This window comes from Taudactylus pleione, unplaced genomic scaffold (genome assembly GCF_031769625.1).
Source record: "Taudactylus pleione unplaced genomic scaffold, aTauple2 ptg000061l, whole genome shotgun sequence".
Classification (NCBI taxonomy): Eukaryota; Metazoa; Chordata; class Amphibia; order Anura; family Myobatrachidae; genus Taudactylus; species Taudactylus pleione.
In genome coordinates this window covers 19,017,972-19,090,060 of record NW_028284463.1, presented here as the reverse complement: position 1 = coordinate 19,090,060, position 72,089 = coordinate 19,017,972, and the positions used below count along the sequence as shown (strand labels likewise).

General features: G+C 46.9%; 1 protein-coding gene across 1 annotated transcript; it reads left to right on the top strand.

Moving 5' to 3' along the window:
* The first annotated feature begins 35,579 nt into the window (after positions 1 to 35,579).
* LOC148535129 (somatostatin receptor type 5-like) lies at positions 35,580 to 51,333 on the top strand. Its single transcript, XM_088464950.1, has 2 exons — positions 35,580 to 35,707; positions 49,840 to 51,333. The coding sequence occupies exon 2, from the start codon at positions 49,843 to 49,845 to the stop codon at positions 50,863 to 50,865; it is 1,023 nt and encodes a 340-aa protein (XP_088321076.1). The 5' UTR covers positions 35,580 to 35,707; positions 49,840 to 49,842; the 3' UTR covers positions 50,866 to 51,333.
* Positions 51,334 to 72,089: the final 20,756 nt, after the last annotated feature.

Genomic DNA, 72,089 nt, shown 5'->3' with positions numbered 1-72,089 from the left:
AGCATAAGAGGAACTTTGCTGCATTTTGTTCATTTCAAGTCATTGTGCATTAAAATTACATTTTTAACCGAGATACTTTGCAGTGAGTTGAGCACTTTTGTGCAGCTTTACGCTTCATTATGTATAAAAAAGCAAACTGGAAATCACATGACACAGCAACCTTAGCACGTAGTAGGCAGGGGTGTATCAATACCCGGGGGGCCCATGTGCAGCGGGCCCCCTCCTCTGAGCAGCGCCCAACACTCCCCCAAACATTGCAACTTACCTGTTGTGCTCACAAGCAAGTCTCTCCTGCATGCACACAAGTGAGCAAAGGCTCTTGCACAGTGCTAGAGTCTACATTCACTGCACAGCACCATCTTCCCGTAGATGTCACTGGGAAGATGGCTGCGCGGAGGAGGAGGGATCCACTTGCTGGCATAAGATAAGTATATTATAGGTGCAGGATGTGCAGTGCGGGAGTTCCCTGGACTCAGGGGCCCATGTACACCGCCGCACACCCTGCACCCAATATATATATACACCTATGGTAGTACATTATGTGTTTACGTTAACAAATATTCCAAGCTGTCCCATGTCCCCACATGACAATTGGAGCAGGAGAGAATGAAGTGTTTGCAGTGTTGGTTGTGCCCCAATGCCCCTTGTGCTCCAGCCAGCTACCTCTTTCACCAACACATCCTTTGTCAAGTCAGCGGGCGATATACAGATGGACTGCAATAGTGTCGAAGCTGGATTATTGGCTGAGACAAGATCAGTTTAAAATTGAATCGCAGCGACGCCATGTTGCGACTGGCCGCAAGACGCCATCTTGGAAATGAGATCGCAAGATGCCATTTTGCGAATTTAAGTACATATGGCGATATTACTATTAGCATCATGTGATTGCATCTTTCACCATTCCTCATATATATACACATTAATATGCACAATTGCTAATTAGTCGCATATTAGCGAATGCATATGATCCTATATGAAAACGCTGTTTATTAGCTTTATGCGCACACATCTGCTCCAAGTTAACTAGCGTTGTTATATCAAACCCTGCATACTCACACATTACATATCCACATATCCATAAGCTTTAAGGTATAAGATTTAAGTTTGTTCATTTAGTATGAATGCTGTGAAATAAAGATTATTTGGTAACTAAGGTTTTATACATGATAAGTAAGCCGTGTTTGGTTTTGTACTGATGCGTACTCTTTCCACAGTATTCCGATATCATTGGTGTGGAGATCGCATCATGCATTCTCAACTTATGGACCGCAGAGACTTCAAGCAACAAAATGTATATGATATGAATAACTGTTAGGATGTTGCATGAGGCGGGAAACCAGAGACCCCCAGTTGTTAGAGGCTGGGTTGGGTCTATTTGAATCAGCCTGTTAAATGCTCTGTAACAGATGCATCCCCCTTGGGAACCAATGGCATCAGCAACAAACTTCTCTATTGTGTTGTCTATTCTTGGGGGTATAAATATGTGTGCTCCAACACTGGGTCTTAGTCTTCGTGCTGAATGCTGATAGACGAGGGGTTTCTTGCTGATGCCTAACATCTGGTCCGGAAGCGCTGCGTATGTATACTGTACTTGGGTCTGTGTAATTCCATTGCGCCAAATTGTGTTTGGATCAATAGCATGTAACTGACTGTACTTTTTCTTGAATAATACTTTGTGCTTTGGAACCACAGATTCCAGGTCTCAAGTCTTTATTTACTGTATGACTGCGTACGCAAATTAGCGTCATCATTAGAAGGTATAGGCAGGATATTAGAAGGTATAGGAAGGAGTGTATAGAGGTTCTACTTCAGTATCATTAATAGTAAGCAGCAAAGGAGGAGCTGCAGATGATTTATTCATGATTCTTTCCCACATACTAGAGATGTTTTGCTGTTCCCAGGATTTCTCACTCCCCTCTCTGTCTCCTGAGTTCCATCATCTCACCCACATTCCTCCTCTGCCAGGAACAGCCTCTCATAGTGCAAAGGGCAGGACTTACATCTGTGATTCCCAGTGTGTGCGCTTACCCGGGGCTTGTGCAGTCACCTCACTGGAGATGTGGGAATGTGGAAGGATGCTGAGCCCAAGGGAAGGGATTGTTGTGCTAAAGTTCTAGTTCATTTCCCAGGCCTTGTGCGGAGGCTTTAGGTCATCTGTGATCATATGCAGACAAATCTCTTATATTCACTCTTCCCATTTATGCAAACTGACAAACACAAAGGGCCCAATCCAATTAGGTCAGAAGTAGAGATGAATGAGTCCGGTTCTCTGAGAACCGGACCCACCCAAACATAGCTGATCCAAGGGGGATCCGAGTCCGCCAGACTCGGTTCCCAAAATGAGGCAAAACATCATCAATCCCGGCATTAGATTCTCGCAGGTTTTGGATTGCATAAATGTCCCTTCACGCGGTGAACGGCGCCATTTGCTTCACTATGGCTGTGCTGTACTCTGCTGTGCGGCTGAGCCATGGGTTGTGCGGAGTCCGTCCAGGGGGTGTGCTGTTTGTCCAGGTGTTGTTCGTCCAGGGGCTGTGCTGAGTCCATCCAGGGGCTAAAAAAAATAAAAATGTTAAAAACAGTTTTAAAAAAAAATTAAAAAGTCAAGAATGTTATTTTTTTTTTTAAATAAGTTAAAAACAAGTAAAACAACTATTGTTTTTGTGCTGTACCCCAGTGTATCCCTAACACAAGTACTGTGATGCTGCAGGCCGTAACCCCGGTGTATCCACACAAGTACTGTGACGCTGCAGGCCGTAACCCCAGTGTATCCATACAAGTACTGTGACGCTGCAGACCGTTCCCCAGTGTGTATCCCTAGCACACAAGTACTGTGACACTGCAGCCCGTTCCTCAGTGTGTATCCCTAGCACACAAGTACTGTGACTCTGCAGCCCGTTCCTCAGTGTGTATCCCTATCACACAAGTACTGTGACACTGCAGCCCGTTCCTCAGTGTGTATCCCTAGCACACAAGTACTGTGACACTGCAGCCCGTTCCTCAGTGTGTATCCCTAGCACACAAGTACTGTGACACTGCAGCCCGTTCCTCAGTGTGTATCCCTAGCACACAAGTACTGTGATGCTGCAGACCGTTCCCCAGTGTGTATCCCTAGCACACAAGTACTGTGACACTGCAGCCCGTTCCTCAGTGTGTATCCCTAGCACACAAGTACTGTGATGCTGCAGACCGTTCCCCAGTGTGTATCCCTAGCACACAAGTACTGTGACACTGCAGCCCGTTCCTCAGTGTGTATCCCTAGCACACAAGTACTGTGATGCTGCAGGCCATACCACAGTGTATCCATACAAGTTCTGTGACGCTGCAGACCATACCCCAATGTATCCATATAAGTACTGTGACACTGCAGGCCGTACCCCAGTGTGTATACCTAATATACAAGTACTGTGATGCTGCAGGCCATACCCCAATGTATCCATATAAGTACTGTGACACTGCAGGCCGTACCCCAGTGTGTATACCTAATATACAAGTACTGTGATGCTGCATGCCATACCCCGATGTATCCATACAAGCATACTTGCCAACTCTCCCTGATTGTCAGGGAGACTTCCTGAAATAGTAGCAATCTCCCTGTCTCCTTGAAGAGTCTAGTAATCTCCCTGATTGCACCTTACCCTCCATTATGTAGTTGCTATATACTACTTGAAAATATAGAGATATACACATTCAAATGGTATGATTAGTGCTGCATCCTGCATATACTGTACTCACTGGCTGGTGAGCTGTATGACACCGTGCTCCGTTCACGCTCTGCTCCATCCTACCAGTGTGTATCTGAGTGAGTATGGCTGTACCTATCACTTCTTCAATAAACCACTCCACTGGTTAAGCAACTGGGCTGTTTGTAGTTTTTAGGCATCTGCTGCTGTGTACAGTTACTATGCATACACACACAACGATTTTGTTACCAACGATTTTATGAACGATTTTCTGTCAGATTATCTGTCAGATTTTTTAAAGTGTAACGAACGATTTTTATGAACTACAAACGATTTTTGCATATTCCCTTAATGAAAATCGTTCAGTTGACAAGTCTGACTGAACTACAAACTACAAACGTGAACGAGCATGAATGATAATCGTTCATCATTTGACTCAGAAAGTGAACGATTTTTTCAAACTATTATCGTTAAACGATATTGTTTAACGATAATTGTTAAAAAAATCGTTGTGTGTATGCAGCTTAAGACTTACCATTTTCCCACTACAACACAAAGCCCAAAGCTGCTAGTACGCTCAGAGCAGCACACACATTGCCATCTTAAACACATGTCCAGTTCACACTGCCATAGAACACAGAATGAAGACAGTACAGAGTGTTTCCAGTGCAGAGTAGCAGCATTAAAGCATATTAGAGCACACAAGCTGCTCTGTCAGAAGCATGCTTACATAAACTACACCCAAAATGTGGTTCATCACGTTAAAAGATGCAGAAAATTATATTAATTGGAAGTTTGCTGTGGAAATGCAATTAAAGCGTGAAAGATTGTGGAAGGTTACTATGGACCCAGGTAAAGGTCCAAACTCAGACGATGTAGAGAGAGCCATGGGTTCCATAGGTTTAAGTGTAGAGCAATATATGTACTCTAATATACATAGGAAGATATCAGCAAATTAAATTTGGACAGCACTGCAGGCAGCATACCTGTCACAATCCAGTGCAAGAATTCCTCTGTGGAGGACGGTGAGCCGAGGGGTTCGGGTGACTAGGGGAGTGACTAGACTAGGTCTCCTAGTTGCGGTCAAACCCAGGTTTGGCTAGACCTGCCCAGAGGCACGGAGTCTAACTCACTTGGTGGTTTTCTCCAGTGAATATTTAAGGCTCCCTCCTGGGGCGTAACACTAGGAACCCCCTCTTGGAGTATAGCATTAGAGGCCCCTCCTTGGGGTATGACACTTGAAACCCTCTCCTGGGGTATAGAGTCAGGAAACCCCTGTTGAGGTACTTGACTTGAGGCCCCTTCCTGGGAAACAAGATTTGAAACCTTCTTTTGGGGTGAGAGACTCAAGGCCCCCTCCGGGAGTACAGAACTTGACACTCCCTGTTGGAGTATGGGACCTAAAACCCCCTTCTGGGGAAGCTGACTTGGCTTTTCCTTTCGGGGTACGCAATATGAAACCCCCTTTTGGCATGCAAGAACACAGACTTCCTCCTGGGGTGAGTGGCTCAGAACCCCCTTTTGAGGTATGGAACTTGAGACCCTTTCTTGGGGAGTAACACTTGAAATTACGGGCCGCTCCTGGGGAATAACACTCGAAACGAAGGCCTCCCCTTGAGGCATGAAACTCAAAATGAAGGCCTCTCCTGGGGTGTGAAACTCGAAACGATGGTCTCCTCTTGAGGCGTGTAACTCGAAACGAAGGCCCCCTCCTGGGGCATGAAACTCAAAACGAAGACCCCTCCCTGGGGCGTGAAACTTGAAATGAAAGCCCCCTCCTGGGGTACAACACTTGTAACCCCCTTCTAGGGTGAGAGATTTGAAACCCCCTCCTGGGGCATGAAACTTGAAACGAAAGCCCCCTTCTGGGGCGTGGAACTTGAGACCCCCTCTCGGGGTGCGAGACTTGAGACCCCCTCCTGGGGTGCGAGACTTGGGGCCCCCTCCTGGGGTGCGAGACTTGGGACCCCCTCCTGGGGTGCGAGACTTGGGACCCCCTCCTGGGGTGCGAGACTTGGGACCCCCTGCTGGGGTGCGAGACTTGCGACCCCCTGCTGGGGTGCGAGACTTGGGACCTCCACTCGGGGTAAGGAAGTTGAGACCCCTCCTGGGGCTACTGACTGGAGTCCCATATTGGGAAAAACAGAATCCGGACTGGGACCGATGGAAATGGAATCCGGGCCGTGACCAGTAGAAATGGAATGAGTAGTGTCCCTGACTTTAGAAGGTTGAAATATTCTCCCAATATTTCTTAGACGAGGGTTGAAGCATCTTGTAGCAGGGCCCCAATCAAAAACTTGAACTTTCTTTTCCTCAGTGGACATCACCTCCTTATCTGTAACTGAAGAAACGGGAACCACTGATGGATGATGGGGAGCACTGAAAGAGCAGACATTGGGAGTCACACACTTGTCACCACTTCTCAGTGGGCGCAGAGTACAGTCCTTAAGAAAGTGATTGTCATAACCGCAATATAAACAGAGATGCAGTTCCCGGCGTCGCTGACGTTCAACCTCAGTAAGTTTAGGGCGCAGGAAACTTTGATGCTTTACTTTAGTTTGTTTGGAAAAGTTGTTAGTCAAGTCAGGAATAGCACTAGAAAGCTTGGGAATAACTTGAAAAATTTTGGGACGGAGATTTTGTAGTTGTTCTAGAAGCCAGTAGAAACTCTTGAAAGGTTCAGGGTCACGCATATCAGAAAATTGGGGAACCAGAGGACACTTGAAAGGTTCACTAGCTTGCACAGAAAATTTTTCATCTGTAGGTGTAATTGAAACTTCAGAACAAAACTGTGGATAATTCACTGGTGGAACTTGTGGTGTGTCTGGGGACAAAGCAGCTAGAACTGAATGAATAACCATCATTTGACTAGAGAGTTCATGCAGCTGCTGTCTGATGGATTGCAAAGCTGTCTCCTGTGCAGTCACACGAAAGAGTAAATCCTGAAACCCTGCATCACCCTGGAACCCGGCGGCTTGCATATTGGGCTGTTCAAACTGCCACGATCCAGTGCAAGAATTCCTCTGTGGAGGACAGTGAGCCGAGTGGTTTGGGTGACTAGGGGAGTGACTAGACTAGGCCTCCTAGTTGCGGCCTAACCCAGGTTTGGCTAGACCTGCCCAGAGGCGCGGAGTCTAACTCACTTGGTGGTTTTCTCCAGTGACCCCTCCAATTGGGATTTGGTTTTCAGCTGCACCAAGTGAGCAGGTCGCGGCCCTCTGGACAGGTACCTGGGAATGGCAGAAGACCGGAAACTATAATGAATGCAATATGACTGGAGGTGAATGGAATGAATGAACTCTGGAAATGGAACTGAATGCTATAACACAGGCAATGACTGGAAACAGTTAAGTATGCAGAAAAACACAGACATATACTGGGGATTGCAAAGGCAAGAGCAGAGAGGACTCAGGGAATATATGGGAATGCTAGAAATGATTGGAGCTGATTACCAGAGACAAGACGCTGAGCAAAGAACACAGACATATACTGGAGATTGCACAGACAAGAGCAGAGTGGACTCAGGGAATATATGGGAATGCTGGAAATGATTGGCAGAGACAAGACACAAAGAGAAGTCTGGCATACACTAGGAGAGTGCTAAATGCAAGTGCAGATTTGCACTGACAAGACACAGGGCAGATTGACACAGATATGTGCTGGGAGGTCCAACTGTGGGCTAATTAATACCAGCAGGTAATTTGACACGTCAGTGACACAAGGAAGCTGCAATACTAGCAGCACATATACAAAGACACACAGACATAGAAAACAAAACAGTCTGGATACTGGGAGAGAACTACTCTCAGACTAAGAATAGCTTGGAAGCTAATACTGGAAACTGGAGAACTGTGAACAGGCTGAAGTAACTCTCTGAAAGATTAGCACAGAGCAACGCTGGTATCACTGGAACAGAGAAGAAGTTGAACAGCAACTTCCTGGAGTTCTGGAGGCGGATTTATACCCAGGGGTAGCAGATTACTGGAGCACAGCATCAGCTGAGTTAAATCATGCTACCATAGGTTAGGAGTACTGTCACATGAGAGGAACTGTCATGGCGGCGCTCATGATGGGAACTCCGATCCCCAGCACACACAGCCGACCATGGAAGCTCGCAAAAAGCACCTAAGGCAGAATACTCAGCCCCACATCCATCACTGCACCAGACGTCTGACCGCAAGGAAGTCAGGGGAAGCCAGCAAGGAGGTGAGAGGCCGATCCTAGGCTGAACCCTGACAATACCAAGATGGTGGTCACGTGAGAATAATTAATTTAAGATGTGAATTATGCAATACCAAGTTATGTGAATGCAGCAGTATAATTAATTGCATTGACAAAATGATGTCTGTTTTTCAACAACTATTGTCTGTTGGAGTGAAAGTATGTAGATGATGAAGAAATTGCTGTGGCTATTGAAATTGCTACAGATCTGAACTCCTGAGTTTGACTTCATAAGTTTGGTGTTGGAGGCAAACACAGTCAGAATGTATGTCATGTGAATCAAGCACTAGGAGCACTGCAGGACACCGGAAAACTGGGAACATTTTGAAAATTCAAGTTCAAGTGCTACAATTGTCACAGGATTGGTCACAAAGCATTTGAGTGCAAGCAAAAGAGTGTGAATCCTATGCAAAGCAAGAAAAGCAATGGCAAAGATGAGCCAGTCCTGTATCACAGATAACCACAGAAGGGATTGCTGGTATATAGTTTTGGGTGCAACAAGGCATTTCAGCTGCAATGAGGATTGGTTCACTACATTAACTAAATGTTATCCTATTGCAATCAAAGGGATTGGCAATTAAGTTCTTACAGTAATTATTTTTGGAACAATTAAAGCTCTTTTGAGAATTCCAAAATGTGCTTTCTATACCAGAAATTAGGTCAAATCTTATAGCCATCTGTGTCCTGGAACAGAGAGGCCACAGATTTCACTTTGCTAAAGGAAAGTGTATTGTGTGGAACAGAAGTAGGACCATCACAGGTACAGACACAAGGGGGTAAATTTCTAAGATGGGAGTTCTGTTTAGAAGTTGTCATTATTGCATAACAGTGCTGTGTATCAAGGATGTACAATTGCCGACACCTTGGGGTAAATTTACTAAGATGGGAGTTCTATTAAGAAGTGATGTTGCCCATAGCAACCAATCAGATTCTATCTAATTTATCTAGCCCCTTCTAAAAGTTAATACCTGGAATCTGGTTGGTTGCTACTGGCATAGGGGATTTGGTCATCTTGGATGTGACAGTGTTCAGAAGCTACAGAACTGGATGGTCACACGAATGTCAGTGACTAGTGCAGAGAAACTCTTATGGGAGTACTGCATAGTAGGGAAACAAAGTCTTAAGTCATTTCCCAAGTCAGCAAGCAAAGCTACAAAACCACTTCAGATAGTACATTCAAATTTGTATAGTCCAATGGATGTAAAGGCTGAAAGTGGATACAGATGCTTTGTGAAGTTCTGTAAGTGGATACAGATACTTTGTGAGGTTCATAGGTGACTTCACAAGGATGAGACGTGTATTTCATCAATAAATCTGAAGTGGCAAAAAAGATTTCAGACTACAGGAGACTTGTAGAGATTCAGGACCCTGACATCTGATAACGATAGAAAATATCTCAACAGAGAGGTGAAGCAATTCTTAAGAAAATATGGAATAGAGCATCAATTAACCATTGCCTAGAGCAGGGATTCCCAACCATGGTCCTCAAGGCACACTAACAGTCCAGATTTTAAGTATAGCCATATTTAAGGTGACTTAATTAGTACCTCAGTTATTTTGATTTAACCATCTGTGCTTAAGCATGGATATCACTAAAACCAGGACTGTTAGTGTGCCTTGAGGACCGATGTTGGGAATCACTGGCCTAGAGCATCAATTGACCATTGCCTATACTCCTGAGCAAAATTGTCAGTGAATGAGCAAACCATACACTAGTAAAGAGAGCTAAAGGATGCAGGCCTAGACCAGCAATTTTGGGCAGAAGCCATATCCAGAGTAGTTTATCTTAAGAACCGTTGTCCTACGGTTGCCCTAAAGGACATAACACCTATTGAAACATGGTCAAAGAGAAAAACAAATCTCAGGACTTTTGGAAGTACGACCTACAGTATGTACATGTATCAAAAGAGAAAAGAGACAAGCTGGATTCAAAGTCAGTAAAGTGTATCTGCTTGACTATTGCCATGAGAGCAAAGGCTACAGATTGTGAAATCCAAATACCAGAAAACTTGTCTAGTCCAGAGATGTTATCTATAAAGAAACAATGCAAATTGTAGAAAAGCTGGAAGATGATATGCAGAACAAGTATGTGTCATTGGACATGCCAATAGTTCAACCACAGAAAGATCTTCTGCAAGGTCAACTATCGGCAAGCAACGTAAAAGATATAATGAAGAGTGAGTCTCAAGATATCCAGAAGCCAAAACCAAAGTCTGATTGGTGTGAATGGAAATCCAAAAAAGGCAAAAAGACTTTGCAGTATTTAAAAACTATAAGTGTAAAAAGCATCAAGAGTTGTGATAGTTGCAGCAGTCACAAGTTCCTGAGTTGAGAGACTGTAGTTAAAGCCCATGCTGTCACTAAAGGAACTTTTGCTGAAGTATCTTCCAAGGAAGCCAAGATAACGTCACTTGATATGTTGATGCCTGTTTATGTATTTAACCCAACAGGTTGCTATAGAAAATCAGAAATTAAATGTTTGTGTTTGCTTTTAGCAAGAGTCTTCCTGTTTGTCCATGGTGGCTTCATGCCTTGTTCCAAGATGGCCACTGAGTTCACTGCTGATCATGTGCAGGGGCCATCTTGTCTTTACTATTTACTCTGTAAGGGTACCATGGTGGGAGATAGTAGTCTCCTACTTAGCTCATATGAGAGACCTGGTTATGACCTGCATATAAAGCTGTTCCTGCATCTATATTGCTACCCACAAGCAGTATACACTTGCCAGCTGGTGAGCTGTATAGAACCCCACAGTTCTGCTCCATTACCAGTGTACATGTAACAGTGAGTACAGCTGTATCTACTATTCTTCATTACAGCGACACCAATGGCTAAGTAACTGGGCTGGTGTGTGCCTATATAACTCTGCTTTATCAACACCTGCCCACACATCATCTCCAACACAGGACACTGCAATACTACATTTATTTTTAAATAAACCACCTGTTGTTTTATGATATCCATATGGAATGGACATTCTCTTATTTATAAATAGCTCATCATTGAGTGTGGAGGATTGACCAACAAAAATACTATAAAACTACATTGTGGTTTCAAAATACCCTATTTAGCACTGGAGAAATAAACTATTACTACTTAAAGTGTTATGTGTCATGTGACATGTCTGATCACACCAGCAGCCTGTCTTTATACTTGCCAAATAGGGGCAAATGCTACAGTTTGTCTAGAGGAGCATTTAAAAAACATAACTGAATAGTGCACAAATGGTAAAGCTGTATTTACAGTAAGTGAGGGGCCCCAGCTAAGATATTGGGAAGTCTACTACAGCTAAATTCCAGGCTTTCCCGTTTTTTATTGGTTTTAGCATCAGTGTTTGGTGCCTGGGGGAGGCTGAACAGAAAGGGAAGGACCATAGTAGCTTAAGGCTCTTAGCCAAAGTCAGCTGCTTCATATGGAATCAGTTTCAGTTTGTAACATAACTTTGAGATTCATTAACTGTTATAAACAGCCCTTTAGCTGGTTTCAAATGTCATGGATTTCAGAGCTTTACGTCAGCTCCGGTGTTTACAACTAGATGCATTTATTACAGAAGGCTCCAGCATGTCCTGCTTTCCCCAGAACAGCCCCTTATTCCTCTACCAGAAATCTTTATCTCACAATACTTATTTTATCCAATGTACCTGTCTCACATCATTTACACCTCCACATACCTGTCCCACATCATTTACACCTCCACATACCTGTCCCACATCATTTACACCTCCACATACCTGTCCCACATCATTTACACCTCAAATATACCTGTCCCCATCATTTACACCTCTACATACCTGTCCCACATCATTTACACCTCCACATACCTGTCCCACATCATTTACACCTCCACATACCTGTCCCACATCATTTACACCTCAAACATACCTGTCCCCATCATTTACACCTCTACATACCTGTCCCCCATCATTTACACCTCCACATACCTGTCCACATCATTTACACCTCCACAAACCTGTCCCACATCATTTACACCTCCACATACCTGCCCCACATAATTTGCACCTCACACATACCTGCTCCACATCATTTATATCTCTACATACCTGTCCCACATCATTTACACCTCTACATACCTATCCCACATCATTTACACCTCTATATACCTGTCCCACATCATTTACACCTCCACATACCTGTCCCACATCATTTACACCTCACACATACCTGTCCCCCATCATTTACATCTCACATATACCTGTCCCACATTATTTACACCTCTACATACCTGTCCCACATTATTTACACCTCTACATACCTGTCCCACATCATTTACACTTCTACATACCTGTCCCACATCATTTACACCTCCACATACCTGTTCCACATCATTTACACCTCCACATACCTGTCCCCCATCATTTACACCTCCACATACCTGTCCCCCATCATTTACACCTCCACATACCTGTCCCACATCATTTACACTTCTACATACCTGTCCCACATCATTTACACTTCCACATACCTATTCCTCTTCATTTACACCTCTACATACCTGTCCCCATCATTTACACCTCCACATACCTGTCCAACATCATTTACACCTCCACATATCTGCCGCACATCATTTGCACCTCATCATGCCTGCCCCACATCATTTACACCTCACCATACTTGTCCCACATCATTTACACCTCACCATACTTGTCCCACATAATTTAAACCTCCACGTACCTGTCCCACATCGTTTACACCTCCACATACCTGTCCTACATCATTTACACTGCCACATACCTGTCCCACATCATTTACACCTCCACATACCTGTCCTACATCATTTACACCTCCACATACCTGTCCTCCATCATTTACACCTCCACATACCTGTCCCACATCATTTACACTTCTACATACCTGTCCCACATCATTTACACTTCCACATACCTGTTCCTCTTCATTTACATCTCTACATACCTGTCCCCATCATTTACACCTCCACATACCTGTCCAACAACATTTACACCGCCACATACCTGTCCCACATCATTTACACCTCCACATACCTGTCCCTCTTCATTTACAACTCTACATACCTGTCACACATCATTTACACCTCCACATACCTGTCCCACATAATTTACACCTCCACATACCTATCCCACATCATTTACACCTCCACATACCTGTCCCACATCGCTTACACCTCCATATACCTGTCCCACATCATTTACACCTCCACATACCTCTCCTACATCATTTACACTGCCACATACCTGTCCCACATCATTTACACCTCCACATACCTGTCCCACATCATTTACACCTCCGCATACCTGTCCCACAGCATTTACACCTCCACATACCTGTCCTACATCATTTACACCACCACATACCTGTCCCACATCATTTACACCTCCACATACCTGTCCCTCTTCATTTACAACTCTACATACCTGTCACACATCATTTACACCTCTACATACCTGTCCCCCATCATTTACACCTCCACATACCTGTCCCACTTCATTTACACCTCATCATGCCTGCCCCACATCATTTACACCTCACCATACCTGTCCCCCATCATTTACACCTCCACATACCTGTCCCACATCATTTACACCTCATCATGCCTGCCCCACATCATTTACACCTCCACATACCTGTCCCCCATCAATTACACCTCCACATACCTGTCGCACATCATTTACACCTCTACATACCTATCCCACATCATTTACACCTCACCATACCTGTCGCACATCATTTGCACTTTACCATACCTGTCCCACATCGTTTAACCTATCTTTGAGCTAAAAACTGACATGTCTTTATTGGCCACTTATATAGCGATTTCAGAAAGTCCCTCCGTAGTGACTGCGGGCCTGATCCAGCAAGGAACACAGTTGCTAATACGCACGCAATCGGTCAATTAATTTACACTGCGTATGCATCACAGTGTGCGTGCGCAAGCCATACGCTGCAGTCAGAACTGCATACGCAGAGGCTACGCAGACGAACAACAGAGTGATTGACAGGAAGTGCCGTTTATGGGTCTTGACGGGGGGTGGCCATGCGAAAGCAGGCATGCCAGTGCGTTTCAACGCCGTTGCCTAAATTATCCAATGTGATATCAGATGCCTCCTGCAGGGCTGCCAAGAGCCGCGCTGGGCCTTGGTAAAGGGGCGTGGCTTAATCGTGGGAGGCGTGGCCATGCCTCCTCTCGAAAAAAAAAATGAAAACCTTGTTGCAGCTACGCGAAGGGGGGCGCTGTGAGCCCATCAGCCATGGGCATATCCAAGTGTTGCTATGTTGGCCAAGTATACGGATGTGCAGGGCCGCCGTCAGGGGGGGACTGCCGGGACTGGAGTCCCGGGCCCCGACACTCGGGGGCCCGCCTGCTCCTACCCCAGTAGCGCTAAGACCCCCCGCATCCCCCGACGGATCATAAAGGCAGCAAGGGACAAACTGGGCTGGGGGCAAGCAGGCAGAGGATGCTCCCTGGCCGTTCCAATTGTGTTTGTAAATACAATTAGAGCGGTCGGGCAGCATAATTCTGCCTGACACTCACCAGTACACGCAGCACCCGGCAGCTCTGTTTGGCTGCAGTCAGTGACGTGCCGCTGAGCGATGATGCTGATTGGTTAATGGCTCCAGCCATCCACCAATCACAGTGATGGGATATATTCATGCACTGATTGGTGGATGGCTGAAACTATCCACCAATCACAGCGCAGGAGGCTGTGTGGTACTGTATTCAGGATCAGGAGGACTATCATGAGATGAGATGGCAGGGCTAACCAAAGGCAGCCAGGTGAGGATTAGAATAGATATTTTAATATTTAACAAGAGGTGGGGAGAAAAGTATGGGGATTTTAATCAGTGAGTGGGGGCATTGTAGATTTGTGTCATGTTTTTCAACGATGGATGACAAATTTATTATGGGTGTGGTGTTTAATAAAGGAGAGGGACTCTGATTTTGGGTGTGATTTCTCATGAGGTAGGATGGGTATGTATGTGTGTGTGTATATGTGTATATATATATATTTATATATATATATATACACACACACTCAACTTGTATGTATATATATTATATATATATATATATACATACATACACAGAATAGTTATACAGTGTATATAAATAAAAAACTATTCTGTGTATATATATATATATATACACACACACACACATACCCATACTCCCTCATGAGAAGGGCAAATATAGAAACCACTCCCGACAAAACTTGCACTTGCCCCTGTACTACCCCCCCACCACCTCACAATAGCAGTGAGTGACTGACAGGCCCAGGCCAGGGATGCCCTCCCACTCCACCTCCTACCAACGCTACGGTTTGCTCGCATCTTGTACTGCCTGCTACTACTATTCCCTTGAAAGTGAGGTGAGTGACAGGCCTAGCCGGGGGCCGGCTCCTACAAGTACGCCACCTACTACTACCCCCCCGCGTGAGTCACTTCTCACCCAGTTGCCCGGGGCCGCCATCTTGCTTCGCCTCCTACCTACATCGCGGCCGGCCCGTGCAAAAAACATTTTCTTGTTAGCGACATGCACACCGCTGAATGAGAGAGGAGTCGCTGCGTGTGAGGGGGGCCCTGCCTTTTTTGTCAGTCCGGGGCCCTATCATTTCTGATGGCAGCCCTGCGGATGTGTGTAAGGGGAAGTGGGCGTCCTTATGTCAGGCTGCATTCGCAATGCGAATGTAAACATTTAAATATCACAGCTGATATTAGCAACATAGTTGCGCGTGTATAAGCAGAATAGTGATCCGTGCTGAATCAGGCCCTGTGTGCTAAGTGTGGACCAGTTCTGCACTGTGTACCAACATTTTCACCCTACAATAAAGGTTGTCCCTACTTTATCTCAGGAGGGTGCACATTTTTCTAGCAATTTGCAGCATCCAACTCGCTCCTAATTGAGTTGACCCCCAACGTGACCGAAACACACAGTGATTTAAAAAAAACGCATGTTATCGCAATTAGCAGTACTCCTATCATGTACAATGCTCCAAACATGCACTTGTCTCCAGCAAGATCTGTGCTTGAAAATTCTGAATTGTTGCAATTTATGGCTCCAGTACTAATAGGAAATCTTAAACATGGACATTGACCTGTATTTTGGTTAATGAAATCTCATGATCCTATATAGAGCAGGATGCAAATTAAGTGCTCTATGCAGAATGGGATTGCTGGTGGCCTTGCAGTCAGCTCTGATGCCCCCTACTGTTGGCAAGTGAAAGGACGACTGCGCGTGACAAAGCTCCTAGCAGAAACATCAGCCATTGTCTAGCAAGGTTGGAAGGTCGCCTGTGGTTTATTATTCTTTCTTAGCAGTGGGTAAGAGAGAGAACCCAAGCAAATAAATACATCCCTGGAGAAGTGCCTAAAAGAAGCAAACAGTAGCAAACCTTCAAAGTTCTTTGATTCCACCTGACATAACTTAGAGGCTAATTGAATTAAGATACAGAACACCCACAGATATTTTATGGATGGCGTGAAGGCACCCGATCAGCTGCCCTTTGTTCTCGGGAACGTGCAGCCAGTGTAGGCAGAGTCTCCCTGGCTGTCATACTCCTGGGATTTGACATAAAAATGTTTCATAGAGGCATGCCTCTGAGTATGGGGGTGGGGGGGGCGTGCCTTGAGCACTGATGGATGCCTTGGAAGTATCATGTGACCAGGAAGTGCACTGCAGTGTTTAGAGATCGGCAGCTCGGGCACCATAGCAGCCGCACCCCTTGCACCCACGGGAGTTAGGCCACTGATTGCATGCATGTTAGCAAACAGTGGGGTCCTTTTCATGATCAATGGAATGGGGTTATAGGCGAGGACAATGTAAACAAATAAAGACTGCAGGTGTACTTCAGGGTCCAGTCTTCAACCCGGGCAACGCCGGGTATCTCAGCTAATAAATATATATATTATACTGTATATATCACCCATGCAGAGACGGGGAGCATATCCATACATTAAACCGATAGAGTCCCGGTCACAATGAAGCACATGACTTCAGCCACTCTGAGCAGGCACTGATAAACGGAGGATATAGCTTTCTCAGTGCAGCTAAATGTATATTCAGGTCAGTGAACATTTATATATATATCATGTCTGCAACATGAGTCTGTAAACAGGGGTAATCATGGCAACATATAACAATGTTGTCAAACAAGCTTGATACCTGTTGTTATGGTGATGGGCACAGCAGTGATTACAGCGACGCAGCTTCCAGACTCATCATTTCTGGGCACAGAGTTTTCAGAGTTGTTAATATAGTGATGGCGCTTTTTAATTTTTTGTGCAGCGATCCAAAATGGGCATTCACCACAAAAATCATATCAACTCCAGGTGCCTGAGTAGAACGGGTAGAATAATACAGGAGATAGACTGCACTCCAGGAGGTTGCAATAAAAACGTATTTGTGTATTTAGTTGCAGAAGTGACATTTCGGGTCTAGTGGGATCCCTGCGCTGTGCCGCCACTGCTGCATATATACTACTGGGAATAATTCAGAGATGTACGCAGACCTCGCACGCAGCGACCCCTGAGCATACCTGCCTACTTTCCCGCAATGGACGGGAGGCTCCCGAAAATCGAGTGGCTGTCCCGGTGACCGTAAGAGAGGGCAAGTCTCCCGGACTGGTCGCCACCCGTGGAAAATACCACCCTCTCCACCATGCAGCCGCCCACTCACTGAGTGGAAGTGGGCAGTCCGAGGGGGGGGTGATCAGGGGCGTATCTATAATGGGTGCACACGGGCCCCTGTGTCCAGGGGGGGCCCACATCACACACCCTGCACCCATATTCTCTTATACCTACCGCTCCGAAGTCCCACGTCGGGTGTTGCAGCTCTGCACAAATCGCCTGGAAATGGCCACGGCGGCTATTTTCACAGTGTTTCTGCGCTTGAGAAGTGGGGAAATCGGCAGGAAAATGGCATTCGCACCATTTTCCCGGTGACCTTGCGCATGCGCATTAGACTCTGGGCACAGAGTAGTACCCAAAGTTTACTGCAGCGGTCAGTCTGCCACTGGCCGTCAGGGAGAGAGGAGGGGGCCCCAGACGGGGAATCCACACACGCCCCCTCCTCTCTTAATATACTCCTGGGGCGTGATGATGCGATTTGTGTTGAAATGCGTCATTGTAGCCCTGCTCCCTGCTTTAAAATGCCTGCAATCTATGTATATATTAGGCATGAGCGGGTCCGGATTTAAGAAATCCGAACTCCCCGAGCCCCCCCGATCTGAGCCGGGAACCGAGTTCGGCTCGGGTTTTCCCGCCAGACTCGGTTCCCGAAACTAGGCAAAACGTCATCCTCGCGCTGTCGGATTCTCGTGTGTTTTGGTTTCTATAAAAGGTACCCGCGTCGGCGCCATTTTTCACTCCAGCTGTGGACAGTGAAGAGGGAGAGTGGGGGTTGCTGTGCTGGTGCTGCTGTTGTCCATAGGGGCTGTGTCCAAAGTCCATAGGGGCTGGCTGGGCTGTGTTGTGCAGTGCTGTTGTCCCATAAAGGCTGTGTTGTCCATAGGAGCTGTGTGCAGACAGAAGAGGGGGGGCTTCAGTGGCTCCTGTGTCATTGTAGTCCTAAAGGGGTGCTGCAGTGTTGTCCAGGGGGTGCTCTGTCCATCAGGGGTGCTCCCCCCAAGTGCAAAAAAAATATATTTTTTTCTGTGTTTGTGTGCGCCTTAGCCGCACGTGCATCAGCAAAGTAGCAGCACCTGTGTCATAAGTCAAGGGCCGGCTGGTCTGTTGAAGGGTGGTGTAACTCTAAAGTGCCCCAAAAAATTTAAACATTTTATTGTTTTTTTATTCTTCTGTGTTTGTGTGCACCTTAGCCACACGTGCATCAACAAAGTAGCAGTGCCAAGCGTGCGCCTGTGTCATAAGTCAAGGGCCGGCTGGTCTGTTGAAAGGTGGTGTAACCCCCAAAGTGCCCCAAAAAATGTAAATATTTTATTGTTTTTTATTGTTCTGTGTTTGTGTGCGCGTTAGCCGCACGTGCATCAACAAAGTAGCAACGCCAAGCGTGCACCTGTGTCATAAGTCAAGGGCCAGCTGGTCTGTTGAAGGGCGGTGTAACCCCGAGTGCCCAAAAAAATTAAAACTTTTTTTTTTCTGTGTGTGCGCATTAGCCGCACGTGCATCAACAAAGTAGCAGTGCCAAACGTACACCTGTGTCATAAGCCAACATAAGGGTGGGTCAGGCTTGCCTACCCTCCCGATTTGGCCGGGAGCCTCCCGATTTTCGGGTGCCGCTCCCGGCCCCCCGGAAAGGCAGGCAAGCCTCCCGGAAGTCTCACACCCTCCCCACCTCCCCCCTGAAAAAAACAGAAATCCACGCAGCGGGGGGCCCGGTGACACGATTCGCGCAGAATCGCGTCATCGTGGCCCCGCCCCCTGCTTCACAATGCCGAAAATCACGGCATTGTGAAGAGGGGGCGGAGTCACAATGACGCAATCGTGTGGCTCCGCCCCCGGTGTGACCCAAAATGGCCGTCCGCCCCGGCTCCGCCCCCAATGGCTGGCCCCGCCCCCCACTATTAGCCGACAATCAGCTCCCTCCCAGAAGGCTGGAGCTGATTGTCAGCAAGTATGGGGTGGGTGCATCTCTTTTTTTTTTTTTGCAGTATGTACTTTTTGGGGCCTAGTTTTTCAAACTGCCATCCTGTCTGCCACTGCAGTGTCACTCCTAGATGGGCCACGTGTTTGTACCGCCCACTCGTGTCGCTTAGCATAGTCATCCAGCTACCTCGGTGCAACCTTTTGGACTAAAAACAATATTGTGAGGTGTTCAGAATAGACTGGAAATGAGTGGAAATGAATGTTATTGAGGTTAATAATAGAGTAGGAACAAATAAACCCCCAAATTCTGTGATTTTAGCAGTTTTTATGCTTTTTTCCAAAAAAAAAAAACAGATCTCAAACACAAAAGCCAGAACCCAAAACTAGAGATGTGCGGGTTCGGTTTCCAGAGATCCGAACCCACCCGAATTTAGCAGAACCGAGTTGGATCCAAGCAGGCTTCGTATGTTCTCGCCTTACTTGGATCTCTCAAATCAAGGCAAAACCATAGAGACGAAATCTCGTGATCAATGTAGTATATAAGGGACACGTGACGGATGCCATTTCACTCCGGCTGTGGAGACTGAACAGGGAGGGTGGGTAGTGTAGGGCTGGGAGAGGTGCTGGTGCTGGTGCTGTCTGCTGTGTCCTGAGCTGGTGACTGCTGATCCATTCTGGGCTGGTGCCTGTGACAGCTGTCACTGTGCTGTCTGCTGTGTCCATCTGGGCGGTTGCTGATCCATCTGGGCTGTCTGTGCTGTCTGCTGTGTCCTGGGCTGGTGTTTTTCAAGTCAGCTGTGTCAATCTGGGCTGGTGCAGAACTGTAGATACATCTAGGCTGGTGCTGTGTCCATCTGGGCCCAAGTTCTGGACTCAAAAAAAAAAATATATATATATATAGTCAAAAAAAAAAATCAATCAAAGTGTCTTTTATATTTTTCTGTGTGTGTGTGTGTGTGCGTGAGTGTGTGTGTGTGCGTGAGTGTGTGTGTGTGTGTGTGTGTGCGTGAGTGTGTGTGAGTGTGTGCGTGAGTGTTAGGCTTAACCGCAGTACCGCACAAGATCAAGATCCAGCCAGCAACGCAAGTTGCAACCTAGTGCTGCCCGACTCCAGTCGTGATTAATCTGTGCTCTAGGCCCAAGTTCTGGAGCATAAAAAAATGTAAAATCAATTGTATTTTTTTCTAATAATTGTCTGTGTGTCTGTGCGTGTTAGGCTTAGCCGAACAAGATCTAGCAAGTCGGCAACGCAACCTAGTGCTGCCCGACTCCAGTCGTCATCAATCTGTGCTCTGGGCCCAAGTTCTGGACCCGAAACCCCCCCCCAAAAAAACTAGTGTCTTTTGTCTATTTATTTTCTGTGTGTGTGTGTGTGTTAGGCTTAGCCACACAAGATACAGCAACGCAACCTAGTGCTGCCCGACTGCAGTCGTCATCAATCTGTGCTCTGGGCCCAAGTTCTGGACCCGAAACCCCCCCCAAAAAACTAGTGACTTTTGTCTATTTATTTTCTGTGTGTGTGTGCGTGTTAGGCTTAGCCACACAAGATACAGCAACGCAACCTAGTGCTGCCCGACTGCAGTCGTCATCAATCTGTGCTCTGGGCCCAAGTTCTGGACCCGAAACCCCCCCCAAAAAACTAGTGACTTTTGTCTATTTATTTTCTGTGTGTGTGTGCGTGTTAGGCTTAGCCACACAAGATACAGCAACGCAACCTAGTGCTGCCCAACTCCAGTCATCACCAATCTGTGCTCTGGGCCCAAGTTCTGGACCCGAAAAAAAAACTAGTGACTTTTGTCTATTTATTTTCTGTGTGTGTGTGCGTGTTAGGCTTAGCCACACAAGATACAGCAACGCAACCTAGTGCTGCCCGACTGCAGTTGCCACCAATCTGTGCTCTGGGCCCAAGTTCTTGACCCGAAAAAAAAAAATAGTGTCTTTTGTATATTTTTTTCAGTGTGCGCACGACTGCACGTGTGTGAATTTTGTAACCTCACCTTGGCTACACTATTGGTGCTTGTGACACTGCTTCAAGACCGCAGAAAATATGGAGGGCTGTCACATGACAAAAGAGCAAGGCCAAGAACCACATGTTGTAGCTGCCGCCAGAAGTCATCATGATAATGCAAGGCCGTCAACTTCCTTGTACTCTATGAAGTCCCATGCCTTCAATCCTCAAGGGTATCCCAACCATCATCTTTGCACAGTCCTCAGCTCGATTAATAATTATATCAATCAGTTATGAGCCAGCAAGCTGGATGCAACCTTTTGGCCCTTTAACTAGATGAAAAAAATCAATATTGTGAGCTGTGAGGTAACCAAAATTGACTGGAAACGAGTGGAAATAAATGTTATTTAGGTTATTTATACTGTAGGAACAAAAAAAGGCCCATTTTATGTGATTTTAGCTGTTTTTTTATTTTTTAAGAAAAAAAATCCAGATCCAAAACCAAAACATGAAAACAAAACACCAAGGAAAAAAATCCAAAACCAGATTCAGATCCAAAAACGAGGGTCGGCGCACATCTCTACCCAAAACACGGAAGGGTGGTTTTGGCAAAACCAATCCAGATCTAAAACACGAAGAAAGAGCCAGATCCAAAACCAAAACACGAAAAGTGGCCGGTGCACACCCCTGCTATATATGCTATTTATCAATTCATTATTATGCCTCTGTGAGTAATTATTACTATGATTGTTAATTATAATTTGCATTAATTCATTATAATGCAGCCCTATTGTCTGTCTTTGTGATTACAGACACACAGGAGGACCTCTTACACCCAGATTACCTGTCATCTGTGCTCAGACCTGTCTGCATACACCTGTGGAGGCCAGGCTTTCACTCTGCACACAGTGTTTACCAGCCATCAGGAAGTCCTGACACATAACAGGAGATGGGCACTAGGCGCTCAGAGGATTTTTTCCCGTCTGTCAGTAATATTAATGAGCCGTGCAGGTTGCACATTGTGACATGCCTACTGTGGCTTTGTCACCTTTGAAGTTGAAAGACGTTTATTCTGTCTGCTGACATAACCAAGATTCCACAGATACGGCGAGTTCAGGCGCATTCCCTGAGCTGCGGGTTATTTTCCTTTACCTTTTTATTAAACAAAAAGCAACATGTGAAACGCTATGTAGAACATCATCCCACTAGCCTACCCTCCCGGAACTGCCGAGAGGTCCCTAAATCTCTGGTGCTGCCCCCCGCCGGGATATGATAGGGGAGGGAGTATAACAGGGGAGATTCTGCCTCTCCTTCCTAACCTGACTGCACTTCCCTGCTGGATCTTATTCCCTTGCTGAGGAGGTTAAATACAGTATACTTCCTTTTCTTTCAGTCACAAATAATACACTATGGGCCTGATTCAGAGCCGCTCGCTCTGAATCAGGCCCGGGCTTTTTTTTTTTGGATCGGCCTCTTGGCCACTCGCATGGCTGTGGGTGACCACCCACAGCTATTGCGAGCGGCCATGATGATGTTCACGATGGTCAAGACCATTGCGACCATCGGGCTTGCGACGAGACCCTTGTGGTAAGGTCTCGTGGCCGCAAGCCCCAGAGAGATTTTGGCTCTAACAGAGCCAGAATCTCTCCACTGACTTGTGATGTCAGTGGGGCAGCCCCCAAATGGCAGGCGTTCTCATGGGAACGCCTCCGTTTGGGCAGCCACCCCCTCAGCCCGCCCACCAAAGGGGGCGAGCTGTCACTCAACATCGGCAGCTCGCCCCATTTGGTGCGAGACCCGGAGCGACGGATTGCCCGTCGCTAGCCGGGTCTTGCGTATGCGCACGATGGAGCCGGCTCCGTCGTGCGCATGCGTTGTGGCCCACCATCGACCCGGTTGCGAGCACTCAGCGCTTGCGACCGGGTCTGAAATATACCCTATGCTCAAGGTAGGTGATCAAAGCTCTTGTCTATCAACTGGGCATTTGTGCTGATGACCATTTGGCTGTCAATTCTGAAAGTATATTATATATAATGATAGATTAGGTATTGTTACTGAATAAAACAAGGTTCTATGTCTGAGAAAAGCTATTGCTTGGAAAAGCAGTAAAATAATGACATTTTACAGGATTTGTTTGGTGGGGTGGAATCAGAACGACGACACCAGGATGTCAACATGTTCAGAATGTTGACATTAAAATGCTGATAGTCGACACGGCTATAGAGTCAATATTGACAAATTCTGAATGTCGACAGAATGGCAACACATGCAATTAGTGTTAGGCTGCAGTTCGGTTTAGGCTGCAATTGTGATTACGGTTAGGCAGGGCCGTAACAGAGCACAAAAGCACCCTGTACCGCCCCCGCCCCCTGAACGTGCAACATTATGACGTCACGCAAAAGGGGTGGGGCCGGCAGCACCGGTAATTGCAGTGCTGAGCGGGTGTCCTAAGGACGCCTGGTCGGCTGCACAGACCGCAGTGTGTCCGTTTTAAGCGTCCACAGGACGGTGCTGCCCACAGAGTGCCACCCACAAAGCCCTTGGCACAAGTCGCACGCCCATACTTACGGCCCTGTGGGTTGGCTAAAAAATAAATAAATAAATAAGCATCGACATTCAGAATCTCGATATTCATAATATTTACATTCTGAAATTTCGACATTATGTCAATGGCGACATTGTGAAAATCAACATGTTTAATATCCACCTGCTGAATCTTGGAGATGTAGCGGCACTGTGAATTAGTAAACCACAGGCCCTCTGTTCCACCGACAGCCAGTTAGTCGGAAACTCAAGTACAAAACCCACCGAGCGCACAAACAGCCTTTCAAGCTACATAAAAAGAAACCATTCCAACTAATTGGACATCAAACTCACAAATAGATTGCGATTCACTCAGCCAAGCAACAGAGCCTGCATTCACAGAAACACAGAGACATACTGGAACATGTTTGGTATAATTAGTAGCCATTATGTAAAGTACTAGAAAACACTCCAGATACATTTTCTGACTCTTTCTAACAGAGGATGAATACGTGAGATGAAAAGTTTAACCGTATGAAAGATTTGTTAAGAATTTTCAAAGAAACACAATGGGGAATAAGTTGTGTAATTTGTTGTCAACATCTTATATTATCTTTTATATTATCTATCTATTATCTATAGCTCATCTGCTATCTGATCTAGGGTGGGATGTACTAAAGGTGAAAATGCGTTAATGCCCCCCAAAAATGCTGCATTCCCCATATGTGCAAAGCACCGGAATGTGCTTCGGGTAACGCCATGTTCAGATGGTGTTACCCAGTAAAAGCCTATGGCTTCTTTTCGGGATGCCTCTCCTGAAAGGATCCCTTCAATCAACCCCTGCGGCTCGCACAGTGGGGAAATCTGTGGGAAAATGGCAGCCGCACCATTTTTTTCCCGTTGACCTTGCGCTGGTGGGCATCTGCATACACAAAGTAGTCGCACACCGAGACATAGTGGGCGTGCTTATGCCTTGCCGTGCGATCGCCTGCCTGCCGAAATTTGCATATGCTGGGGGCGAGTGTACACATCTAGCAAGCGGCTCTGAATCGAGACCACTATACTTTGTGTGTACCCAGCGATCGAACTATGTGATGTAACGATACATCTCACACGCTGTACACACTACATGATCCGGTGTACGATGGCACAATATACCGTTAATTGCTGAATGAATGTAACAGTACCAGGTTGTTCATCGCATCGTCCCATCTGGTGTGCAGAACAACAGGTAGGACGATGCGATAAACAACCATCGCGAATGGAGGATCAGCCATACACAATGCACAATCCGTATGATATATCATTACGATCTGCAACAGAACGATACATCAAACGACGGATCGTATAGTCTATACCCATCTTCAGATTGAAGCTGAGTGAGTACCGCCCCTGCTGAAATGGAATTGTGAGTATAGCATCTGGGTCTGCAGCCTATCAGTGACCCCAGGTGTGCAACCCGGCAGTACATCTGGGGCCTTCCTGAGTATGGGCTCATATTATTGTTGTAGGGATGCAGCAAGGATACAGAAAGGAACTCCATATTAAATCTTAAGACTTTTCATTCAGATTCCAAAGACACAATTATATATGTATATATATATATATATATATTGTGACACAGTCGGGATAGGGGTCCCTCTCCTGGGGTAGATGGACACCCTCTCTACACACACAGCATCCGAGAGCATCCGAGGAAACAGAACACAAGTCGGGGGTTCTCGTACAAACTGATTGGCGACAGTTTTTATTGTGCAATATCAACAAAGAAACAAAACACAAAATAAATCCTAACCGGGCTGGGCACTAACTAGACATCAAGTTTCCTCACTAACTGAACACTAAACAAATCTCCATCCACAGTACCTTCTGGTATGTAGCCAGCAGTGTCTCAGAGCAAGCTAACCTGCAGGCCTGCTCTCCCAGGTATGAGACGCTCAGCCCTTACTAGACCCAGCATATATTAGCCACTTCCAGGTGCAAGCCCTGATGAGCCTGCTGCAAGGCTGAAAAGCCCAAGACCTGGAGTGGCCTGTGGATGGAGCCCTCCCTCTCCTCAAATCCACACCCCCAGGACCCAAACTGGCTTTTCACAGGAGCCGACATTACTAGTCTGCTTTTCTAACAGACTTCTACTGGTGGTTTTAAAAGATATAAGACAGGAATCTGGGACAAATATAGAAGCCATTCCACACTTCTCCAGTGCTTCTATTACAATATATATATATATATATATATATATATAGTACAGAACAGGGGTAGGCAGCATGCGGCATTCCAGCTGCTGTGGGACTGCACCACATCCCAGCATGCCATGTCACAGTTTTGCTGTCAGGGCATGCTTGAACGGTGGCACGGCATGCTGGGGAGTATAGTTCCAACGATATTATAGGAACACAAATCACATACTCTAAATTTCAGCCGCATAGTTTAGGAGTCACCGCTCATTTCTCCTTCTGAATGTCGCACCTGGTGAATGCGGAATAATTCTTTTGTAATTGGGTTGCTGCTGCCTTGGCTCTCTGTGGTCAGTTCTTGCACTTTAACAATAATGTGTAGATACATGTAGTTGACATACTGTAATGGGAAGGACAAGGGATTAATCAGAAGCTGAAGCCGGAATTGTTGTCTTTGAGCTCCCTCGCAGTGCATGGGCTGGTAGCCTTTATTGGACAGGGTTAGAATTGGGAGTGTGACCTCATATCTGTATCTCACTGACATTGGCAGAACCACGCTGATGATTTGACCTATGTCTTCAGTTATACAGTGACTCACACTTGTCTCACTAATAAGTACACGGCTGACGAGAAATCAAAAGAAGGAAAATAAACACACAAATTAAATGTATTTCCATCATAGCAAGTCCCTGCTGACAGCAAACAGCATTCACTAGGGAGTCAGTATGTAATACCGCCGGCCGCATGGCGGTTCTTAATCCCGACAGCAGAAGCCCGGCAGGGGTGAAGATCCCGATCGCTAATTGGGTAAGTATCACTAACCTTACTCCCTACCCTAACTCTAACCCTCCTTTAGGGGTGCCTAACCCTAACCTCGCCCCCAAGTGCCTAACCGTAACCCCCCTCTAAGTGCCTAAACCTAACCCCCCCTTTCCCGCAGCCTAAACCTAAGTCTCCCGGGGGGGGGGCCTAACCCTAACCTCCCCCCGGGGGGTCCTAACCTCCCCCGGGGGTGCCTAACCCTAACCCTCCCTTCCCCTAGCCTAAACCTAACCCTCCCTTCCCCTAGCCTAACCCTAACCTCCCCCCGGGGGTGCCTAACCCTAACCCTCCCTTCCCCTAGCCTAAACCTAACCCTCCCGGGGGGGTGCCTAACCCTAACCCTCCCTTCCCCTAGCCTAAACCTAACCCGCCCGGGGGGGTGCCTAACCCTAAGCTCCCCCGGGAGCTCTAAAACCTAACCCCCCCCATGGCTGTCCGCGCCTGGCTTACCTTTGTTTGGTACGCCAGGCGTCGGGCTCCTGGCATTAGGTCTAATGACAGGCGTCCGGATTTCGTCACCTGTCATTAGTACCTTGCCGGGATTAGACAGTTGGGAAGCCGGCGGTCGGCATTTCGAATGTCGGCTTCCTGACTGCATACCTTCGCTAGTACTAGGCAGCTGTAGCAATTGTATTGGTGGATACAGCTGTGTGCCTTTACACTGTGGCTTCAGCCGCCCCAAACAGCCCCTCTCAGGGCGCCAGGTTCCACGCCCCAGTGGCTTTTCGCTCAAAATGTCTTATTTGCACAAATAACTACTGGAAATGACTGGAAGTGTTACTAGTGTATGCAGACCACTGGGATATGCGACGTATGTACATCTGTGTGCGCCTGAGTCTGAATCTGTGCAAAAAGGGCTCCGATGTGAGCGGACGTGGCTTTTCATTGTGCTTAATCGAGTACGTGTGTAAAACCAGTTGCTGTGTGGTTAAAGTCGCAGCCCAGCGTCTGTGGTACAGTGTAATCGGCTTTACGCTGATTCTGCGATGCAAAGTTGAAAGAAAAATATGGCACGCTACTCGTCTTGGAGTGTCTCTGTCGTATGGCGTATAGATGCTAAGGGTACGAGGACACATCTGTAGGTCTACTTACTTACTAACCTACCTTCCGGTGGCTGCACCATCAGGGGCGTGGCCAGAGGAGGAGTCATGGAAAAGTAAGAAAGTAATTTTATTACCTACCATGCACCCCTGCCCCATTCCCTCCTCCCTCTGTTGAATTCCTCCATCACTTCTGAGCTCAGCTACATTCTGTTTCAGGACAGATCTGCAGTTTAAGGGCAACATGGTGGCACAGTGGGTGGCATTGCTCTCTGATGGCACTGGAGTCATGGGCATACTTGCCTACCCTCCTGATTTGGCCGGGAGCCTCCCAAAATCAGGTGCTGTTTCTGGCCCCCCGGAAAGGCATGCAAGCCTCCCGGCGGCTACCAACTCCTCTGCCCCCCTGCGGTTTTAAGAGAAACCCTTGGAGCGGGGGAGGCCAAAATCGCATCATTTTGGCCCCGCCCCCTTCTTCAAAATGCTGGTAATCTCGGCATTGTGTAGTGGGGACAAATTTATGCAATTGCGTGGCCATGGCCCCGCTCTGCCCACAAAAGTGCCCATCCACGTCGGCCATGCCCCCCTGCAATGCCGATCTGGCTAGTCCCACACAGAAGGGGCAGCCAGAATGTCTGCAACTCTGGTCTTGGGTTAAATTCCAACCCTGTCTGTGTGGAATTTGTTTGCTCTCCTCTTGTTTCCTAGAATTTCCTCCCGCCGGCCACGGTTTCAGGGACGGACTGGGGCAGTACATCAGCCCTGTCAGTCTGCCCTGTGCACCTGCTCGCAAAGGGGGCATCGTTTAGTTTCAAGGAGGGCGTGCCGCAAGTGACCTCACGCCACGCCCCCCCTCTTCCTGGGCCACTGCCACCAGCCCGTCTCTCCATCGGAGCGAATAGCATGTATCCGGCAGTGTGGCGTGGGGGCGGTGGGACTTCCACCCTCCTCGAACTGGCCCTGAGACCATCAGCCATTCTGGCAAATGCCACAGGGATGCCCACTTTACTCAGCACACATACTGTACTTACTTTTTAGCAAGACTGCAAAGCCATTGGTACAATCAAGTACAATCACAGCCTCACGCACACTTGCACAAGCACTGACCTTACTCAGAAATTGCTAGCAACCACGCACGCTATGAGACCTCAGGCTGCACATGGTATCGCAGTGGATAATTTATGCACGCCCCTGCAACGGCGTGTGAACGCACTGGCACTCCTGCCTTTTGCCGACCACCCCCCGTCACCACCCACAGACGGCACTTCCTGTCAATCACTCTACGATGTAGCCTCTGCTTTCGCAGTCCTGATCGCAATAGCTAGCTCACACATGCACACTGCGATGCATATGCATGCACAGAATGCAACAATCGGCCAATTGCGTGCATATTTGCAGTTGCGTACGGTAGTGAATCAGGCACTATTACCGCTATAGAGTTAGGACATCATGTACTATCCTGGCTGCACTATGCTGGGTCGACCTGCTGGATCACAAGATGGGACACAGGGCCTGATTCAGAAAGAATCATAGTTGCTAATACGCACGCAATCGCCCGATTGTTGCATTCTGCGTATGCAGTGCGCATGCGCAAACTAGCCACTGCGATTGGAACTGCGATCGCAGAGGCTACACAGACCCATCGCAGAGTGATTGACAGGAAGTGCCGCTTGTGGGTGGTTCCGGGGGTGTGTGGCCGAACGCAAGCACGCCGTTTCAGGGTCCCAGTGAGGAGAAACATGTTGAAGGATACAGAAGGAGCCTGTTATTAAGCTACTCTGCAAACCTGGGAAACCATTTGCCTTGTGCCATATGCTGAGCATTTACCCCAAGGACGCAGAGGTGCTACTCCTTTGGGACTGTCTCAGCTCGTGCCCTATTCCACGTGAGCGCTGTCTGCCGTGCACGGCTGCATTGAGGGCGGCGCGTCCCTGCGGCTAGGAGTGGAGACAGAGATGACCCGCGCTGGTTATTGTGCCTTCGTCCCATGTGTGACTGTGAGTAAGCTCTGCCACGGACTTTACTTTAACATCTGCTACAGACATTGGCATATTATTGGAGCTTACTGTGCTCCGCAGCACATGCCAGCACTGAACATACAGTGCCTACGACTTGGCACACTGCTGGAGTACATTGGGACTGATACCTAATAGCTATTAATGTATCTGCTCAGCTGATTACATGGATACAGTAACATACCTACTTCTGTAACATCAGCCATAAAGAGGTGCCTCTTATCATATATATATTTTTCTCCTTTTCCCAGGATAGTGAGTATATGGAATTCCATTGATACACTGAATATATGCACAGTGCATTTCTAAATCCACTTTATTGGAACTTTAAAACATCTGTGCACTAGCACTACTGCAACACTGTATTGTAGCTTTTTATGTGACACGTTGTTTTATTTTGTTATTAGAATGTGAACACATTAGTGTATTATTACATAGTATTTTATACCAATTCAGTACATTATTTCAGTCACAGTGAGGAATTTTTTTCCTCTTTTATATGGATATGTCCTAATGTCACTTTTAGATTGTATTTTATTTACTGTGATATCGTGATTAAAATAGAATATTTTATTATCTGAATGTTTTGTGTCCTTTAGAGCCACCATATACATTTTTGGTTGAAATACCATCAGCTGAGACTACATTGTTAGATCACTTAGAAAAAAATAAAAAGTTCTGCCGTGCCTCTGAGTTTTTTTATGGGGTCCCCACAATCTAGTCTATGTCGCTTAGATGCCTAATGTTTTTTTGCAACCCCTATGTATTGCCTTCGCTTGATTCTTTCCTTACCTGTATGCTGGTTTCTCTGAAATGAGGGACTTCTGAAGAAATTGAGACTCCCTAGGCTGTGGGACTTCTGTGCAGGGACTTGGTTGAGGTGTAACTAGTTCCACCTACCATTAGAGGTGACGGAACTCAGGCCCTGATTCAGAGCTGGATGCTCTGACAGAGCGCTCACTCTGAATCAGGGCCGGCCTTCTTGTTTTTCAGTGCGGCCTCCTGGCCGCTCGTATAGCTGTGGGTGTCCATCGCGACCATCGGGTTTGTGTCGAGACCCTTGTGGTAGGGTCTCGTTGCCGCAAGCCCCAGAGTGCTTTCGGCTCTAACAGAGCTGAAAGCACTCCCACTGACATCACTCGTGATGTCAGTGGGGCCGGCCCTAGACTGTAGGCGTTCCCATGGGAATGCCTCCATCTGGGCAGCCACTCCCCCGGCCCGCCCACCAAAGGGGGAGTGCTGTCACTCAACATCGACAGCACGCCCCCTTTGTAGCGAGACCCAGAGCGACGGCTTGCCCGTGGCGATCCGGGTCTCGCACATGTGCACAACGGAGCCGGCTCCGTCATACGCATTCGCACTGGGCCACCATCGACCTGCTTGCGAGCACATAGCGCTCGCGAGCTGGTCTGACTCAGGCCCTCAGTTCCACCCCATTCCTGCCTACTTTAACCCCTGCCCAGTCATTTATTATAAAAAGCCAGGGTTTGCTTCTAATAAAGTTCTCTGCTGTCTTATGGTGGCTACACATTAGGACTCCTGGCAATCATACAGATGGTCAGGACAGGAGGCACTAGACGATTTAATGAACGACGGAATGATACCTCGTTCCATCCTTCATTACAATGCACTGCCACAAACACAATATTGTTTGATTGATCGTGCAGCATGGTCAATCAAACAATATCATATGGCGTCCACAGGGTACACACTAGATGATGTAGACGATTTGTTCTTCCAGTATGAGAAATCGTACGATATCGTCCTAATGTGTATCTACCCTTATACTTTGCCCTGAACCCTTAATGTATGGGAGCATGGCCGAATTAATGGGGGGGGGGGGACAGGGGTGGTCGCCCTGGGTCCCCACACACAGAAGGGGCCCCGCACAGGTTCGGTGTGATCAAGCTGAGAACAGGTGTTCAGTGGCACCTATTGCCAGATGGGGGCTCATCTACCACCGGCTCTGTGTTCTACTGCATGGAGCCGCACAGTCAGCGATGCTGCATACAGCACAGATGAGCTCTCGAGTCCTCTCATCCACGTCACATGACACATGACGTCCATTACGCTGATGAGGGGACTTGGGAGCAGCTCTGCGGGAATTGGGAGGTGAGTAATCGGGCGCGGAGGGATGCAGTAGGTTCCATGTTGTTTGGGTGGGGGGTGGTAGTCTCCATGTGGCTTGAGGGGGGGGGGCCCAGAACATGGTTGCCCTGGGGCCCCCAGAAGTTTTAATCCAGCCCTACATGGGAGTATGCACTGTACTGAGACCAGGTGTGGATACTCAGATTGCAAATGACAAAATGATGCAGAGTATACAGGAAATGTGACCGAATCTAACGAGGAATTTGTAGTAATGTGGATTTTCACCACCTGCAGTACGTGAACCTCTTAGAGGTAACAGCAAGGAACATCTTGGAAACACATCATAGTTGATTAAAAAGCTTTTGGCGTTCAGACATGTTCCAATCACACACAACATGGCAGAGGCACAGGTCATAGAAACACTGAAGGGCAGCATCTGTTTAGGGTTCTACTGACACCCAGTGATTGGTGGCAGGGTCAGATTCCAGCATCTGAGAAACCTAACACAGGAGGGTTAATAAGTGTACATAGGGGCCTATTCATCATGCCATAAAGCAGCTGAAAAAAAGTTTAATCTACGTTTGTAGGAATTAAGTATTGGGGCCATTCATTACAGAGGTAATTCATGAGATATGACTGATACAGTATCTCCTGCTGTCCCTTCATTTCCGATCCTGGCCGCCCATCCCCATACTGTAGCATAGGGACATTCATTCATCATAGGCTGGGTACACAAGTAAAGATTTTCTGTACAACTATCCAACTAGTTGATTGGTTGGAAAGGAATGAAAATCTGGTAACGTATGGGAGTAACTGATGATCAGCAATTTGCTCCTAAATGCCAGAAAACAGATGAAAATGGTCGTCAGACAAGTTTGTTAAATGTTTGATCTAAACAATTTATTCAAACAACAGTTTTTTTCCATTTTCCGGCGTTTGGGAGCAAATTGCTGATTGTCATTTACTCCCATACATTACCAGGTTTTCATTCCAACCAATCAAGTAGTTGGATGGTTGGACAGAAAATCTTTACGTGTGTACCCAGCTTAACTTCGAAAACTGTAACGCATGCGCAGGAACACTGCTGGGTCAGACCTGACAGCGTAGAATTGCACCATTAGTAACTAATGGTGGAATCAGCAGGGGGAGTAATTGCAGGAGCAGCTGTTTTTCAGAGAAGCTGTTCCCGCAGAGGGACAATATAGAATTGTGCAGGTAGCTGAATCCGCTACTGCAACTCATGGAGACATAACTAATGGGGAGGGGGAAGGGGATTTAGGGGCAAAGTGATGAATTCACACCATGCATCTTATTTCTGCTGTTATATCATTCTATCAGTACATTAAGAGGAAAATGTATTATTATCTGCTGTCTGCCCCTGATATTAAGGATTACTGATCGTCGCAAAAGGAATTCTTGTTCGACTGAATGTGTTATTATATATGTCCCCGACTGCTGCGCTGAGGATTCTAGAGCTTGGTAAATCCGATAGCCTGGCCTACGGGCGATGCTCTGTGGTTGGGAATGGAGGGACCGCAGCACATATCAGGGATATAAATCTCGCAATGGACGCATATAGAACAATCATCGTGACCGAGCTTGGTAATAACAAAAAGTGCACCTAGACCTGGTTGTTAAGCATCTAACATAAACTTTACAACCCATTTAATGGTATCTACAAAGAGATGTTGGACCTGATTCGGTGTCACGCATAATGCGAGCGCAATTCCCGATGCAATGGCTGCACCTCACTCTTCTGCCTGAGCGAGCAGACGCCATCACTGTCTTCAGCACTTACTCCTGCCCCACGCTGGGCACAGAAGATCCGCGGCCGCGGCCATTTTCCCGGTGACCTGTGCATTCATTATAGACTCTGGGCACACGCTAGTGCCCAGAGTCTATGACTCCAGCGCTGGCCGCGCACAGCTAAGTGCGCTGCCGGCCGCTGGGCGGAGAGGAGGGGGCCCGTGTCGGAGACTGCACACGGGCCCCCTCCTCTCTAGAAACGCCCCTGGCAATATGCTAGTCCCCATGTTCCATTATTCCCTCCTCAATGAGATCTGTTCACTACTTGAAAACTTTCGGCTTTTGCTATAAGGGATATTCAAGCAGGTTTTACCACGCGGGGGAAGCTCCGGGTTTAACAGCCAGAGTTATTCAATTATTTAGCCTTTTCCCCATGCGGTAAAACCGCTGGTAACGTGCGGTAACCCACTGATTCCACGTAAAATGCAGAATCGAATAGGCTTCCACGCGCATTAATTACCAGAGGTGCATTTTTATGTGGACGTTTCCTCTCAGCTCCTGAGGCTGCGAGGAAAAGTACATACGGCCACTGGTAATTACTGCAAGGTATAAGTCGCTAATTGAATTGGTCAGCGCCGATAATTAGCCCCATTGTGTGATGCAGTGTGGTGTTAAACATATTAACATTTAGGGGCATATGTATCAAAGCTTGATGTGAGATAAAATTGTCAGATATTTATCACCAACCAATAAGCTTCTAACTTACATTTTGCAGGCTGTGTTTAAGAAATGATAGTTAGGAGCTGATTGGCTGGCACCTTATCACTTTAGGGGCATATGTATCAAAGCTTGATGTGAGGTAAAATCGTGAGATATATATCACCAACCAATCAGCTTCTAACCTGGCCATTCACGCTGCAATTATCGGGACGATCCGCCCGATATCGGCGGATCGCCGCGATAATTGTAGCGTGGGGGGGGTGACCGAGGGTTAAATATTGCTCAGTCGGGCATGCTGGATTGTCCAGCATGCCCGTCCAATGCGATATTTACCCGGTAACTGTCGGCCGCATCGGGCAATGTATGCCCAGCGCGGCCGACAGATAGACATTTCCTGTGTTCCTTCCTACGGAAGGAACAGGGAAATGTCTCCTCCCCCGGGGGCGGAGTGCAGATGTCGGGCTATACACTGTGAGATTTCTCTCACAGTGTATGCCGCGGACATCTGCGGCTGGCAGCCGGCCAGATAAAATGTCTGTCGGTCTGACAGACATTTTATCTTGCCGTGTATGCCCAGCATTACATTTTGCAGGCTGTGTTTAAGAAATGATAGTTTGGAGCTGATTGGTTGGTGATATATATTTCACAATTTTATCTCACATCAAGCTTTGATACATATGCCCCTTAATTCTTTAGCGCCAACATACTTCCTAGTGCTTTACATTGATTACAACTTATGATTATTATAATACAGGGACACAATACTGAGGAAAATGGTCCCTGCTCCCAAACGGGCAATCTAAGCCGTGAGTAGTTAAAAATGTTCTCTTCTTAAATGCAATATAGCTAAAGTACTGGTCTGCCAGTTACATGGATAGGGTTAATACTGCAGCCACTACATGTGGTTTTCACAAACAGACCCTGATAAAACTTCAGTCCAATGAAAATACTCCTTTCCCCAACCACTCCCAGACCCCTGAGCTCTGGCAGTTAAGGAGGGGCACATATTCTACTGTGGGAAGTACTACCAGGAAAGATTCCAAAATATGAATGGGGAGATGTAAGTTCCTCAATTGCAATCATTGGATTAGAGACATCAGACCCTGGCAGAGTCTACGGCGTGCCCCGAATATTTCTTCTAGGGAGAGAGTGCCAGCAGGCACAGGGGAGGCATCTTTTGGGTCATGTAAGTTACTGCATCTTTACCTGCCTTTTAATTCCTCAGGTTATGAAGAAATCTGACTATATGAAAGATCTCCTGTTACCACTGAGACAATGATCTAGTCTCGCTTTCCTTATAATAACCATTTAAAGTTTTTTAAACACAGTTAATAAAATGAGAATATGTCTCGTGAACCAGAAAAAGAGTTAATACCTCAGGTTATTTAATGTCAAGCTATAAAAATGTACTGACGCATTAGTGCATTTAAACCAAAACTTCTACTGAACCGAAAATCCCAGCAGTGCTAATAAGGTGTCAGGTTATCTTATTAAGGCCCCCATACATCAGAGATTGTGTATAAAAATCTTTCCCTTTTTCAATCGATTGTGGCAATTGTGCAATCTGCAATCGATTGAAAAAGGGAAAGATTTTTATACACAATTGATTGCAAATTGCACGATTGCTGCAATCAATCTGTGATGTATGGGGGCCTTAACTTGTGTTTTTGAAACCAAATAAAAAATTTGACTTCATGTGTATTGATCGTGGGTAAATCAATTGGCAGTTGGCATCCTGTTCTCTAATCTCTAGTTCTGGGGGCTTGTCAGGTTACATTGCAGGTACAGTACTGGCTGCGTTGTACTGCAATGGAAAAGTGTATATATATATATTATAAAAGATGAGCTGCGTTTGATCGATGTTGGTTTGTTTTTGCCTTTATACCTGTGTTACAATGGAACGAAAGATTTCTCTGTTCCCAACTTCGCAGAATTGGGCTCTAAAGAATGAAATGTGAGTAGATGAAATGTCTCCCCACATGACACGCACAGTACAATCAGCTTCTATGCTCTGCTGACATTGTCTTGTAGCCCACAGATGATTTAGTCTATGGGGGAGGGTCATTAAACTGGGGATGAAGTTCTTCAAAAATTCTAACTATCTGCAAACCCAGTTGACAAGCAACGGTCTATTTTATTTATTATAGTTATTTTTTGTAGCGCACACATATTCTTCGTCGCTTTTCATAGAATATTTGGACATTCACATCAGCCCCTGCCCCAGCAGATCTTACAAACTATGGAGCTGATTCAGACCCGCTCGCTAGGATGCGATCACTCGTTGTTGGCCATTTTTTGCAATCTGCGAATGCATATGCATCGCAATGCACGTGCGCAAACCACTGCGAAAGATCGGGAAGCGCTCGCTCGCCCAGCATAGACAGCCCAGTTGAATGAGTGACAGGAGAGGCCGTTTGTGGGTGGTAACAAGGGCAGGCCACTACAAACGGGGGAGTGAAGGTATGAACGCAGGCGTGCCTGAGTGTTTCAACGCCGTTTCAGAGGCGTGCATAATTAACAGGCAGCGTCATAGTACACGTCACCTAGTTGTATTTCACACTGAAGTGATCGCAGTGCTTGCGGCAAGGTATAGTCAACCTCAAGCGCTGCGAGCACATCCGATGGTGCTCGATGTACCAATGGTTTCATGCACTTCCAGGAGATGACGTGCGCAAGTGGGCGTCTTAAGACTGGGTGGTGGGCGTCTGCAAACACAATGTAATTGCACGCCAAGACATAGTGGACATGCCAATGCCTTGGCGTAAGATCGCCTGCCTTGCTGAGTGTGCGCTGGATTTGGATAAGCTGGGAGCGAGCGAATGCATCTAGCGAGCGGGTCTGAATCAGCTCCTCTGTTCCCTACTGCATGGACACACACACACCAGGGTTCATTTTTATCAGGAGCCAATTAACCTACCAGTATATGTTTGGATAGTTTTAAGAAACTGAAGCACCGCATGGGGAGAACATACAAACTCCACACAGTTAGGATTGTGATGGGAATTGAACCCAGCACCGTAACTGGGCTGACTAGCACCTTGTGCCGGCCATGCCCCCTGAGCACATTACGTCATGCAGAAGGGGCAGAACCGCCAGTGCCAATTTGCAGTGGATAAAGAGCTTAGTGGGGTTTACAATGCAGACACAGCTACAGTGTGTTGCTTTGGGCATCACTAGTATGAGTATATAAAGAGAATAAACACAAGGTTTGCAAGAACTGTGTAGACGGTGGTAATCAGGTACAACACAAACTTACCAAGATGGTTTGGGAATTAGATAACCTTGCCTAAAAAGTTGAGCTTTCCGGGAAGGTTTGGAGACTAGAGGAAAGTCCTGTTGTAAGGTCTTGTGAATGGGAGCGGGTGATGAGTGTTGATGAGAGATGCAGATCTTGTACAGAGGGGTTGGATGAGGATCACGTTGGAGGTACATTGAGAGAAGAGGTTTGTTAATCTCTTTGCATCAAAGTTTTTTTTTAATCATCTGAGTCTCTTCTGCAACATATAACTATAGATTTATCAAAATGGAGGCTTTGATCACTACTTACTGTGTCCTTCATGCATACTTGCCTACTTTTGAAAAAGCATTTCAGGGAGATTGTGAAAGCAGCACCTATGAGCGCTGTGGTAAAGTAGGCATGTACTGCTACACGTGAGAGGCGTGTTATAAAATTGACTTACTAACTGCTTTGGGGCTCATTTACATGTGGATGTAAGATCTACTTGTTGATGAAAACACACTGACACTTCTCAGAAAATACATGTAACCATAGGGATCATAGTGCCTATAACCAATGCAGGGAAATTATACTAATGATCCTATTTGAATGTATATATCCCTGTCTTTTCTTTTATATAACAGTGTCATAATGGTGGTAAGGTGAAATGAGGGAGATTGGTAGACTCTTCAGGGAGACAGGGAGATTGCTGCTATTTCAGGGAGTCTCCCTGACAATGAGGGAGAGTTGGCAAGTATGCCTTCATGGTATCCATGCAGACTACAGTAAATGAGATTTAGCAGGGGGTCCACTACCTTTAAATAAAATGAATTGTCATTTAAAGAAGAATGCAACACAACATCATTTATTTTTTTTAAAGTGTAATAGAAGCAGTGGGCTCCCACGCCTGCACAACACCGATTATGGAGATTCTGGGCCTGATTCATAACCCGCTCGCGAGCACACAGCTCTCATAAGTGGGTTGATGGTCCCCGACTGCGCATGCACTGCCTCCGGCGTGCACATGCGCGAGACCCGCACTGCGACGGCATATCCGTGGCTGCGGGTCTCGCTAAAAGACGGGGAGACTGTCGATGTTGATTAACAACTTGCCCCATTTTGTAGGCGGGGGGGTGGCTGCACAAACGCAGGCGTTCCCTTAGGAACGCCTGGCGTTTGTGGGCGGCCCTACTGACATCACACGTGATGTCAGTAGTGGATTTCCTGCTCTATCAGAGCAGGAAGTCCACTCGGGCTTACAAGAGCTGAGAACCTACCACAGGGTCTCCTCACAAGCCGGATGATCGCGATGATCGCCAGGCCGCTCGCAAAAGCTGTGGGTGGTCACCCACAGCTTAGCGAGCGGCCTGGAGGCTGGAAAAAAAAAATCCTCGCCCTGATTCAGAGCGAGCGCTCTCAAACAGCGAGCGGCTTTGAATCAGGCCCTCTGTACTGTGGTACTTCAGCTTGCAGGACACTCCAGACCCACATCCTGGAGAAGGTGAAATATTAATGGCTCTGTGCAGGGTTGTCAGACAAATGAGTTAATCACGTTGCTGAGGGTAAAGCACTCTTGCATGGAGCTCTACTTTTAATTTACATGTGGGCGTATATTTTACAGCAGAATAATAATGAAACGACTGATGATACATACATATAGAAAAGTGTAACAGTAGCTACAGTATGTCCATCAGGTGTTACTGATTATGTTGCATTGTACAGTGAGCATATACAGTGTATTATCGGTACAGAGCGCAGTGACATCCCTCCCCGTGGTGATACCCAGTGCAGGGAGGGTTGTAGTGCACAGAGGGCGTGGCCTCACATCACGAACCCCCTTTTAGTCACTCCGGGGGTCCCGGATATGCGGACTGCCCCCGGGGACCAGTCTGCGTGCAGTGCCGGCTCCCTCACTGTGTCAGGAGCCGAGTGCTACACATAATGCTACAGTGCTCCTGTCACTGAGGAGGAGTCGGCACTTTCGTGTCACCCACTTGGGTGCCACACTTTACCGACATTCTGGCAGCCCCATACGAGAGGGGGCTGTCAGGTTGGTGCAGCAGGGAGGGTAGCAGGGAGGGTGGGAGGAGGTTTAAGCAGGTGGAGCGGGGGCGTGTCGGTGCGATCGCGTCATTGCGGCCCCGTCCCACGCTTTATAATGCTGATATTATCGGTATTATAAAGCAAGAGGCGGGGCAACAATGAGCGATTCAGTGCAAATCGCATCATCACTCCCCCGGACCGCCCACCAACCACTTTTGTGTGCCGTCGCGGGGGACCAGCGTCATTCCGTGGGACTTGACTACTCTTGCGGGGTGCTGGGAGCGCCACCCGATTTTCGGGAGGCTCACGGCAGTCTGGGGGAATAGGCAAGTATGCCGGGTGCGGCCAGCACCCCCCTTGTGACGCCACTGACAGAGAGGGTGAGTTATGTTGCCAGTTCTGTTATACCCATTTCACACTTGCAGCAATAATCTGGGTTATTGCACGTGAGCGCGCAGCAACCCGGGTTACTGTGCAGTGTGAAAGGGCCAGGTTGAAATAAGCACCCTGGTCACGAGAAGGATTGCACACGGGTTGTACTCGGCTTGTGTTGCAGTGTGAATGGGTAACCTGGGACAATGCCACCCGTACATTGGAAGCGCTGATGCCAGTCTGAAAGGAGTTTCAGCCGGGTAGCACCTGGGATGGAGCCATGTACAAAATCCCAGGTGCGACCGAGTGAAAAGGTATTAGATGGTCACATTTACTGCAGTAGTGTGATGTGTCCAGCCCAATGTTATTCATCAAATGTCTCCTGTAATTAGCTACTATAGTTTCCATGGACTTTCTGCTGCTGCGATGGTGCATCTAAGTGCGTCACTAGTACAATACTGTCTCAGCAGAGCCTTTAGTCATACAACACACATCATGGTATACAGTAGATCGTTACCTAATCTGATTGAAAAGTACTTTTTTAAATATATTGTATGGCAAAACTTGCAATATAATATGCAGAAGTTGGACACTATGGAAACTATGGTTTTGATTCAAATTGGATCAAGCTGTTCATCCTACATACATACAGCTTCCATTGTTGCTGTTAGATCCTCTATTTCCTGGTGTCTGTACTGGCCTGTTATGAGGAATGCCATTGTTCTGTTTCATTTCATCCCCTTAAGTCCCTAGTGATCCAGGAAGATGACCTTGTGTTTCCCATACTGTAATGTGACCTACACATGGCTACTTTTATACATTGTGCACAGGGGTCTATGTACTAAGCCTTGGAGAGAGATACATACATACAGCTTCCATTGTTGCTGTTAGATCCTCTACTTCCTGCTGTCTGTACTGGCCTGTTATGAGGAATGCCATTGTTCTATTTCATTTCATCCCCTTAAGCCCCTAGTGATCCATGAAGATGACCTTGTGTTTCCCATACTGTAATGTGACCTACACATGGCTGCTTATATACATTGTGTACAGGGTAGGGGTGAGCGGGTTCGGATTTCTGAAATCCGAACCCCCCCGAGCCCCCCCGATCCGAGTCCGATCCGAATCAGGCTCGACTTTTCCCGCCTGACTCGGATCTGAAATCGAGGCAAAACGTCATCATCCCGCCTTCCGAGTCTCGCGGGTTTTGGATCCTATATAAGGTACCCGCGTCGGCGCCATTTTCTCACTCGGCTGTGGACAGTGAAGAGGGAGGGTGGGAGTTAGGGCTGTGTAGTGTAGTGTAGTGTAGTGCTGCTGTTGTCCACTACTTCAAAGTCCTTAGGGGCTGGCTGTGTTGTGCTGTGCAGCTGTTGTTAATAGGGGCTGTGTCCACTACTTCAAAGTCCATAGGGGCTGGCTGGACTGTGTTGTGCAGTCAGTTCTCCATAGGGGCTGTGTCCACTCCAAAGTCCTGTGCAGTGTCCCAGTCCTAAAGGGGTGCTGTAGTGTTGTCCAGGGGGTGCTCTGTCCATCAGGGGTGCTCCCCCCAAGTGCTAAAAAAATAATATATTTTCTGTGTTTGTGAATTGTGTGCGCAGTAGCCGCACGTGCATCAACAAAGTAGTGCCAAGCGTGCGCCTGTGTCATAAGTAAAGGGCCGGCTGGCTTGACCGTTAAGGGTGCTGTAACCCCCGAAAGTACACTCCAGTCCAAACCAAAAAAAAAAATATTTTCTGTGTTTGTGAATTGTGTGCGCAGTAGCCGCACGTGCATCAACAAAGTAGTGCCAAGCGTGCGCCTGTGTCATAAGTAAAGGGCCGGCTGGCTTGACCGTTAAGGGTGCTGTAACCCCCGAAAGTACACTCCAGTCCAAACCAAAAAAAAAATTATTTTCTGTGTTTGTGAATTGTGTGCGCAGTAGCCGCACGTGCATCAACAAAGTAGTGCCAAGCGTGCGCCTGTGTCATAAGTAAAGGGCCGGCTGGCTTGACCGTTAAGGGTGCTGTAACCCCCGAAAGTACACTCCAGTCCAAACCAAAAAAAAAATTATTTTCTGTGTTTGTGAATTGTGTGCGCAGTAGCCGCATGTGCATCAACAAAGTAGTGCCAAGCGTGCGCCTGTGTCATAAGTAAAGGGCCGGCTGGCTTGACCGTTAAAGGGTGCTGTAACCCCCAAAGTACACTCCAGTCCAAACCAAAAAAAAAATTATTTTCTGTGTTTGTGAATTGTGTGCGCAGTAGCCGCACGTGCATCAACAAAGTAGTGCCAAGCGTGCGCCTGTGTCATAAGTAAAGGGCCGGCTGGCTTGACCGTTAAGGGTGCTGGAACCCCCGAAAGTACACTCCAGTCCAAACCAAAAAAAAAATTATTTTCTGTGTTTGTGAATTGTGTGCGCAGTAGCCGCACGTGCATCAACAAAGTAGTGCCAAGCGTGCGCCTGTGTCATAAGTAAAGGGCCGGCTGGCTTGACCGTTAAGGGTGCTGTAACCCCCGAAAGTACACTCCAGTCCAAACCAAAAAAAAAAATATTTTCTGTGTTTGTGAATTGTGTGCGCAGTAGCCGCACGTGCATCAACAAAGTAGTGCCAAGCGTGCGCCTGTGTCATAAGTAAAGGGCCGGCTGGCTTGACCGTTAAAGGGTGATGTAACCCCCGAAAGTACACTCCAGTCCAAACCAAAAAAAAAATTATTTTCTGTGTTTGTGAATTGTGTGCGCAGTAGCCGCACGTGCATCAACAAAGTAGTGCCAAGCGTGCGCCTGTGTCATAAGTAAAGGGCCGGCTGGCTTGACCGTTAAGGGTGCTGTAACCCCCGAAAGTACACTCCAGTCCAAACCAAAAAAAAAATTATTTTCTGTGTTTGTGAATTGTGTGCGCAGTAGCCGCATGTGCATCAACAAAGTAGTGCCAAGCGTGCGCCTGTGTCATAAGTAAAGGGCCGGCTGGCTTGACCGTTAAAGGGTGCTGAAACCCCCAAAGTACACTCCAGGCCAAACCAAAAAAAAAATAATTTTCTGTGTTTGTGAATTGTGTGCGCAGTAGCCGCACGTGCATCAACAAAGTAGTGCCAAGCGTGCGCCTGTGTCATAAGTAAAGGGCCGGCTGGCTTGACCGTTAAGGGTGCTGGAACCCCCGAAAGTACACTCCAGTCCAAACCAAAAAAAAAATTATTTTCTGTGTTTGTGAATTGTGTGCGCAGTAGCCGCACGTGCATCAACAAAGTAGTGCCAAGCGTGCGCCTGTGTCATAAGTAAAGGGCCGGCTGGCTTGACCGTTAAGGGTGCTGTAACCCCCGAAAGTACACTCCAGTCCAAACCAAAAAAAAAATTATTTTCTGTGTTTGTGAATTGTGTGCGCAGTAGCCGCACGTGCATCAACAAAGTAGTGCCAAGCGTGCGCCTGTGTCATAAGTAAAGGGCCGGCTGGCTTGACCGTTAAAGGGTGCTGTAACCCCCGAAAGTACACTCCAGTCCAAACCAAAAAAAAAATTATTTTCTGTGTTTGTGAATTGTGTGCGCAGTAGCCGCACGTGCATCAACAAAGTAGTGCCAAGCGTGCGCCTGTGTCATAAGTAAAGGGCCGGCTTGCTTGACCGTTAAAGGGTGCTGTAACCCCCAAAGTACACTCCAGTCCAAACCAAAAAAAAAATTATTTTCTGTGTTTGTGAATTGTGTGCGCAGTAGCCGCACGTGCATCAACAAAGTAGTGCCAAGTGTGCGCCTGTGTCATAAGTAAAGGGCCGGCTGGCTTGACCGTTAAAGGGTGCTGTAACCCCCAAAGTACACTCCAGTCCAAACCAAAAAAAAAATTATTTTCTGTGTTTGTGAATTGTGTGCGCAGTAGCCGCACGTGCATCAACAAAGTAGTGCCAAGCGTGCGCCTGTGTCATAAGTAAAGGGCCGGCTGGCTTGACCGTTAAGGGTGCTGTAACCCCCGAAAGTACACTCCAGTCCAAACCAAAAAAAAAATTATTTTCTGTGTTTGTGAATTGTGTGCGCAGTAGCCGCACGTGCATCAACAAAGTAGTGCCAAGCGTGCGCCTGTGTCATAAGTAAAGGGCCGGCTGGCTTGACCGTTAAGGGTGCTGTAACCCCCGAAAGTACACTCCAGTCCAAACCAAAAAAAAAATTATTTTCTGTGTTTGTGAATTGTGTGCGCAGTAGCCGCACGTGCATCAACAAAGTAGTGCCAAGCGTGCGCCTGTGTCATAAGTAAAGGGCCGGCTGGCTTGACCGTTAAGGGTGCTGTAACCCCCGAAAGTACAGTCCAGTCCAAATAAAAAAAAAATAATTTTCTGTGTTTGTGAATTGTGTGCGCAGTAGCCGCACGTGCATCAACAAAGTAGTGCCAAGCGTGCGCCTGTGTCATAAGTAAAGGGCCGGCTGGCTAGACCGTTAAAGGGTGCTGTAACCCCCGAAAGTACACTCCAGTCCAAACCAAAAAAAAATTATTTTCTGTGTTTGTGAATTGTGTGCGCAGTAGCCGCACGTGCATCAACAAAGTAGTGCCAAGCGTGCGCCTGTGTCATAAGTAAAGGGCCGGCTGGCTTGACCGTTAAAGGGTTCTGTAACCCCCAAAGTACACTCCAAACCAAAAAAATATATATTTTCTGTGTTTGTGACTTGTGTGCACTGTGGCTGCACGTGCATCAACAAAGGAGCAGCGCCAAGCGTGCGCCTGTGTCCCATAAGTAAAGAGCCGGCTGGCTCATTTCTTAAAGGGTGGTGTAACCCACAAAGTGCACTACTCTCCAGCAAAAATAAAAAAATATTTTCTGTGTTTGTGTGCGCTTTAGCCGCACGTATATATATCAATATAACATAAATGGAGGACCAAACTTTCTCCGATAAAAATAAAATAGGGAAAGATCAAGAACCACTTCCTCGTAGTGCTGTTGCTGCTGCTGGGAATTGTTCATCATCCCAGAGAGGAAGTAGGAACATCACTACTTTTACTAAACAATTGACCCTCCAACAGTCCCTAGCGATGAGGATGAAGTACGACAGCAGTCATCCTGAAGCAAAACGTATAACTGAGGCCTTGACTGCTATGTTGGTGTTAGACGTGCGTCCGGTATCCGACATTAGTGCAGTGGGATTTAGACAATTGATGGAGGTAGTGTGTCCTCGGTTCCAAATCCCATCTAGATTCCACCTGCATCCTCAAAGCAGCAGCGACAAGCGTACGTCTGTCTGTTAAAGGGTGGTGACACCCTCAAAGTGTGCTACACAAACAATTAAAATATTGTTCTTTTTTTTTCGGTCTTTGTGAATTGTGTGGGCTGTAGCCGCACCTGCATCCTTAAAGCAGCAGCGACAAGCGTGTGCGTCTGTCTGTTAAAGGATTACATCGGTGACAGCATCCAAGTAGGCATGTCAGACAGTCCGTACCTGTACTGGCAGGAAAAAGAAGCAATTTGGAGGTCCCTGTACAAACTGGCTCTATTTTACCTGAGTTGCCCCCCCTCCAGTGTGTACTCCGAAAGAGTGTTTAGTGCAGCCGGGAACCTTGTCAGCGAAAGGCGTAGGAGGTTGCTTCCACAAAATGTGGAGAAGATGATGTTCATAAAATGAATTATCAACTCTTCCAGGGAGACCAGCCTCCAGAACGTACAGAGGGACCTGTGGTTCCAGCAGGGACGAATTAATACTCTGTGAGGATGAGGATGTACACACTGAAGAGGGTGAGGAATCGGTGGATGAGGAGGATGAGGATGACATCTTGCCTCCGTAGAGCCAGTTTGTGCAGGGACAGATAAATTGCCAGCTTGTTTTGTGGGGGCCCAAACGAACCAATCATTTCAGCCACAGTTGTGTGGCAGACCCTGGCGCTGAAATGATTGGTTTGTTAAAGTGTGCATGTCCTGTTTATACAACATAAGGGTGGGTGGGAGGGCCCAAGGACAATTCCATCTTGCACCTCTTTTTTTTCTTTGCATTATGTACAGTTTGGGGCCTAGTTTTTCAATGCCATCCTGTCTGCCACTGCAGTGTCACGCCTAGATGGGTCACGTGTTTGTGCCGCCCACTCGTGTCGCTTAGCATAGTCATCCAGCTACCTCGGTGCAACCTTTTGGACATAAAAACACTATTGTGAGGTGTGAGGTATTCAGAATAGACTGGAAATGAGTGGAAATTAAGGTTATTGAGGTTAATAATAGCATAGGAGCAGAAAAACCTACAAATTCTGTGATTTTAGCTGTTTTTATGCTTTTTTTCAAAAAAATACAGATCCAAAACACAAAACCCAGAACCCAAAACACGGAAGGGTGGTTTTGGCAAAACCAATCCAGATCCAAAACACGAAGAAAGATCCAGATCCAAAACCAAAACACAAAACACGAAAAGTGGCCGGTGCACACCCCTAGTACAGGGGTCTATGTACTATATTGATACCTCTAAATCCCTATACCCAAATGTCGCTGTTTAGCGCTACAAGTCGCATAAGAAATAATTGCTTTCCAATCCAATTGTGGTTCCAAAGCACAAAAAGTTATATTGTTCAATGAAAAGTATAGCACGCTGTGATCTAGACAATTAGCGCAAAAAGCAAGTAAATACAAAAGGTACAAGCCTATACATACGCGTGCGCACTGGTCCCAGTATACAGTTGTCTATCCAGAAGCCGGTGGTCATCCAAGAAGAATGGCTCTATACTATAACCAGTACTCAGGCTATATACCTTACAGAACAAAGAAACTAGTTAACAGGTTTCCATTGGGTCTTGCTAATGAAAATATTGTGGTACGATGCAGGTCATTGGATAGTTTATACAGCGCAGGGCCGGCTCTAGGGGTGTTCGACCAGTGCGGTCGCACAGGGGTGCCACCCGTAGAGGGGCGGCACCCCTCCCCAGCATCCCGATTTAAGTGGGTGGTCAAATCGGAGGTTGGGGACCCCCACCGTCGCAGCTGTGTGGTGGTGCCGGACCCCCGGAGTGTGAATGGATGCGCACGCATGCACGCGGCAACCATTCACTAACGGGAGAGGGCTGGGGGAAGCCCAGCCAGTGACGGAGTGCTGGGCTTTACCCCCAGCCTGACGTTATTTGCCATGCAGGCACGCCTTCAAATAACGTCACACAGGGGGCATGGCCTATGGTAATTAGGCCATGCCCCCAAATTCTGTCGCGCGCAATGTTAGGGCGCCTTCTCGAGGGCCGGCACAGAGTGCTCCGAACCATGGAGCCGGCCCTGATACAGCGGGTATGTCCCAGTTCCTCAATGTTGCTTTGTGTGGTTTTCCCGCCGAAGAACTTGTTTAAACTAATAAAAGACACTACATACAGATTTACATTCTAACCACTAATTTACTTGCAGACACATGATGCGATCTCCTTGCCGATAGAACCGGAGATCTGCAAATAAACAGTGATTTAGAATGGTACCAAACATGACATGTCTACTAGCTTATGTACATTAAATATCATATACATTACATTTCACAACATAAGTATTTGCTAATAAAACCTCTAATATTAACCTTAATGCTTGGGAAATTTGTTATAAGTGATTGCATGTGTGAGAGTGAGAATATTGTGTAAATTCGCTAGTATGCGTTGTGCGTCTATGTGCTTTGTGCTTGTCTGCTTTGATGTACAGCGCAACTATGCGTTGTGCGCCTTGTATGTATTATCTAATGTGCGTATAAGTTTTGATTGGACTTTCAACATTATGCGGTAGCAAAACAGATGCACGACGCTAATAATTAAATATAGCATTGTACACAATGATATCGTGCCGACGACGCAAAATGGCGTCGTCAGAGGCAACACAAAATGGCGTCGCCAGATATTAATTTACACGATTTGGTGTCAGCCTATCATCCGGCTTCGACAACTAAGCCTTGGAGAGAGATACATTGGAGAGAGATACATTGGAGAGAGATAAAGTACCAACCAGTCACTTTACAGGCTGTTGTTTGAAAAATGACAGTTAGGAGCTGATTGGTTGGTACTTTATCTCCATCCACTTAATTTCTCTCCAAGGCTTAGTACATCTCACCCTGGCCCTGATGCAGAGTTGCACGCAAACCCGATGGTTTGCATACAACTCCATTGGTGGCCAATTGGCGCATGCGCAGGATCTGTAGTCCTCATGCGACAATCGGTGTCTGCGAGTTCGCTCTAGGTGCCCAGAAGCCGTAGCCTGATTGACAGGCTACGGTCGTTTGGAGGGCATAGCAGGGGTGGCATAAGGCAGCGTACCAGAAAACGGAGGTGTGGTGTCCCCATTTTCTGGGAGCGCCGAAGCCAGTGGCTGCGTCCTTGTATGCAGCTTCACTGGCTGCAACTGCGTGAAAGCAAGGGCCATCCTGAGTAAGCTGAAGGTTATTCAGATGACCGATGGTCATTGCAGAGTGATGCGATGCTGCATCCTTGGATGAAACAGCAGATCACAGAAGCCGGCAGGAGGCGTTTATTTACACAAGGCGCCTTCTGCGGCATTAGCATATTTTAGCCTCGCTTGCTGCGCCCAAAGACTCAGCTACTATGCTAATAGCGTACAAATCTGGCCCTGCCCTGGGCCAGACACTCTAGGGGAGATGTATCAAACCTTGGAGAGAGATAAAGTGAAGAAGTTTCCCATAGCAACCAACAAGCTTCTAGCTGTCATTTTTCTAGTACAGTGTATAAAATGACAGGCAGAAACTGATTGGTCGCTATGGGTAACTTCTCCACTTTATCTCTCTGGAAGGTTTGATACATCTACCCCACAATAAGATATTATACCTCCCAACTATCCCAATTGCAGTCTGTGACAGTACTAAATATTCAAACTGTCCTGACTTTCATGGGACAGTTCTGATTCACTGGCCACCACAAGTGTTGAGTTTCAATCAAAAGTGTGTGTCTTTGCCCCCCATTGGGCAGAGTTCGGACGAATCACGGGCTAGGTCGATTTTGTCCCGTTTTGGCATGTGTAAACGAATGCAGTACCGATTCGCACACAGTGAGTGTGATTGGGCAAATCGGTGTACCCCCCTACCGTGCAGAGCGCACATCTCTGATTGGCTCTCAAAGCGCAGGAGGCCACAATTTAATGATCTGTGCTCATATCTACCAACTGCACCCATCCATGCATTGAACATGCTAATTCATACTCATTAGCCATATGTAGAAACTGTCCAAATTTTCTTTGCACAGTCCTGATCTCTGGCAGAAAAGGGGTGTGGTTTTGCTAGCAATGGGTGTGGTTTGGGCGGATGGAGACATAGGTCAGGGAATTGGGGTGTGGTTTGGACAGGCCACAGTGTGGACTAATGTAGGGACTGTAGAAGGAATGACTTATCAGAGGCCATATTGCAATCCTACTGTATATAGTAACCCTGTACTGTTTTTGACAGAAATGTGTCTGATGTCTGCAAATCCCCAAAGAGCAAATATTCACTTCACCATTCCTTTGGTCTACAGAGATTACCTAAACAGCAAACCTGTGGCAGACCATACTGGGATATGTAGTTCCACAGCAGCTGGAGTGGCACACATAGCCTACCCCTGATCTCAGAAACGTCCCACTTATCCACTTTGCGTTTGCACAGTGTAACCTATAGCCATTCAGAAACTGATAACTTTTTGTCATTCGTTTTGGCTTTGCTTAAAAGCTGAGTGATAGTCTGATGCAGGATCACTAGACTGTAAGTTGAATTTCTCATTGTAAATAATGTTTTGTTTCATTTGCATTGCAGAAAATGGAGCAAATTTACCAAACAGCGATGGAAAATTTTACCGAGAACACAAGTATGGAAAACCTAAGCCTATTATATGACGATTTTAATGAAACCGTGGAAGTTGATTATAACGTATCCAAATTTTTCATCCCGTACCTCTTGGTCTTTGCAGTGGGCCTCGTTGGTAATGCTCTGGTCCTGTATATAGTATTGAGGTTTAGAAAAATGTGGACGACCACCAACATTTACGTGTTCAGCCTGGCCCTGGGAGACCTTTTCCATATGTTCTGTTTACTATTTTTTGCCACTGAAATAGCCAGTTCCTACTGGCCCCTGGGAGCTTTCATGTGCCGACTGTTCTGGACCTTGACGACTTTAACGACTTTTTCCAGTATCTACTTCCTGGTCGTCATGTCCATCAGTGTCTTCATCCAGCTCTATTTCCCAGCTATTTCAGAAAAGAGATGTGGACTTAAGGCAGCTTCGTTGACCAGTCTTGGTGTATGGATCCTCTGTTTGCTGCTGGGGATTCCTACATTTATCCACGCTGATATGGATGAGTATAACAACTGTAAGATCTTTTGGCCAAATCCTGACGCCTTCTGGAAAATCACAGTAATATCCTATACATTCACCATGGCTTTTCTGGTGCCTCTGACATTGATACTTATCTTCCTCATTCTGACAGCAGTCCGGGCCAGGAACCTGGAGAAGCCAACCGAAACGGCTTTTGGTAGCCTCAAGGAGAACACGGTTATGATCGTGGTCTTGTGCCTGGTCTATGTCATTGTCTGGCTTCCCACGCATGTGCTTGAAATTATGTCAACAACCGTTTACAACTTTCATATTGATGAAGAAGTCTACTATGTAGTCAGCCTCATATCTTACTTGAAAAGCTGTGTCTACCCCATCCTCTATGGGTTCCTGTCTCAAAGCTTCAAGGAAGTATTCAAAAAAGTTCTTTGCTGCAAAAAAATGCAGAACGGTGACAGCCCCCACCAGCACCCCCCTGAGAGACAAGAGGAGAAATCCACCATCTGTTAGCATTCCATTTCTAACCCTAGTTTTTACTTGGACTTATTTCTGCATTCTTGTCTGGAATGTTGGATCTTTTTTATAATGATATACGTGCATTCAAAGACTAATGGTGAGCAGATATATGATCCAGGTGGCTGAACTACAGTACCATGCAGAGCAGTCAATTAGCAGTTTTCCCTGCAGCATTACATGGGTACGTGCTCTTGCGGCAGTCCTAATTCCAGAAGATGAAGTTGGTCTAAGTGGAACTGATCACTGGGTGGATCACGCTGGCTATAACCACTGTACCGCTGTATGGACCTCAAAGCCAATGTTTATTTTTATTTGTTTCTCCAGCGAGTGTAGACATAACGTTCATACCCGTGACCAATACATTTGCAAATTTACAAATCAGGATGCTCGTGGCCGGTCCATGCTTTGTCCTCCCAGACACACCTGTGACCAAGGGGTCTAGTTACTAAGCAGTGTTAGGAGACAGAGTGAAAAGTGATAAGAAAGTGATAAGGTGCCAGCCAATCAGCTGCCAACTGTCATTATTCAAACACAGCCTATGAGATGGCAGTTGGGAGCTGATTGGCTGGCACCTTATCACTATCTTATCACTTTTCACTCTGTCTCCTAACACTGCTTAGTAAATAGACCCCCAAAATTGGTAGCTCGTGCCCCCTCTTGCCCCTCAACCTGGAGGTGTGAGCAAGCTCCGCTCTCTGAAATTTTACGTTAATGGGTTGTTTATAGGGAGAGGAGAAGGAATCGCTATCGGGGGATGAGTGTGCAATTCAGTGTGTACATACCAACCGCGCAGATGGTGCTTCCTAAACGCTCCAAGTTTAACAAGCGGACTCTCTAGGCGAATCACATTAATGCATACAGTAAATATACACGCAATCTATAAATACTTTACCCATGTGGGGATTTTCTCTACATAAACACATCTGTAACACGACTTTACTTATATAAAGGGAATGTATCAACACAACATATTACAATATGAATTATCTTCAAACAGACATATCTATTGTATAGTTCTCTCTCTCTCATACATCTGAGAATTTTAATAAAATTTCTTTTATGTTATTATTCTTCCAATTACTGTTCTCTCGGGACCACTCAATATGGGGTCTATTTACTAAGCAGTGTTAGGTGAGTGAAAAGTGATAAAAAAGTGATAAGGTGCCAGCCAATCAGCTACCAACAGCCATCTCACAGGCTATGTTTGAAAAATGACAGCTGGGAGCTGATTGGCTGGCACCTTATCACTTTCTTATCACTTTTCACTCTGTCTCCTAACACTGCTTAGTAAATAGACGCCTATATCTTTTTGCAGCCAAGCTGTTAGGCCTGAAGTTATGAGTTTTCAAGCTAAGGGGTATATTTACAGTACTAAAGTTAGAGTTTTTAGAAATGGAGATGTGCCCATTGCAACCAATCAGATTATACTTACTGTAACATTAACTAGCACTTTCTAGAAGATGATAGCTAGAATCTGATTGGTTGCTATGGGCAACATCTCCACTTCTAAAAACTCGTTGTACTGTTTACAACTGGGCATTTATACTGAGGGCAGTCAGATCAAACCAACATCTTCACATGGAGAAGAGATATCTGGATCATGGCATTCACATGGCAGCAAAAGATGGAGTGCTGCTTTAAGGACCCAATGGCTGGGGAATAGACCCGCAGGCATACTAGCCGACTGTTAAATTCTCTCGTACCTAGGATATCTAGGAGAGAAGCTTCAAATGGGAGGGGGGTATCATTGAATTACGTCATTGTAACCCCATTCCCTGCTGCTCAATGCTGGTGATTTGTGCCATTGAGCAGCGGGGTGCTGGGAATGCTGTCACCAAGACCCCAGATCTGCGAGGCTGTCTTACAATATTACCGGGGAAAATTAGGGAGCCTCCTAGACATTTCAAGTGAGTGGACACATATGCGCACGGTACATACCGGCGTTAGTATTTTCTAAAATCACAAAGGACAGCTCTCCAGATAAAAACTGTCCTTTGTAGTAGCTGGATGCTAGAGGGACTTCCGAGTTTATTACCCAGAAGTCCCTCTTGCATGCACAGAACGCCGCCATGGGGACACTGGGAGGGATCTAATTTTGTCCCTCTCATAAGAAACTAGATAAGAAGCCCAAAGGCTTCTGTTGGCGTTACCCACCAGGTCCAAGCTCCGGAATGTACAGTTTAGCATTCCGGAGTTGGTACATATGGAGATGTAGCCAAAGCTCAGAAGATTGCATTTTTCTGAGTTTTGGCCACATTTTCATAATTGGTGCATCCTGCCCTTTGACACTTATTATTTGTAAGTTGAAAAGTTTTAAATGTTTTAGTAGAAGTCCAGAGAGAGAGTCACACTAGAGGCAGCCATTCGTGTGGGCTGAACTCTCACATATATCAATTCACTAGAAAGTAACGATGTAATTGAGGGGCTCTTGCCCGCACACAGCGCTATATTTAGGATCCTGCAGAAGAGCTCCTAGTACTAAGTGCTGGGTAATGGTGGTGGTGTGGGGGGGCATTAAGTTCTAATGGATGATGCAAAATACATCATTGTGCAGTATGGGAGGGGCCACGATGATCTCATTGTTGTACTCAGGCCACACCCACTACTGCATGAAGTCTCCCAGACAATCTGGGAGAGTAGGTAAGTATACACATCTGGGAGAGCACTTTCATAGGCTGAACTAATATCCATGAATGCAGCCATTCCATGCACTGGGGCCCTTCTCATTACAAAACATATCTGTCCTACAAATGAACAAATCATTTAAGAAATGTAAATATTTTGCGTCTGTACCTTATTGCATTTTATAGTATTAAAAAATAAAGAAGATTTTGGGGTCTATGTACTAAGCAGTGATAAGTGACAGAGCGAAAAGTGATAGGTCTGTGATAAGTGCCAGCCAATCAGCTCCCAACTGTCATTTTTCAAACACAGCCCGTGAGATGACAGTTGGAAGCTGATTGGCTGGCACTTATCACAGACTTATCACTTTTCACTCTGTCACTTATCACTGCTTAGTACATAGACCCCTTAACCTGTTATTTATCATGGCTGGAACTTCGCATCAACAAACCCCAAATTCATTAAAGAATTTGGGGTTTGTCGCTGCACAAGCAGGGGGAATGCCACTGACCAATAGCGAACTAGCGTCAGGGTTGTTACTCCTCCATGAGAGGACACGTGACCACCGCCATCACAGCTGCTGTTGCCACGGCTACTTTGGAAGAGGTTCTCTCTCCTCCAGACCTCAACACACAGAGGGACAGGAGATTCCGCAGGACTTGCGGGGATTCTGGCCGCCCACTAGCAAACCACCACTGAGTGCGGAGCAAGGATACCCCAAACAAATATACTATTCAGAATTTTGTTTCACCTCTCATTATCTTTTTTTTTTGTATTAACACCCCCACATAAATTACAATGAATGGATTATCTTACATAACCTCTATTAATAACATAATTAACTGCTTCCTTATTACAGTGAAACAAATTGTCACTTATATTAAAACAATTATCCATAAATTATGTTTTTTAATAATTAATAAAAACGTTATTCACTTCAAAATATTACAGTATTGAACTCGTGCTATAAAAATATACAAAAATTGTGAACAGATTTCTTCAGGAGACCCTCAAAATGGATATAGGGCTATGTACTGCGGTCTAGTACCTACTGTACCAGGGTCAGGCTGTCAGCCGCAATGAGGTGAAAGTTTGAAGTGCCAGAGGGGGCCCAAAATACCTGAAAGCTTAGGGACCCAGTCATGGGTTAATAGAGCCCTGGGTCTCCCTTGTTTCCATTCTTTTGTGTCATTACGCCACCAGAGATTTGGGAGCCTCACGGGCGTTCCGGGATAGTAGGCTAGGACGATATAGGTTATGTCTCTATTCTGGTGCCCTAATGTCCATCCACTATCCATGCTTCCTTACCTTCCACTGTCCCGGGGTTCCTGTCACATGGCAAAATATATGTCCTAATTCCTCAGTTTGTTTTTCCTTGCTTGTATGCCATTGTTCACTGCATGATGCCATACTTTTAAAATCTCCATCCCTCTAAAGTAACTGAGATGATTTGATGATATAGGGCCCTATTCAGAGATGGACGCCAATGCCACCACAGCTGTGAATTTGTACAAATATCGCAGCCGCCTGGATTTGTATTGAGACTCCCACCGGCGGCTTTGCAGATCCAAGGGACTGGGTAGAAAGACTCAGCATTGGTCGCAGGTCAGTCCATGATCACCCTACTAAGCAAACCTATGACCGTGCAGAATAGCTGCAGGAACTGAAACGCAGAAGCCATTTTTACTGCGTATGGAATGCAGTCACAGGCTGAGATACATATTGAAATGGTGGTGACACACCTGCGCTCCAGTTGCCAGTCCTGTTGCCGCCACACAAACAGTCCCTGCCTGTCAATCACTTTGCAAATAAATCATCACTGTGGGCCTAATTCAGCAAGGTTCTCAGTTGCTAATACGCACGCAGTCGGCCGGTTGTTGAATACTGCGCATGCGTATGCATCGCAGTGCGCGAACCTGGGACTGCGATCGCAACGGCTATGTAGACCCATGGCAGAGTGATTGACAGGATGTGCCATTTGTGGGTAGTAACAGGGGGAAGGGGGGTCAGGAGAACGCAGGTGTGCCATTGCGTTTCAACGCCGTTGCATGGGCGTGCAAAAATTATCCACGGTTCCATACGCAGCCTGAGGCCTCATAGCGTGCGCTGAAGTTAGCAATTCCTGAGTGAGGTCTGACTTTGCCTTAGCTGTGCGTATGGGTCCGATGTTACTCAATGTTACCGATGGTTTTGCTATGTTGGCCAAGTATACGGATGTGAGTAAGGGGACGTGGGCATCCTTATGTCAGGTTGCGATCGCAATACGAATGCAAACATTTACATATCACCGCTGATATTAGCAACTGCGTTGCGTGCGCATTTGTAGAACAGCGATCCTTGCTGAATCAGGCCCTGTGAGCGACAATGATAATTAAACTAGAGCGCATGTGCAGCGCTCAGATTACCGATAATCACTCAGCTGTGTAAACATCGCAATTGCATCCATCTCTGAATCAGGCCCATAATCTCCTGCTGTATGCTCCAATCATCTTTCTATTGCCTGTTTCCAATTAGCTGGGTACACACTATAAAGTTTTGCCCAACGATGCTAACGACTAAACCGATACATACATTGGCCCTCATTCAGAGCCGTTCGCTATTTGTGGTCGCTCGTTTAAAAACAAGGGGTGGCTATTCAAATGATCCGTACGCACATTGCAGTCTGTTCACACCTCTAAGTCTGAACGAGCGAGCAAAACATACGCTCGTTTATTTGTTAAAAACGCCCCCTGGCCGCTCGCATCCTACGTCATGTCCGCTATTTATTAGATTAATCGAGTACATCGACCAGCGTATGAACTGCTCGCTATTCTTGTGGTTGGTGTTTGCTACCACAAATTTGCGAGCAGTTCTGGCTATAAAATAACCCAGTGACGTGGTCAATGACGCTGCTGTTTTAAATATGCACACCCATAAAACGCCCGTTTTGACCTTTAAGCACGCCTGCGTTCGGATCTCCACTCCCCATTTTCAAGCACCTTCCCCTGTTACCACCCACATACGCCTCATTCTGTCACTCAAATTGGCAGGCCCTCGCTATATTGCGTACCAACGATTTTCGGCCGCACTGACTGGTTCGCGCATGCGTACTAAAAACCGTACGCATGCGCAGATGTGCAAACATCGCTCGGAACGAGCGTACTGCCGCTAACGAGCGGCTCTGAATGAGGGCCATTGTACACACTACACGATAGCCGTCTAGTTCCATGCAATCCTTTTAATTCCAATCATCTCGTCTCCGTAGGGAAATGATAACTAATTAGCAGACATTGGGCCAAGGTCCACACACAATACACTTTCTGAATGATACCAAAATGCCGGGACAAAAATAGCGTGTACAGCGCACGATACGTATATTGGCAGCCGATCCGATGGGTTTTAGACCGACCATTGGGCCCTGGTGCTGCAAACACACTATACAATTATCGGCCCTATTGGACAAATATAGCCATGCTGGACCGAAATTCGCATAGGCCCCTATTTACTACAATCCTAAATACGGTTGTATTGCGAATTTAGGAAATATCACATGGATGACTTAACATCCGCATGCAGGGACAGAGCTCGCGATAAGCTCAGTCCATGTGAATCCCGTCCACACACTTCTCTCTGAATATTTTGGAAAAATACAGGGGGAATGTGTCTGCGCAAGTGCCGCCGCCGGATACCGCAACCATCCCCCGCACCCTCCGTGACCGTACCCCCCTTGGCAGCCCCTCCCCCCCACTCAGCTTACACTTACCCCTGTCATCTGAGGTCCTCTCCCTGGAGCTCCAGTCAGCTGGTCTCCCGGATCATGCACTGTGACCCCGTTCAGCTGCTCTATGCAGCAGCTGACCAGGGTCACAGTGCAGGAGCACGAAGAGCAGCTGATCGGAGCCCCAGAGAGAGGACCTCACCGGAGCACAGATCACCGGTCCCTGGATGCAGGTAAGTGGGGTTTTTTTAACTATTTTTTTTTTTTTACAGTGATCAACTTGTAGTCTATTTAGACCACACAGCTGATCACAAGGGTCGGCTCCTGGCCCTGCCTGTCAGAGTCGGGGAACTAGGGTAAAGCCCCAACAATGCCATCTCCAGGTGGCGTTATTATCACAGGGCTCCCTCCCGGTATGTTTTCACAATATATTTTTCGTAAATCTGTGCAGATCACATTTTCCATTTCAAGTATGGGAAATGCGATCTGCTTACTAAAAATGTGTGAATTGAAGGGATTGGAATAATTTTTAATGAAAACTACTCCAATTGCCCTTTTCTAAATTTCTGTGATACTAAAATAATGTGAAAAGGGTGTGAAAAAAAGTTTTCACATTATTTTAGTAAAAAGAATGTTAATAAATATGCCCTGTAGTGTGTACCCAGCATTGATGTATTAAACAGAATAAAACTTTGTCCCTGCCATAATTTAGCTCTCATCACATACAGCAATAGAACTGGTTAGTGTGACTAGAATAGGACTCCCAATGCCATTAGCGGTGCCTCTAACATGGAAATGTGTATTAATCTTTCTTTGTAGTAATGTAGTGCACCCACTTTCCATCCTACTCCCAACATACTCCAGTAGGCCTTAGTTATAAGTGGAATTGCTTTTGCAATTATCTGTGTGGGATGAACTAAAGCTCCGTTTTATTTCTGCAACTGATAAAAATAAAATAAAATAAAAAAATCAGCTTTGAAAACAATTCCGGATCTTAAGCGACATCTATTATTCCCCACAATGCCCCCTGTCTGTTTCCAAATGGTTATGATTCGCGCTGATGCAAATTAACGAGAACTGGCAGATATTTCACTGCGAGCTTAACGCTTTTGCCTTCTTGGGTGAACCAGAGCAATATGTAATTATTAATTAAATCACTGTCAAATTATTTATTCATTTTCTTACACTCTTTCTCCTTTTCACTTGCAAGATAATTCTGACCTGCACTAAGGGCCTAGGAATTCCCGTGTAATGCAGAGCTGTAAGTACATAATAACAGGAAGCGCAATTGTGGCAGGAACAGATATTATAATTAGGGATGTGCAGGCTCGGATTAGTTCGGATTTTCCCACAAAGTTTGGATTTTTTCCGCCAAAAATCGGGTCTCAGAAAGAGGCAAAACATCATCTTTCATGGACAAACATCATCTTTCTTGGACTTTTGTCCATCCCTAATTATAATAGGCCCACTATTCATATTTGCCTCCCCTCCAGCAAAGGCTGGGAGACTGCCAAAAATCGGGTGCTGTTCCCGGCCGCCCAGAAAGGCATACAAGTATCCCGCAGTGACCGTCGCCACCCAATGGCCCGGAATGGCACCCTGCAGCCGGGATTGCTGCTGCAGCACACTTGGGGCATCCTTTGGACGCTCCAGACGGGAACCCTGCACACTATATGCAGCCGATTGGGCGACCTGAGGTCAGCACTTACCGGAGCTGCTGGTCACGCCCCCTTTGCACGACATCATGCGGGCAATGTCATGCCATCACACGCTCGGTAGGCACGGCCGGCACAGGGCGCTGATGTGCCCAGTTATGCCTCTGTATGAACCTTACTGTATCTAGTGATCCCATTTACTTAGTGGAAAACCAAACATCTCCCAGTCATTGCCACAGCAGACTGTTTCAGGTGAAGATGTGCTCTACAAACCCTACATTGGATTCTCATACATAACAAAGGACCTCACACCTGCATTTCTCAAGGACAGCTTTCACGTGTTGTCTTACTACCTCAAAACTTTGAAGAGACAACAATCAGGGCAGGGTGCGTGGTCACAGCATGATGAGGGTGTGGACACACTGGTGCATACCTTCCCCCCGCCTCCTTCCCTCCTAACACTCATTCATTGCCATGCGCACCAGCAGGGCTGAGCAATGACGAGTGATGGGGAGACGTGGTCATATCATGGGGACATGGCCACGCCCACCCATAAAAAAAATAATGAAAAACTACCATGCGTGCACCAAGGAGAGATGAAGTCTTCCCCCTGCACAGCTGGCCCGGGTCCCTGCTGGGACATTTATACAAGCCAGGGTCCAGATAATTAGAACTCGTCCTCTCTCCTCTTGGCACCCCTGTGCAACAGTGCCAAGAATGCATAGCAACTGCTCTGCTCTGCATACCCCCAACTTCTGGTGCTTGGGACAAAGCTTCTCCAATAAGGATAGCAGGAAGAGGTCCCTTAGATGGGAACTGTGCTCCCGCCTCAATACAGACAGCTGGGAGGAATCCTCTATGGGCTCACTTGTAGTTAGGTGACACTAAGGAGCCCACTGTAATTGTTTTGAGCTTTCTGAAGCCTGTGTGAGACCACTTTGGAATTCTGCGCATACAGGCATTGCTACCAAGATCAGGGGGCCTATTTATCAACCTCAAGAAAAAACTGTTTTCAGGGATTGCCACACTTTTAGTACCAGGGTTGTGTAACAAGGGGGTACCGCAGCAGATGTGGGGGAAATCTGCTACAGTCCCCCGCTCTACGATCCCAAAACCAGTCCCCCATAACTGTTTATGAGGACTGCAAAAAAAAAGCCCTATTTAGTCAGTTCCAAAAAGCTTTGCTGTACTTGGTTTAGTCCAATCAGCTAATGGCGTTAGCCTATTGTAGCCTATTTGTAGGATCCCTCTCCGGTAATCATTGCTCGTGCGCGCCTAGTTATCGGTTCAAACTTTTTATTTCCACCGGATGATCTACAATCCCGACTGGGACTGGTAAGTATCCTAACCCTCCCCTCTCCCCCCCCTAACCCTCCTTTAGTGCCTAACCGTAACCTCCCTCCGGTGGTGCCTAACCCTAACCTCCCTCCGGTGGTGCCTAACCCTAACCTCTCCCCGATGGTGCCTAACCATAACCTTCCACCGGTGGTGCCTAACCCTAACCCCCTTCCTGCGCCCTAAACCTAACCCTTCCAGGAGGGTTGTCTAACCCTAACCTCCCTCCCTGTAGCATAACCCTCCCGGAGGGGTGCCTAACCCCAATCTCTTCCCCGGGGGTGCCTAAAACTTACCCCCCCATCCTGGGGCAAATTATATACTTGCCCGGGTGTGGACGATCAGGATGGCGGGGGTCAGGATGCCGACGATGGTATCTTAATGTCGTTTGGGATACTGGTGGCGCCATTATGGCGGGCAGCGGGATTCTGGCGTCGGTATATCGACGTCCGGGATCCTGACGTCAGGAAACTAACTACATCCACCAATGTTAAATTGCCCCAGAATAAAATTCCAAATTGGCACGAAATATATCGATAAGGGATTTTACTTTTCTGGGCTTGCCCCACATATTTGTTAAATATGTCCCTACTGTATATAACCTATATGGATTTCATGATAATTTAGATTTTTTTTTCACATGCATTTGAAGTCCAGATGTAGACAGAGGACTGCATCCAGCATCGGTGACTTGACCTCCGACAACTGGACACAAACCCCCCCCTTAGGTGCGCTGTTGCAGAGTACTTCTAACCCAGTGTTAGATATTGGAGCTATATTTGCAAAATAGACACCGTGAGGCTGAGGCAGAGATGAACGCATGTCCATTTGCGGAGCAAATTTTGCACATTTTCGCACTTCACACTGCTCCGTATCTGAGCTTACATACCTATTCAGAATTGCACACGACTCAGTCGCTTATACACTTGCGTGATCGGACGCAAGCTAAGTTTAGTTAGGGCATGTTGATGGAATTGCAGGTTGTATGTTGCATGAACAGAGATGCGTCAGCTTATGGGCGAAAATGCACCTTTAGATCTGTCCGCCCAGTGCGGAAGCAATTGCGGCCGATTTGCTTTTAACTCTGTATTGGACCCTTTGAGACTTATGTAATACCCACGAGATGCAGGCAAGGATGCAAGTCCGGAGAATTGACCTATATTTTTAAAGCGGCAACAATTTAAAAGGTACAACCAACTTGGCTACGGGCTAACCCGCCGGAATCGCGTCAGCGTCTCCGTCTTGGCCCTGTCAGTCTATTTTGCACATTTAATCCTCAAAAACTCAACATACGGACAGATAAGACTTTTCCTACAAATTATCACTGCTGTATAATTACTGCGCCTTTGTTCTTAAAGCTAATTAATGAAAATGAACTTGATTAGGTCTTAAGGGCACACAATGTTTTAAGACACAGCCTGTATTGTTTAGTAGGAAAAAACAAGCTGGTCTGACTTTGACCTTGTTTTAGGAACGAGCGTTGCCCATGGCAGTGACAAGAGACCAGGGGGTATATATTTACTAAAGTAGAGTTGTTGCACATAGCAACCAATCAGATTCTAGCTATTATCTTCTATATTATCTTCTAGAAGGTGTTACATAAATGTTAAGTAGAATCTGATTGGTTGCTATGGGCAACATCTCCACTTCTAAAAACCAGCAATTTAGTAAATATCCCCCCCAGCAGTGGCGAGACTTACCTAGGCTTTATCCTGCATAGTGAGGGCACATACTATGCTCGTCTGGCGTTTCTCAATCTCACATACTATATTAGCGCTGGGTGGTAATGTTTGAAGCCTCAGCTAAGCAGAAAGCTGTTTTTCTCTGCTCAGCAAAGTAAGGTATTTACAGAAAGACATAAAAGCTCCAGGCTTGTCTAGTACATATCCATTAGCTCAAGTGTCCTGCTGAGTATTGGAGTGAGGGAAACCAAAGGCATTTTAATATTCTTTACAACTGAATTTGACAACTAGAAAATTTGTCTATGTTCCTGTGCAAAAAATGAAATAAAAAGAACAGTATATAGACATATAAAAATCAGAAACAGTGCATGCTACAGTATGGCAACAATGTTGATTGTCAATAATTATCTGGAGAAAAATAAATTGTTTAGTCCTACTTTAGTCGTACATACAGCTTGGAATAATGTCTGTGGGTATTTGCATATGTCCAAACAATCCCTAAATAGGAAGCGGTATGAAATACCACCGGTCGCATGGCCGGGAGTTCGAATCCCATCAGTGGCAGGCAAACAAATGAAGAGATCCCGGCAGCGGCAGGTCGACAGTGCTGGAAATCCCGATCGTCCGTAGGTGAATACTTACTAACCTAACCTAAACCCCCTAACCCTCCTTAGGGGTGCCTAACCCTAACCTCCCCCCGGGGGTGCCTAACCCTAAGTCCCCCTGGGGGGCCCTAAACCTAACCCTCCCCCCTCCCCCGCGGCTGTCCGCTCGCGGCGCCCGGCATCCCTTCGATCGGGATGCCGGGCGCCAGTCTCCCGGTATCGGAAAAATGACAGGCGTCATTTAACCCACGCCAGGATAAAGCAGTCGGGAAGCCGGCTGTCGGGCTTACGTTAGCCGGCTTCCCGATTGCATCCCCCTAAATATGGAGGGGGAAAAGAGAATGGCATGTAGGAGGAGAGGTGTGTCCTTGCTATAAATGGGCGTGAAATGGCAGTTCAAGGTGTGGTTATTATTATTACATCTTATTTATAAGGCACCACAAGTGGTCTGCAGCACATACATATGGCAGCAGTAGGACAGTACAGGGTACTCAGAACATTACATTACAATACAGTAACCAAAACATAAACAGAGCACAAGTAACAATTCTCCATACACAATTCTCCATACACAATATAGTTGGGAAGGTGAAGGCTGTCATTGAAGTGCTAGAGAAGAGGGCTGTGAGAACAGGAGGTAGGAGGACCCTGCTCCTAGGAGCTTACAATCTAGGGGAGAGGGAAGACAGACAGATGACAAGAGGCATGAGTGTGTAGAGGGGGACCTGAGTGCAGGAAGTAGGCGAGGTAGAGATGGCTGAGGCAGGAGGGAGAGCGACCTGGTAACATGGTGTGGTGGAAGGGTATGCTCTGATGAACAGGTGGGTTTTCAGTGCACATTTAAAGCTATGCAAGGTTGGGGAGAGCCTAATCTAGCGAAGGAGTTCATTACGGTGAAGGAGGGCCACACGGGCAAAAGCTTTGATTCAAGCGTGAGATGCAGTAACCAGGGTAGAGGAGAGGCAACAATCATTGGCCAACCGGAAGGGGTGGGAAGCAGTATGTAAGGAGATGAGGTTGTAGAGTTAGAGAGGGCATTGTATGTGATGGTGAGGAGCTTGAAGAGAATTCTGTGTGGGAATGGGAGCCAGTACAGGTTTTCGGCACAGGGGAGTGGTGGAAGTGGTACAGCCGGAGAGGAAGATAAGTCTAGCTGCAGCATTGAGAACAGATAGGAGGGGAGCAAGATGGGAACGTTGGAGGCCAGAGAGGAGAAGGTTGCACTAGTCAAGATGAGAAATAATTAGTGAGTGAATAATCAGGTTGGTAGCATTCTGAGAGAGGAATAACCTAATGCGAGTGATATTGCATAGCTGGAACCAACAGAATTGAGACATAGATTGAATGTGGGGGGTGAAGGAGAGGGTGGAATCAAGGGTGACACCCAAGCAGCGAAGTTGGGGAACAGGGGAGATGATGGTATTGTCAACAGAGAGATTGGTGGAGGTGGAGTCTCTGTTAGGGGGGAAGATGATGAGTTCGATTTTGTCCATGTTGAGCTTCAGAGAGTGCTCGGACATCCAGGACGAGATGGCGGAGAAGCAGCTGGATACCCGAGAAGGGGAGAGGTCAGGAGAGGAGAGATATAGTTGCAAATCATCAGCATTGAGGTATTATTGGAGGCCAAAGGAACTGATGAGTTCTCCCAGTGAAGAGGTGTACAGGGAAAAGAGCAGGGGGCCCAAGACAGAACCCAGCGTGACACCAACGGGAAGGATGGAAGGGAGTGAAGTGGAGACAGAGGTAGACACAGAAAAGGAGCAGTTGGTGATGTAAGAGGTGAACCAGGCACGGATGGTATTAGAGAGGCCAATGGTCTGAAGGGTGTGTAGGAGGACTGGATGATCTATGGTGTTGAAGGCCACAGCGAGGTCCAGGAGGATGAGCATTGGTGACTTTGATCAGGCAGTTTCGATGGAGTTGTCAGAGAGGTAGCTGGTGAGGTGGTTGTAGACAAGCCGCTCAAGTAGTTTGGAGGCAAAAGGGAGAAGACAAATGGGGTGGTAGTTAGCAGGTGAGGAGGTGTCGAGGTTGTTTTTTTCTAGAACAGGTTTGACAAGAGCATGTTTGAACGGCGAAGGAAAGATGCCGGTGGAGAGAGATAAATTGAAGAGGTAAGCAAGGTGGGAGCAGGCAGTGGCAGAGAGGGAGTGGAGGTGGCGAGAAGGGAGGGGGTCAAGGGGGCAGGTGGAGGGGGAGAGTATAATATGAGGGAGTGGACCCACGGTGGGGCAGAAGGAGCACAAGGTTGGGTAGACATGGGGAGTAGATTGTGGGGAAGGTGGGGCTGCAGTGGGGAGATCGGAGGAGATTTTGTGATGAATTTCCTCAATTTTTGAAGAGAAGAAGGAGGCAGAGTGAGTTGCATGAAGGAGGATGGAAGGGGGGATGGTTAGGGCGTATTAGGGGTGTGGTCTAATTTGAAAAACATTTTCAATATGGGATATTTAGACGTATGCAGTGTCAGTAAGGGCGGGATGTGTCAAGCATCGCCTTTTGAATGCGATGCATCCAGCCACTAATCGTATGTTTAGTAACACTGTATGCATGTAGTTTTGATATTAAAACTGCAAAGGACTGCTCTTCCGATAAGAGCTATCTTTTGCGGTGTGAGGACTTTCGGGTTTATAACCCGAGAGTCCTTCTGTGGGGGACACTGGGAAGGATCCTATTGGATCTTTCTTGAGGACTAATGCGAAAAGTAGCCCATAGCCTTCTATTAGGCAACACCATCTATTGGGGTACATGCTTCCTCGGGAGCTTGGTGCATATGGGAAATGCAGCAGAAACCTTCAAAAACTGCAGTTTTCGTAGTTTAGACAACATTTTGAGCTTGAGGCATCCCACCCGAAACCTGCAGACTGCTGTTATGATAAGGCTGAAGCTGGAGATGTCCTGCAGATGGACAATAGCCCTTAGAGCTTTCCCTGCTGTAGCAGATACCAGCCAGCGGTGCTTTAATACCTGCATTTTGTGTATTAAGCAGTGCATCCCATAAGTTGTATGGGGCTACTAAATGGTCTGATTTACCAAGCTCCAGATTGCAAAGCATTCCAGAGCTTGGCCCCGGCAGCTAACGCCATCTTCTGAAATTATTTTTGTAGAGGGATTGTCCTGATCCCTCTCCGTCACCCCCCCTCCCCCCGCTGATGCATGCACAGGTCGACGGCCGTGCGGGCACAGTACAGCTGCCGAGCCCGAACCCAGAAGCAAAATGATAGTGGTATTATAGCTATAATGTTGCTTCCAGTCCTTCACCAAGACATGTCTTTTTTGAAAGATCTGTCCTTGCACCCCAGCTTTGCAACTAGTTATTTTTACTGCTGCATTGCAAGTTGTCGCATAGTTATCACATCCCAACCGCATTAAAGAAAAGGAATTTGGTGATCAATCCGCCCTTAAACGGGGAAATACAGTACAACAAAATAAATACATGCAATTATTGTTGCCTTTCTTCAAATGTATAATCCACACACTTTGCATAAATCAGGCCTGATAGTAAAAAAGAAAGCCACAGGCGACAAAGCACGGGCTCCTGTCTTAAGTGGATGTAATACAAGGTTGTTTTGAGGTGGTGCGCAATGCACATACAGTATTGTCCTCCAGGTACAAATCACAGTTCACATTGGGATCTACAGTAGCCTACCAGGTATATATTATCAATATGAAAGTAATTAGTGATGTGCACATCCCTCCGTGTTTTGTCCCTGAAATGTTTTAGGGCCTGATTCAGAGGCTCTCGCTCTGAATCAGGGTGGATTTTTATTTATTTTTAAATCCGCCTCCAGGCCGCTCGCATTGTGAGCGGCCTGGCGATGGTCGCGATTATCGCGACCATCGGGCTTGCGACGAGACTCTTGTGGTAGGGTCTCGGTACCCGTAAGCCCGACTGAACTTCCTGCTCTAATAGAGAAGGAAGTCCACTACTGACATCACAAATGATGTCAGTAGGGCCGCCCCCAAAAACGGCAGGCGTGCTTTCGGGAACGCCTCCGTTTGTCCAGCTACCCCCCCTCCCCGCCTACAAAATGGGGCGAGCTGTCAATCAACATCGACAGCCACCCCGTTTTGCAGAGAGCCCCAGAGCGAGTGAAGTTCTCACTCGCTCCGAGGCTCGTGAATGCGCATTGCGCACGCCGCGCGTGCGCACTGGCCGACCATCGGCCCTTAGTCCGGTTTTGGATTTCTTCAAAAATTTATAAAACAGCTAAAATCATGTAACTTGGACCTGTATTTGTTCATACAGTATTATTAACATCAATAACATTCATCTCCAGTCACTTCCAGTCATTTCTGACCACCTCAAATTATGAGGGAGGGACTTCAATGTATCCAAAATATGCAAGATCCGTTTTTCAGATTCACGTTCCGAACTTGTCGAGAAGACCCGAGTCACGACTTCTACTCAGAAACCCAAAGTCCGGGTGTGTTCGGTTTTCAGCAAAACCGAACCGCTCATCTCTATGGATAATAGATAAGGCTGATTTTCTGATGTCCACATGCAGATTGTCAATAGTCAGAATGTGGACATGTCATTAAAGTATGTCGATAATCACAAGGTTGGCAGTTAATTTTTAAATAGACAGGGCTTAATTAGTAAAAAACAAAAAAAACTTTGACATAACGTCCATGTCGATATTTTGACTGTTGACATTACATATTGTAACACACCCCTTAGGCAGGGGTGTATCTATAATGGGTGCTGGGTGTGTGGGGAACACGGGCCCCTGGGTCCAGGGGGGCCCCACACCGCACACCCTGCACCCATAATAATACTTACCTCTCCGAAGTCCCACATCGGTGCGGGCGTCCAGCGCTGTAAAACGACTGGAAAATGGCCTTAGCGGCCATTTTCCCGTCGTTTGCGCATGCGCAGTACAGGGAAAATGGCCGCCGTGGCCATTTTCCCGGTGACCTGCGCATACACTATAGACTTTGGGCACACTCTAGTGCCCAGAGACTATAACTCCGGCGCTGGCCGCGCATAGCTCAGCTGCAGGCCGCCAGGCAGAGAGGAGGGGGCCCGTGTCGGAGACTGCACATGGACCACATCCTTTCTAGAAACGCCCCTGCCCATAGGAGTTACTAATACCTCCTTTCCACTGCTGCAATAACCCGGGTTATTGATGGGTCTACCCGGGTCGCAGCTCAATGGAAAAGAGTCCCTGAAAAATAACCCGGGAATCAAGCTTGACCCGGGAATCCAACCTAGGTAGCTACCAAAGTTGGACCCAGGATGGACCAGGGTAATGGTGTAAACGGCGCATCCCGGATTATCTGACCTGGGCATACTTACCAAGGTCGGTGCAGCAGGGAAGGTGGGGGCAGCTGAAGTGGGCAGAGCGGGGGCGTGTCCGTGAGAACGCGTCATTGCGGCGCCACCCCCTGCTTTATAATGCCGATAATACCAATATTACCGGCGTTACAAAGCAGGGGGCGGCGATACTATGACACGATTCAGCGCGAATCGTGTCATCGCCCCCCGAACCACCCACTTTCACGTGCAGGTGCGGGGGGTCGGCAGACAATGCGGAGGACTTGCCTACTCTGATTTTTGGGAGGCTCCCGACAGTCCCGGAAGAATAGACAAAGACAGACCTGGGTCATGCCTAAAATTAGCTGATTGGTAGTTGTGGAGCAGTCACCTCCCACTTTTTATGACATCACAAGTTTAGCAGTGCCGACCCAGGTTCAGTGTGAACAGGGCTGACCTGGGAAAAACCCAGATCGAAGGTGCAGTCAGTGTAAATGGGGTCTGACCTGGGTTGGAACCATGTCCAAAATCCCAGGTCGGACCTGGGTTTTTGGTGGAAAAGGGGTACTAGCCAGGTGCAGTCTCAGTACAGAGGCAAGTAGGAAATTGGTATTGAAATTAGGCGTAGGGCCTGATTCAGAGACATACGCTAATGTATTCGCCACTGCGATTGTGCACGCTGTGCTAAAATACGTTAATGCTGTAGCCAGCAGGAAATGTATTGAGGCACCCACTGGCGGCTTCGTAGATCCAAGCAAGTGCGTACAAATATGCAGCCGCCATCGCAGGTAATCTGAGTAGTCCTAAGGTCACGCAGAATGGCTGTCTGAGCTCAGAAGTCGGAACCACTTTATATGCGTACGGGATTGCAGACGCAGATGAAAATGGCCAGGATACGCCTGCGTTTATTGCGAGCGGCATCGCATAGGTACCTTTATGGGTGCGCAGTGCGGCCGTGACACATATGCAATCAGCCAATAATCGCATAACTGCGTAAATATCGGAATAACGTCCATCTCTGAATCAGGCCCTTTCTGTGCCGGAGAGAGAACTGTACATAAAGTATTTTGTGTCATTCAATGGTCTTAGATCTGGTGCTGTACCTGCTCCCCACCTGCTTCCCCTCCACTAGGTACTATGGGCCTGATTCAGACCCGGGCGCTAAGCCACGAATGCATGCTATGGCCAATAATCGCACATTTGCGCATGCATCAATATGCGCATGCGCGAGTCACTCACTGCTCTCGGGAATTGTGCGTTTGTAGTACACAGACTGGACGCTAATTTGAGTGACAGATAGCGCCGTTTGTGGGTGGTAACAGGGGAAGGTGCTTGTGAACGGGGCAGTGGATGTGCTAACGCAGGCGTGTCTGGCCATCAAAACGGAGTTTAATGGGTGTGCATAATTAGCAAAGAAGCGTCATTGTACACGTCACTTGATTGTATTTTAGCCTGCTTGCGGTGGGGTAGGGTCTACCTCAAGCGCTGCGTGCAGCTCCGATGGCTCTCGATGTAGCCGATTAATCATATACTTCTTGCAGATGGCGTGTGCTAAGAAAGAAAGGTGGGCGTCTTTATACTCCGGTGTGCGCTCACTGCCGTCGCTCTCTAAGACATAGAGGGCGTCCTTCCACCAGACATTGCGATCGCGGCATTTGCATACCCAGCCCCATTTGGTTGCGTGAGAGCGCAGCTTAGTGTCCGGGTCTGAATCGCACCCCTATGTGCTAAGCACCTGAGTACACAGGTGGCGGAGGACAATCCACGCCATAGACGAATCATTGGGCAGAAACTGCGAAGGGGTGTTCTGCTCTACACTCTTAGTCATATCGCATCATCGGTGGCGTTCTCATCTCCATGTTGTTATTAGTATGGGAAAAGTTAAACAAAACTCATCTGTTTTATCTCTGGCATTGTAGGATCAGATTAGATAAGTCTCAATATCAGTTATTAATGATGGGAAAACAATATGTATACGCTGTACTTGCATCAAATGTAAACTGCAAGCAGATGTTTTATACGGACCATGACTGAGAAATATAATACAGGATGTATAAATCTAAAAATACAAACTGATCTAATATGCAAATATTATTTTTGACTTTTGGGAATTACTTTATAAACATTTCCACAGGATGAAAGGACTGAAAAAGAGAACCTCAATTCAAGAAAAACATATAATAACATTTTTATTACGCCCGCTAATTGCAGTGTTGCTTTATCGCCCATCCGGCCCTTTCACATCAACTGTTCCAGTGGTTCTCTATGTGATGTATGGCAAATCTGGCACTACCTGTAGGTTTCAAATGTGTTAATCACTAATTTCGCCCGGCTACTCTTAACTGATGATCAGCAATTTGCTCCTAACGACACAGCATGGAAGGGCACATCGCCCCATCATACACAGCAGTAGGCTGTGTGTACATACGGTGTGATGTATCGTTCCATATCGTCGTCCCGCCGCTGGGTACACACATAGGCCCACATTCAGAGGCGCTCGCATAATGCGAGCGCTCGTTCTGAATGTGGGCGGCCGCTTCTCTTTTGAAGTGCGGCCTCCTGGTCGCTAGCTAAGCTGTGGGTTACCACCCACAGCTTTAGCGACCGACCAGGTTGATGGTCGCGATGGTCATCGGGGCTTGTGACGAGACCCTAAGGTTGGGTCTCGGCAACCGCAAGCCCCAGGGAGCTTCCTGCTCTGATCGAGCAGGAAGCTCCCCACTGACATCACTGCTGATGTCAGTGCGGCCGCCCACAAAACGTCAGGCGTTCCTTAAGGAACGCCTCCGTTTGTGAAACCACCCCACCGCCACGTCTACAAAACGGGTCGAGCTGTCGATCAACATCGACAGCCGCCCCTTTTGCAGTGAGCTCCGGAGTGAGAGAATTTCTCTCTCGCTCTGGGGCTTGCGAACGTGCAGTGCGGCCGCTGCGCGTGTGCAGGGCCTAAACATCGACCCTCTTGCGAGCGCTCAGCACTTGCGAGCGGGCCTGAATGAGGCCCATAGTGTGGTACAGTATGTACCTATCCTTACTCTATGAAGTACCTGTCCCATCATGCAATGCTACGATGCCTTGAGTTTCTCTCTTTAGCTAGAGAGCAAGCATCAAGCTAAGGGGCCGGGCACAAGCCAATCTCCCATATTTTATAATTGTGTAGATGAAGTGCTGTTAAATGCTAATATCCATACCAGTGAAGCAGAGGAAGGGAACAGACAAACAATGTACAGTAGATTAAGGATAGGGGGTAGAGCACAATGTATTGATACATTGGATTTTTAAAATGTTAATGTTTGTGCGGATTTCTCCTTTTTAGCAATGTTCCCCTAAATTGGGCAATTTTTAAAGGAAAGATTTTAAAAATAGGACTCCAATGTGATGTTAATCATTGAAACTCTGTTGTTCAGTGTGACCTTGAACAATGGATATTTAATAAGAGGTTCAGTTTTTAACTTGTGAGTTACAAGGACCAGTGAAATGAAGACCTCTGCAATTGTGTATACTGTACCTCTAATATCTTAAAATAGCTGAAGAGATCTAGGATTATATGTATCTTTGTCACCTTTGTAATGATCAGAGATCCATCGCAGGCAGGATGAGATCCATCGCAGGCAGGACGAGATCCATCACAGGCAGGATGAGATCCATCGCAGGCAGGAGGAGATCCATCATAGACAGGAAGAGATCCATCACTGGCAGGAAAAGATCAATTGCAGATATGAAAAGATCCATCGCAGGCAGGAAGAGATCCATCGCAGGCAGGGAGAGATCCATCGCAGGCAGGACGAGATCCATCGCAGGCAGGAAGAGATCCATCGCAGGCAGGAAGAGATCCATCACAGACATGAAGAGGTCCATTGCAGACAGGAAGAGATACATCTTTGACAAGAAGAGATCCATCACAGGCAGGAAGAGATCCATCACAGGCAGGAAGAGATCCATCACAGGCAGGAAGAGATACATCGCTGACAGGAAGAGATCCATCGCTAGCAGGAAGAGATCCATTGCTGGTAGGAAGAGCAACATTCCTCCCCCGCGTAGGCGGATTGGCCATTAAAGTAATTGAGAAGTTTCCCGGGAGGCAGATCGGACTGTGGGGCCAAATGCTGCATGTGACCCTGCCCCCAGTAGCTCCTCACTATTTTTTTTGGAATGCACTGGGGCTTAGTTGTCACAGGCCCGCGGCTAGGAGGAGCTCTGTGCTTCTGAAACCATGAGCATAGGCTGCAATCTCACGAGACAGAGCTCCTCCATTCATCAGTTCAGTTCCCTACACCCACTCTGACAGAACTGTGCAGCGCAGATGCAGCAGCTCCCTCCCCCAACCGCGGCACCCCCTGATCTCCCTTCCTCCCTCACACAGGGTCT

What these genes read in the sequence shown, in the direction of transcription:
- LOC148535129 (XM_088464950.1), top strand. Translation starts at nt 49,843, where the DNA reads ATGGAGCAAATTTACCAAACAGCGATGGAAAATTTTACCGAGAACACA.